This window comes from Brassica napus, chromosome C1 (genome assembly GCF_020379485.1).
Source record: "Brassica napus cultivar Da-Ae chromosome C1, Da-Ae, whole genome shotgun sequence".
Classification (NCBI taxonomy): domain Eukaryota; kingdom Viridiplantae; phylum Streptophyta; class Magnoliopsida; order Brassicales; family Brassicaceae; genus Brassica; species Brassica napus.
This window is the reverse complement of record NC_063444.1, coordinates 24,908,576-24,980,664: the sequence shown is the minus strand read 5'-3', so window position 1 is coordinate 24,980,664 and position 72,089 is coordinate 24,908,576. Positions and strand designations below refer to the sequence as shown.

The 72,089-nt window shown below is 38.1% G+C and overlaps 3 protein-coding genes and 1 non-coding gene across 6 annotated transcripts; 2 read left to right on the top strand and 2 right to left on the bottom strand.

Moving 5' to 3' along the window:
- The first annotated feature begins 22,788 nt into the window (after positions 1-22,788).
- Positions 22,789-24,493, top strand: LOC106374661. Of its 2 annotated transcripts, XM_013814634.3 has the most exons (4): positions 22,789-23,178; positions 23,490-23,606; positions 23,678-23,944; positions 24,080-24,493. In XM_013814634.3, exons 1-4 carry the CDS (start codon positions 23,113-23,115, stop codon positions 24,257-24,259), a joined length of 630 nt encoding a protein of 209 aa, XP_013670088.1. In that variant the 5' UTR covers positions 22,789-23,112; the 3' UTR covers positions 24,260-24,493. The 2 variants fall into 2 exon arrangements, with proteins under 2 accessions (XP_013670088.1, XP_022550735.1); XM_022695014.2 differs by lacking the exon at positions 23,490-23,606.
- Positions 24,494-40,573: 16,080 nt separating this feature from the next.
- On the bottom strand, positions 40,574-40,680 carry LOC125581114. Its single transcript, XR_007318825.1, has one exon. It is a non-coding gene; the product is annotated as a small nucleolar RNA R71 (small nucleolar RNA).
- Positions 40,681-41,804: 1,124 nt separating this feature from the next.
- On the top strand, positions 41,805-42,350 carry LOC106373508. The gene has a single exon (XM_013813672.1). It carries the CDS (start codon positions 41,805-41,807, stop codon positions 42,348-42,350), a length of 546 nt encoding a protein of 181 aa, XP_013669126.1.
- A 10,800-nt stretch (positions 42,351-53,150) lies between these two features.
- On the bottom strand, positions 53,151-54,797 carry LOC106374662 (LOB domain-containing protein 27-like). Of its 2 annotated transcripts, none has more exons than XM_022695017.2 (2): positions 53,545-54,797; positions 53,151-53,478 (listed from the first exon to the last, which is right to left on the bottom strand). In XM_022695017.2, the coding sequence occupies exons 1-2, from the start codon at positions 54,525-54,527 to the stop codon at positions 53,379-53,381; spliced, it is 1,083 nt and encodes a 360-aa protein (XP_022550738.1). In that variant the 5' UTR covers positions 54,528-54,797; the 3' UTR covers positions 53,151-53,378. The 2 variants fall into 2 exon arrangements, with proteins under 2 accessions (XP_022550738.1, XP_013670090.1); XM_013814636.3 differs by having other exon boundaries at positions 53,155-53,472.
- Between the last annotated feature and the right edge of the window lie 17,292 nt (positions 54,798-72,089).

Sequence of the window (72,089 nt, the reverse complement as noted above, 5' to 3'; positions counted from 1 at the left end):
AAGTTCCAATTCTCTTGCCAGGTGAATAACAAGATGCTCCATAACATCAAAAAATGATGGAGGAAATATCTTCTCAAGGTTGCACTGAATCACGGCTATGTTAGTCTTCAAATTTTCAATACCTTCAAGAGTCACTGATCTCGTGCATAAATCGCGGAAGAAAGCACTAATCCCTGCAATTGCTTCATGAACATTATGTGGTAATAGTTCCTTGAAGGAAAACGGAAGGAGGCGCTGCATCATTACATGGCAATCGTGACTCTTCAAGCCGATAAACTTTCCTTCCTTTCTGTCGAGACAGTTACGCAAATTAGATGCGTAACCGTCTGGAAATTCCACATCGTTTGAAATCCAATCAAAGAACGCATCTTTTCCCTCTGCATCAAGTCGGTATATGGGAAAAGGAGCCCTACCATTCTCATCAACATGAAGTTCTGAACGAGCACATATATCGACTAAATCCAGTCTTGACTTCAAATTATCCTTTGTTTTACCTTGAACGTTAAGGATCGTGTTCATGAGATTGTCAAAAAAGTTCTTCTCAATATGCATGATATCTAAATTATGCCTCAGCAGATGATCCTTCCAGTATGGCAGATCCCAGAAAATACTCTTTTTGTGCCAGTTATGTAGCTCTCCAACCGCACTGACTCGAATGTTTTCATGTCCACCTACATCTGGCGTCCTTTCTGCATCAAAATACCTATACTGCTTCAACAAATCTTTCCCACTAACTTCCTCAGGTGGACCATCAAACACCTGATTGTTCTTCGTAAACGAAGTCTTACTCCTGCGGTATGGATGATCAGGTGGTAGAAATCGTCTGTGACAGTCAAACCAACACGTTTTCCTTCCGTTCTTTAGTTGGAAAGCATATGTGTCATCTTGACAATATGGACATGATAGCCTTCCATGCGTTGTCCATCCAGATAACATACCATATGCTGGAAAATCACTTATTGTCCACATATGTACTGCCCGTATTTGAAAGTTTTCTTTACATGAAACATCGTATGTTTCAGCACCTTGAGCCCATAGTTGTTGCAACTCATATATTAGTGGCTGAAGAAACACATCAAGTGATCTCTTAGGATGCTCTGGTCCGGGAACGAGAATGGAGAGAAACAAAAACTCTCGTCGCAAGCACAAGTTTGGCGGTAAGTTGTATGGTGTAAGAATGACTGGCCATAGAGAATACTGTCTTCCACTCTTGCCAAACGGGCTGAAACCATCAGTACATAATCCAAGGTAGACATTTCTTCTCTCATACGCAAAGTCGGGATATTTTGATTGGAAATGCTTCCACGCTTTTGCATCTGAAGGATGTCTAATCTCACTATTTGTTGAATGCTCCGCATGCCATCTCATTGGTTGCGCTGTGCGTTCAGACTGATACAACCTCTGCAACATTTCCGTCAAAGGCAAATACCACATCCTTTTAAATGGCACTGGAACTCTTCCACTCGTATCTTTATAACGAGCCTTTCCACATAATTTGCATGTAACCCGTTCTTCATCCGCCCTCCAATAAATCATGCAGTTATCGCTGCATACATCTATTACCTGATCCGATAAACCAAGACCAGCTACCAGTTTCTGAACCTCGTAGTATGAACCAGGGGCTACATTATCCTCAGGTAGAATACCTTTTACAAAATCAGCAATCGCATCCACACAGTCTTCAGCCAAATTATAATCTGTTTTAATGCCCATCAATCTTGTTGCAGATGATAAAGCTGAATGACCATCTCTGCAACCTTCGTACAAGGGTTGCTTTCCAGCATCCAACATATCATAAAATCTCATAGCTTCTGCATTGGGTAAATCTTCCCCTCTAAAATGATCATTTACCATCTGCTCAGTACCTATACCATAATCTACATCCATTCTAATTGGTTCTTCTAACCTAACTGCAGGCTGAGGTTCGCTAGTACTACCATATTCATAATCAGTTTCTCCATGATGATACCAAATTTTGTAACTTCGTGTAAACCTATTCAAATATAGATGAGTCCAAACATCCCACTCTTTAATAATCTTTCTATTTTTACAATTAGAGCAAGAACATCTTAACATATCCGTTTCTGCTTCCGGTTGTCGTTGAACTAGCCCCATGAATTCGGTTATACCTCGTTGGTATTCTTCCGTAAGCAATCTCGTGTTCGGATCCAAATGAGGTCGATCGATCCAAGAACGATAATAATTTGAAGAAGACATGCTTTTTTTAATCAAATTCGTGTGTAAATATAGTATGTGAGAGGATGAAAAAATGGAGTGAATGAAGAGGTTGGGGGGTGCGGGTATTTATAGATTAAATGCTGCCGACAGTATCGAGGAAATTCCGACGGAATACCGACGGCAACGGCTCTTTCCTCGGAATTTCCTCGGAATTTTTAAAAAATCCAACGGCTCTCCAACAGATATAATATATCCTCAGATATTCGTCGGTATTTTCCGAGGAATATGCCTTCCTCGGTATTTCATCGGTATATTCCGAGGAAATTCCGAGGAAACCCAAATTTTGGGTTTTCTTGGAATTTCCTCGAAAATTCGTCGGAATATTCCGAGGATCTCATTTTCCGTCAGAATGTCCGTCAGAATTACGATGTTTTCTTGTAGTGTAATTATATTTACCAACATTTTTAGTCCTAGAACTGGAGATAGATCTACTCGTATATGGCTTTCGGTAAGATCACATATTTCTAATAATCAAACTTCTCTTTTAGAGATTGATAAGGATCCTTAGGATCTTTTTTCATAATTCATATTTTAAACCATCATGTATGTGGTTTCGAAATAAATATCATGGCTTTGGCCTTTTTCTAATATGAAACTGTTTTGATTTATCGATGGTTTCTGTTATGAGTGTGTGTTTCATCTTTATAAACTGTTTCCCTTCCTCTTCTGTTAACCTCAGTATTATCAGTCGTCACACCACATCAATCATTGTCTACCGTCATGCTCCAGGCAGCGGTTAATCGAAGCAGTGCCACCACAGGCAAGATCCGTCAGGTGACGGACGAGCTCAAGCGGATATTAAAAAATCAGGCATGTGCGGCTACACAATCAGCGTATATAGACAGGGAGTAGTGGCCACATGGTTAACGTGATCAGCATGTCAATAATATGGAGATGGTGATTTGGGCGGCGGGTACAGCGGCACTGGGAGTCGAAAACCGCGTGATGTACAAGCTCGCGCTGGTTTCTCTCAAACAATATCCCTTCTTTCTCACGCAACTCTCCACCTTCGGGTAAAATATCTTCCATCTCTTTGATCTCTGTTTTCGCTTACTAAATATAGTTTTATTAGAGGTCGTAATCAATACGTTCTTGACCTTTCAATTATAATATGATTGAAAAATACGAAACAGCTATGTATATCTATAGTTTTCTTAGGCATCTCTCGGTATGCATATGTTTAGAGTTAGTCTTAAAGAACAGTTCGCAAGTACAGATTTAGTTATTTACATTCAAAGTGGTAAACATTATCAGTCTATAGACACGTTAAGACTACCGTTTCATTATAAACACCAATATTATATTCTATTTACTTTTGTAGAAAGCTGTTAAATACCAAAATTTGCAATGGTCGCCCAATCCAACCGTTTTAGAAACCTGTCATATATATAATCGCCCACACATGACCAAAATAATCTCCCCTTTCTGCATAAACATGATACTTACTTCACCCCTTCTATATATTTGATTTCATTCCCTCAATGGTTGATCTCATCCCCTGATAGTTCAACCATTTCAGATACCTCCCATTTGATCTCAATCACGTTGGTGGTATCCTGAACTCAAAAAGTATCTGATAATAGTTCAATGAACCTCTTATATTTGTTTTGATTATTTTTCCCTTCGATTTGGTGGTTATGTTTTTATTTTGTTTTCCATTTTTGTTTCTATCTAAGCTTTATGTATTAAGACTTTCAAGAAAAAGCACCCCAAGAACAAATTTGTTGCTGTTGTGAGTGATTTTTAATCTTAAAAATTATTTTGTACCTTACCCTCTTAATCTGTAAAGTTGTACTGCAGTTAAATTTCCATGGATAATCAGGTTGGAATAGTAGCTGGAGACAAGCGGAAATCTATGTCAATTTGTGTGCTTGACAACAATGAAGGAGTAAATCAAAGACTGAAACCATGAGCTCCAAGTAAGTTTCAGCCATATCTCTGGATATCTACTTTGATTTATGTAGAAAGATCATTCTGAACATATCTTATATGGTAAGGCTTTGTGACACCAAGGGTGCACCGTCGATCGACAGTCTCCTCGACAGCTTACTCTCGCGAGGCAGACTGACCACTCTTCAGTAAAACGGGCATAACTTCTGCTATAGAATGCTGATTGACCTCAAACCGGTGGCATTGGAAAGATAACTTGAAGATCTATCTTGTTTCAAAGGATGGGCTCAATATAATGGTGGGAAGGTCTCCATCCATAGCTAAACATCTGACGCGTCTGTGCAGCTCTACACTCAAAAGGCTCCAAAAGTCACTAAAATTACCACTTTCCTTCAAATAGTCTCTGAACCTGTAAACACTCTAAATAGACCCTATATCATAGTAAATATATATTAAAACACTTATAACCATGGCTAAAAGTGATTAAAATTCATGGCCTATCAACTCCCCCACACTTACCATTTTGCTTGTCCTCAAGCAAAACACACAGGACAGTCTTTTGAAAGAGGTTTGAAAACAACATGGACTCACATAATTTAAAATCAATACTCTCCCTTCTGCAAATATGATAGGTGGAAGTGAATCATTACTAATCTTGGATGCTTTCAATATACTACACACTATTTTAGTCACCATACCATACAATCACACAACACTACTGATAGCGCATGACGTACCCCTCTGCTGACCTCATTTCTCCATAAATATAGATGTGTATGCTACGTCTTGGGAGTATCGAACAAGGGACATGGAATCTTACTCAAGCAAGTTTCTGAACACATAGATAGTCTTCTCTGATTCCTTTCCTCCCTCTTTTTCTCTCGTCTCTGAATCTTTATAGTTTCAATTTCAGTGAATGTGATGATGATGCACTCCATCTTGATCATATTATTGACTTGTCTACTTTTGTAGCTCTATTTGACAAAGTGTAGCGAATACCGGGGTCACAGGAGACACTCCTACCCCTCGTTTCCACAATGTGTGATCATTCTTTTCAGACTTAGAACAATGGGGTCACAGGAGACACTCCTACCCTTCTGCCTCTTCAAGGAAATCATTTCAATCTTTTGTATCTTAAGATGCCGAAGAGAGAGAGAGAGATGGGAACCAGAAGCACACATACTTTTACCTTCCAGACTTGCAGGAGGACTCCTATCCAATGTATACCAAGCCCTAAAACAAGCAATTATAGTAGATTAAGGTTGGAAGTCTGCTTTGGTTTGTCTAGACATTCTCAGCAGGTGTGGATGTTAGCATTACGTGATACACTCCGGTGTTTCTATCTAATACATCCTGCAATTAGTATGCTAGAGAGTGATTAGAGTATCAATCAAATTGTATTTGATCATAATCCCCTTCTTGACTCGATAAAAACTTTATATATATATATATATATATATATATATTTTTTTTTTTTTTTGAAAACATTTAATAAGACTCAAAATAAACTAGATATCAGTAAACATCTCCAAGACTTAAATTACACTGTCACCAGTGTATACCCAGTCGGAGTTATGGTGAGAACTAATCATAAGTACACAATTTATAATCGATGGAAAAGAGTTACCATCGGTCGCTGGAAGTGATGTAACGTCGATCGATATCGATATGCTCTCATCGGTCGATTTTATAATCGTCTACTCGGATATTCTCTTTTTTTTTTAAATACCTAACTAAAACACAATATTAGTAGAATCTCCCCCAGACTTAAACAACATTGTCACCAGCGTTATATAGTCTAAGACTGGTGGGGAAATAAACCATAAGGACAATATTAACAAGTTTTCGCGAGTATACCTGCCATTGATGTGAGTATCGATCAACAAAGTTAAGTGGCGATCGATACTTGTGATGCTCTGTCGAGCGACATCGGTCGGTTGTCTATCGATGCTGGTGCAGAACTCGTCTTCCTCGTATCTATTTCCTTTTACCTAACATAAATAAAACACTAAAAGTTAGTAATAAATAAATAATAAAACCAATTATCTAAAAAAATTTTCCGATGAACAGTGTTTGCTACAGTGCCGCCGTTACTATTCACTTTTTTTTACCTATATAAAAATAAAAACAAAAATCAGTAATAATCTAACATAAATTGAATGAAATTACCTAATAGTCTCAGCGCTTTGTTATAGTCATTTAGTTTGACTTTGGAGATCTGATTTAATCCGGATGAGAATGAGAACATGCTCCAAAACAAGTCTCAATGTCTGCTCTCTGAAGCTTTATCATTCTTGTGTGAAAGCCTCCTCCATAGACTCTTCTCCTTTTGTCTATCATCTCAGCAATAAGGAGTGCTCGAAGCTTTGCAAATGGCTGTGAGAAGCATCTGTTGCGCACTCTGGATTTTCTGACACCATCTGAGAAGCGAGAAATCAATGATAACTGAGAACCTCCCTTGGTCCTTTTCCTCTTCTTCCAATTTCTTTTCTTATTTCCGCCAGAGTTGTCTGATCGCGTGGTGGTTTCTCCATCAAAAAGATTTCCGCACACTTCATACTCATTATGTTGTGATTCGCGACTAGTGTCGATCGATGGTGAAGTGGTAATGTCGATCGATGTCGGTTTGTTGGTGTCTCTCGATACTGCTTATGTTGGACCATTGTCGACTTCACATCTAAATCTTAACCCTCTTCTCTGAGAAGCCTCTACACATATATGATCATCAAATACTCCATTATAGGAACTTAACTGTATACTTTATCTGGTGGGATTGGAGATTCAGCTTCAAACACATCACATGGAACCATAATCTTCACATGATCATGTATCCTCTTCACTCTTTTGTGAAATCCAGCAGCTTCTTATGTCCAGATAGGTGGTCTCTGATGTTAAGGGACAGCAAGGTGTGAGGCCTTAGACATGTACATCATTTCCTCAACTTGTTCCAGCTCGACTATGTATCCTGGCAGTTCATCCAACCATGGGTGTCGATCGATGCAATCTGGTGGGTGTAGCTCGATGCTATCTTGTGGGGGGAGATCGATGATATAGGGCGTGCTTTGATCGATGATGTAGGGTGGGTGTCAATCGATCTCATCACGTTGCTATCGATCGATGCTAGTCTTTAGCGAAGTCTCCAGATCTTTCCTCTTAGCATTCCGTTCGTCACCAAGCTTTTTCTCTGAGTCAAGCCATTCCTCTAGCTCCAAGAAGTCTTCCATAATGACTTCCCTACTCGAATCCAAATCTCCAAGCTGTTCTCCATCATCCAACTCCAAGAATTCTTCTAGCTCCAAGAAATCTTCTATGGTGATCTCTTTTTCTACATATGGGGAAGGATAATAACTTGGTACATCAGTGCCCTTCTGTGCCGAGTCTGCAATGTCCTGAGGACAACTCGATCTTTCAGGGATTTCGAGTGGCGTCGATAGATAACAGGAATCAGCATCGATCAATGCTGAGGAGGTGGTATCGACAATGAGGTGGTGGTATCGACCATGAGGTGGTGATGATGATCGATGATGAGGTCGTGGTGTTGATCGTTTCGGAGGTGCTGGGGTCGATCGACGATGAGATGGTGGTGTCGATCGATGTAGAGGTCTGATCACTAATGTCAGCTTCTTCTCTTCGTGCAGTTTCATCTGTTCATTGAACCTTAATGTATGGCTTTTCGATCTGAGTGTTCATGGTTTCAGATTCCTCATTTGGCTCAGTGTAGACTATACCCAACATCTGACTGAATCTAGACATTAATTCCTTCTCCTGACCTTTAATCATCTTGTCCAACATATCATCGAACTTCCTCTGTCGAGTTGCTGCATCTTCATAGAGAAATTTGTTGAGAAAAACGCTTTTAATGTCCTCCCCGCAGGTTAAAGATCTTGGTTACAGCTTACTAAACCAGCTAAATGCATCTCCAAATAAAGAATAGGGGAAGATCTTGGAGATGATGTGGTCTACATATACTTCATTCTGCTCGCTTGCCAAGGCTAGCTCCTCAAGCTCCTTGATAAGGTTTCTTGGATCTTCATGAGGAAGACCTCAGAAGGGATCCACACTTCTCCAATCATACCATTCCCGGTTCAGATCAAAGTCGTTTTTCTCAGCAACATCAATCAGATCAGGGATTACAACACCCACTGCATTAGTCAATTGTCATGTGCTGTTGCGCCGGCGACCTTCTTCGTCTCGTAACATCTCATTCTCATCGACCTTAAGTATAAGCACTTCGACCATCTCTGTCTCCACACAAGTGGTGTCGGTCATCGGATGAACAGTACCATGATGAATAGTGCCGCGATGAACAGTGTCTCGATGAACAGTGTCGCGATGAACAGTGTTCCTATGAACAATGTCGTGATGAACAGTGTCAATCGACGGTGGATGAACAGTATCAATCAACGGTGGATGAACAGTGCCGATCGACGGTCGATGAACAGTGTCGAGGTGAACAGTACTCGGATGAACAATATCGAAATGGACCGTACCCGGATGAACAGTATCGATTGACTCGAGATGAATAGTGCCGATCAACGTCGGGTGAATAGTGTCGATCGACGCTGGATGAATAGTATTGATCGATGCTTGGATTTCTACGCTCCCAATCGCTGCTTGGAGGGTGTCGACTGCCCTCTTAGACTTATTGATCACGCGTTCCAAATCTAGTGGCTCTACTAGTAAGAGCCATATTCCCTTGATGCTTTTGGTACTCATATGTATGTACCTGAAAAAGAAGAAAAAAAATTTATGAGTTATTTTTTAGAAAAGTAGTAAAACCTAGACTAAATCTAACTCGACAAGATCTAATGGCGATAAAAGCTCCCCGGGCACGACGGCAAATTTGATATCACTCAAATTACCCTAAGGAGTGAATTACTCTCTCAAATAAGAGGTTCAGTTGTAGTACTTAGGGATCAAATCCACGGAGAGCTAGGGCACACAAAAGATCTAATAATTATATAATTAAGCTAGGCTAATAGGTTTTAAAACAATAAATATAGTAAATTGCAGGGCGGACAAGGTAGTTGTTTGATGGAAGGATGGTTGCTAGACTTAGGGTTTTATTCAGGTTATTAGAACTCTAATCTATAGATGCTAAGGATTGATTCTAGAACTCGATATCTAGTGCAAAAGACAACCAACTCTCGCTGTGAGTCTATTCTATTGACTAAGTTCAGTGTTTCCGCACTCGCATGCCAACACGGATCGAGCGTCGATCGATGTTATGGTATGAGCGTCGATAGATGCTACGGTATGAGCGTCAATAAATGTTATGGTATGAGCGTCGATCGACGCTGTCTTAGGCAAGCATTATCGATCTGATCGATTATGTTCAACTAGATTCCTAGACCAACGCTAGTATGCACCTAGGTATCTAATCCAGCAGGATTCGAATTCCGTTAATTGATTGCACTCTTGTGCCTCTCAATTGTCCTATGATTCTAGGTTCAAGCAATTAGTCACACTCTCGAGATTTTTCAACTACTCTAGATCCTAGTATTACAAGCTATCATGGTGTAGAGATCTATAGATATCCTAACAATCATATAATTCAAAAGTTCATTCAAAACCCTAGAAAACCTAGATCTAGCAGATGGATCTACTCAGACATGATAGTTGTCACATAAATCATAGATGAATAGAAGGAATTGCAATAGATATTAAAACCAAAACCAATGGAGTTCCAGGAGGACTCTGAAGGAGTTCCTCCCTTCTCTCGTAAATAAGAACAATGAATAAAAGAAAGCGTAGCCGTCAACAATGGCTTAGAAAATACATAAATAGGGTTTTACGTCGTCTAAGGGTATTTTGGTAATTTGTGGTTGTTTCTGGGCTTCAGTCGTTCATAAAATATGCTCGGCCGTATTCTGTCTTCACCGTCGATCGACACCAATGGTGCACCGTCGATCGACAGCTTCCTCTTGCGAGGTAGACTGACCACTCTCAGTCAAACAGGTATAACTTCTGCTATAGGATGCTGATTGACCTCAAACCGGTGGCATTGGAAAGCTAACTCAAATCTCTATCTTGTGTCAAAGGATGAGCTCAATAAAATGGTGGGAAGGTCTCCATCCATAGCTAAACATCTGACGCTTCTGTGCAGCTTTGCACTCAAAAGACACCAAAATCATCACTTTCCTCCAAATCGTCTATGAACCTATAAACACTCTAAATAGACTCTATATCGTAGTAAATATATATTTAAACACTTATAAACTATGACTAAAAGTGGGTAAAATCCATGGCCTATCAAATAACGACCAAATTGAGCTTGATTTCGAAGACCAAACATATGCTATCTCAATTCTCCGCAAATTCTTCATCAAGATTTTTTTTGGATCAAAATCTTCATCAAGATATCGGTAGGAAAGATAATACAAATGAGGACAACAAATCTGATGTTTGACAGCGTAATATAGGATGGTCCAAATGATCTTCTAGATGTTGTTATTTTTCTTTTTCTTAACATGTTAATCGGATATTTTATGAGTATGATGATGAATAGGATGATTTTACATTTAGTACAATAATTTTTTTTTCTTTCATCCTTTCATCATTTTCTAGGTAAAGGTATGACAACAACCAAACAATGATGAATGGAAAGAAGAACGAACAGGAAACCACTTATTAGCAACCAATATTCACAATGCCAAAAAGAAAACAGGAAATACACAATCAAAACACACTACAAAAAAAGCCGTATTGATAGCATATTGTTATAGCATTGATTTTCAATCTGCTATGAAAGACAAAGTTTTCGATTTCAGTACATATTAATAGCAGTTTCTTAAAGCTCTCGTGAAAAATAAGTAAGCGGGATTAGAAAAACACACAAACCGCGTATACTTAGGTGAAATTTCGAGAGCCGGGAAGAACCAAAGTGTTTCCCTATTAACTATGACACTTTTGGTACTTAAGCTTAAAAAAATTGGGTCGACATAGATAGAAAAAAAAAAGTAGTCACGAGAGAACTCTCTCTAGAGAGAAACCCTAATTGCAACTCCGAAACCGAATCGTCCGGCGACGAAACTCTCAGGCGACACCGTCAAGCTCGATTTCGTGCTCAGTAACCAGTGATATTCTTCCCGCAACTCGATTTGAAGGGGATTGAAGGTCGAAATCGAATCAAAGGTAGAGATTTAGGATTTATTTTCTTAGATCTTACAGATTTATGGTTTGTTTCACTGAAAGTTCTTAACTTTCATATGCATTTCGTCTTTAAATCAAACTGATTTATCTTTTGTTTAGTGACAGATTATTTCCAGCTATTGTGTTTCACTCTTCTTCTAACCAGACCTCAAATTATTAGCAGCAATCTTCTTTCACTCTTGTTCTAACCAGACCACAGGTTATTTCCCTCGTTCTTTTTCCTTTGTAATATGGTCATCGTTTTCGTTATTACATGACTTTGGTGTTGATTGATTTCTGTTTGCTTCTCATTGTTTATTTAGTGACTATTGTTAAACTTTTGTTTTTTTTTGTTTGTCATTGTGTGATATATACTTAAACATTGTCATTTTCTCACTCTTTTGTTTGTGATTCTGTGTTTTATTTTGAATATTGTCTTTTATCTGTCACTCTTTTGCTTGTTCTTACGGTTTTCAATAAGGATAGGTGAAACAATGTTAGACAAGGCGTGGGTTCATCTGTCAAGGTATGAAAGTAACATATATAAGTCACTTTTCAGTTGAGGATTGTACTGCTTACTGAATTTTTTTTTGTTTTGTTAATATTCGCAGAGTTGATCCTGCTTATGAGAGAGGTGCTTGGGACTTTCTCCAAGCTGTGTCTGCGAGTAAAGGGGATATTCAGTTGATCATTTGCCTTTGCACAGACTGTCGCAATGTAGATCGTCATTCAGCCAGTGATATAGTTGACCATCTTGTGAGAAGGGGAATGGATGAGGTTTACAAGCGGCGTAAGGACTGGTTCCACCATGAGGAAGTGGACTCAGTTGCTGAAGGCGGAATGAAAGTTAACCAGTGGAATGAAGAGATTGTTGGGTTATTCAGAGCTGCTGGGAACTTAGATGAAGAGTTGGCTACTGCACGTGACTTCTGTGAGATGGCAGAGGAAGAGGACACGAAAGAAGATGAGTTCTTGGCGAAGATAGCTGATGCTGATACCCCATTATATCCAAGCTGTGCAAATCATAGCAAGCTATCTGCAATCGTCTCACTATTTAGACTGAAGACTATGAATGGGTGGTCAGACAAGAGCTTCAACGATCTACTGGAGACATTTCCCGAGATGTTACCAGCGGATAACGTTCTTCATTCATCATTGTACAAAGTGAAGAAATTCCTGAAGTCTTTTGATATGGGTTATGAGAAGATTCACGTGTGTGTCAATGACTGTTGTCTATTCAGAAAGAAGTTGAAGAAGCTCGACAGTTGTCCTAAATGCAAGGCTTCAAGGTGGAAGATTAATCTGCATACTGGTGAGGTCAAGAAAGGTGTCCCACAGAAGGTATTAAGATACTTTCTAATAATCCCAAGGCTGAAGAGAATGTTCAGGTCTCAAGAAATGGCAACAAACTTAAGGTGGCATGCTAGTAACAAGAGCAGCGACGGGAAAATCAGACACCCCGTAGATTCTGTGACACGGAAACAAATGGACGCCAAATATCCCAAATTTGCTGCTGAAGAAAGAAACATACGGCTGGGGCTCTCCATGGATGGGTTTAATCCTTTCAGCATGCAGAACAGCAAGTACAGTTGTTGGCCGGTGCTGCTAGTGAACTAAAATTTGCCTCTTAATCTATGTATGATGAAGGAGAATATCATGCTAACCTTGCTCATTCCTGGTCCACAACAGCCGGGTAACAGTATTGACATCTACTTAGAGCCATTAATAAAGGATTTGAACCAGTTGTGGAGCAAAGGAGAGTCTGCATATGATGTGTTGAGTAATTCCGTGTTTACTCTCAAAGAAATGCTGCTATGGACTATTAGCGATTTCCCTGCCTACGGAAATCTTGCTGGATGCAAAGTGAAGGGTAAAATGGGTTGTCCTGTATGCGGAAAACACACTGATAGTGTGTGGATGAAGTTCTGCAGGAAGCATGTTTATATGTCCCATAGAAAGGGTCTCCCACCAACGCATAGGTATCGTTCAAAGAAGTCTTGGTTTGATGGACACACAGAACATGGGAATAAGTGTAGAATACTATCTGGTCAAGACATTTCCAGTAACCTGAAGAACTTTGTCAACAATTTTGGGAATGTTAAAGAATCTGGAGCGAAGAGAAAGAGGACATTCAGTGTTGAAGAAGATTGTGACATGGGAGACGATTCTAGTGAATCCGAGGCAGAGGAAGAAGATGAAGTAGACGAAGAGGAATTGTCAAGATGGAAGAAAAGGTCGATATTTTCCAACTGCCTTATTGGGAGGTAAGTCTTTTGTTGAACACATTACTTCCCCTGTGTACTGAATAGAAATAACTTACAATTCTGATTTTGTTTATTGTGTGTTGATGTTTAGGAACTCCCTGTGAGGCATAATTTGGATGTAATGCACATAGAGCGAAATGTGGCAAAGAGCATTGTGTCCACGTTACTGCATTGTGGGAATTCAAAGGATGGTCTCAATACTCGCAAAGATCTGGAACACTTAGGTATTAGGAAGGATCTGCACCCCAAGGCGAAAGGGAAAAGGACTTACTTGCCCGCAACACCTTCGTCTTTGTCCAAGTCTGAGAAGAAGGTCTTCTGTAAGCGACTTTTTGATTTTAAAGGACCTGATGGATATTGTTCAAACATATCAAGGGGAGTTTCAGTTGAGGAGTGTAAGGTAGCTGGTCTCAAATCACATGATTATCATGTCCTGATGCAACAGATGCTTCCGGTTGCAGTTAGGGGGTTATTGCCTAAAGGCCCTAGACTAGCAATACTACGCATGTGTGCATTCTTCAACCGTCTATGTCAGAGAGTTATAGATATATAGCAGATTTCAGTAATGTAAGCTGAGATTGTAGAAACTCTCTACATGTTTGAGAGATTTTTTCCTCCTAGTTTCTTCGACATTATGTTTCATTTGACGGTCCATCTAGGAAGGAAAGCTCGGCTCTGCGGTCCAGTCCACTTTCGTTGGATGTATCCCTTTGAGAGGTAACCAAAACTGTTTTCATCTTTTAAAATATCTCATCGTTGAGACCAAGTGAAAATTCACAAAATATTTCCTCTATGTAGGCACATGAAGATACTGAAAGACTTCGTTAGAAATCATGCAAGGCTAGAGGGTTGTATTGCTGAGTCCTATCTTGCAGAAGAGTGCATGCGGTTCTGTAGTGAGTTTCTTAAGAAGACAGCAAGTGTGGAGGAGAAATTAGATAGGAATACTGACTATGAGAGCCAGTCGATCTTAGAGGGACGTCCAATTTCGGTAGCCAGATCAATTGATCTGTCTGAAATGGAGAAGAAAACGATCCATCTTGCTGTCATTCAGAACACAGCTGTTGTCGAGCCTTATGTTGAGTATGTAAATAAATCATTTGTACAATTTTCCATCTATAATATAACTAGCAGGCTGATATGTTTTTTTCCGTTATACAAGTATGCATCTACAGCATCTACAAGAGACAAATGGAAGATGTAGACGAGATGCAACGTATTTGTGGAGTACACATACTCTGAATTTTGCTTCTTGGTTAAAAGAACAGGCAAGTCTCTAACATTTGCTCTGTTTTTGTGAATTAAATGTTCTTGTCTTCTGACTATTGTTCATACTTTATGCTAGATACCTATTGATTCTGGAACACATGATGAAACTCTAAAATGGTTGGCATATGGACCTCGGACTAATGCAAGATCGTACACATACTATATAGTTAATGGACAGTGATTTCACACACACTCAGTTCATAAGCAAACCCAAAACAGCGGAGTATTTTACGAGGCTACTGCAATGTGTAGAGCGAGTGCGAAAGACACGTCACAAGTTGTTGATTTGGTATCATACTATGGGAGAGTTACAGAGATTATCTTGGTGGACTACAATGTGTTTTATGTCCCTCTATTCAGGTGTCAATGGGCAGTAAGAGGAAACGGAGTTAAGGTGGAGGATGGGTTCACACTTGTTAACTTGAATCAGTCTCAAGTTTCGTTTAATAGGGATCCCTACATTCTAGCTTCGCAGGCAAAACAATTGGACCACTGCCATCATCTATTGACATGGAAGTTGAAATAGAAGAAGCTCATAATGCCAGAGTTGATTGTGAAGGCATATATGTGTGATGTCGGTCTTGTGTGATGTCGGTCCTATGTGATAGCTATCTTGTGTGATGTTTGCCTTCTCTGCTGCATGTTTGACTCTTTTGTGTTCTTATGCTTTTGCATTTTGTCTTCTCTGATGTAGCTTCGTAGTTAAGACTGTATCTCGTTCTAACTAATTGTAATTTGTTTCAGGTGAATTAAATGAGACGTCCAAATACTAGATACTCGAAAAAGAATGCGAGTACAAGTAAGGTCACGAAGAAGACCAGTAAGGTCACGAAGAAGACCAGGAAGGTCACAAAAAGGGGCACGAAGAAGAAAAATGATGACGAAGAAGTGGAATTTATTTGTACTCTGCAAACCCAACCGCAACAGGAGGAGAATGAGCAGCATGAGGAGAATGTGCAGCAGGACGAGCATGAGTCTGAAAAGGTTCACGAGTCTGATGAGACTAACGAGCATGAAGAGGATAACGACGAACAAGATCCTGAAAAGGCTAATGAGGGTGACGAGGAGGAGGGGCTAGATGCAGCTAAAGAGGCTGAGGGGGCTAAAGAGCAGGAAGAGCCTGAAGGAGAGTTGGAACTGAATGATGTTCAACCTATGAAGAAGAAACACCGAGGACCAACGAAGATGAAACACATCGCCAAAGATCCAAACACTCGAGAAAGAGTGGAGTTTAATGAAATGGGAGATCCTGTTGGTGAAGGATCAGTGAAGCTGTCTTCTTACTTGGGTCCATTAGTGAGGGAGCATGTACCTGTCACATTTGATGATTGGAGGAAAATCAGCGAGGAGGTCAAAAGAGTTCTCTGGAAATCTGTTCAGGTGACTCTCTTTATTAAATTTTGACAGTTGATGCTTTTGGTATATATGTGATTCATTTGTTAAGTATTTGTAGGCAAGGTTCGAGCTTGATGAAGAGTATCAAAAGAATGCTGTGTTGAGGCAGATGGGATGTTTATGGAGGGCATCAAAATCAAGACTTGTGACACAATTAAGGGGTAAAAATACTAACCAAGAGAGGATGAATCTTAGACCGAAGAATGTTAATCCAGTTGAATGGCGAAAATTTGTGAGAATCAAAACTAGCCCCACTTTTAAGGTAAAGTATTTAAATTTACTACTTTTCTACATTCGATTTTGTAGTATTAACTTTCTCTATGTTAGGCTGTGAGTGATAAATACAAGGAGAGGAGGAGCAAACATATACCCCACACTTGTAGCCGTAGAGGAATGGTTAGGCTAGCGGATGACATGGTACCAATTCTTCACAAAAACTCTAACTATTTTTTTCACTGGCCACATTTTTCACATATGTTTCGTTGTCTTTATCAGAAACAACAGAGTGGCGAACCATCTAAAGTGAGTAGGCTTAAAGTGTGGGTCAAGTCACGGACAAAAAAGGATGGTACACCAGTCAATATGATAGCCGCTGAGAAGTTTGTAAGTAATTTTTTTTTTTGCTATTCAAAAGAAGTAGTATTTCAATCTCAAAATATTATGTATGTTGGCAGAAAAAGGCAGCTGAGCTCGTTGGTAGTGAGGCTCATTCTAATTCAACAAACCCAAGTCTTGATCCGCTTTCAGTACTTTTAGGACCTGATAATCCTGGTCATTTGAGGGCAATGGGTATAAACATTGGGAAGACGAAATTAGCTTGTTTTCAAGTGAAGAAACAGTTTATGGCTGAAATGGAAGACAAGCAATATCATTTGCTTCGCAAGGTTAATCAGTTGGAGTCTGAACTTGCTAAAATTAGGAGACAAGTTAGTGATAAGAAACATATTTATATTCATAAAGTAAGCATATGGTTTCTTATATGCTTTAATGTTTCAGCAAGAACCTGAAATAGGTGAAAACTCAGCAACTGCAAGAGCAAAAGCAAGTAATTTACATTAATCCTCAACTTTGTATGGTTTAGTAACTACTGACATATTACGAAATATGCTTATGTAGAGTGTTAACAAAAGGGCACAACCTAAGTGTGTGTTGGTTGATTGGTCTGGTTCTGATGAAAACGTTGCTGAGGGTCGTATTCTTTCATCTGAACCGGATGACTTTGTGAACGACATCCCCTTAGGCCCTCTTGCTGTTAAAGTATTGGTGGAATCTGCAATCAAATCAGATGCATTTCTTTGGAGGCCTGCAACGGGTATGTACAATGTTGAGCATGCAGTTGGCGAAATGATTGCATGGCCTGTCAATAAATGCGTTTTTATTGACCAGGGGATGTATTCTAAAGACATTCCTCTTAGGGTAAGATATCTAATTGACAAGCATGTATTTTCAGTTTTCCATGATGTTGTTATCGAGCAGTTGTGATTAACATATTGGTACTTTTTTGGAATGTGTTTGTAGAGCCCAACGCCCTATTCTATGAACAAATGCAAACTCCTATCACTGTGGTCAACTACTGACGACGTTGTTGCTGAAGGCCGTTGGCAGTGTAAAGAGCCAACATCATTGGTTGATTGTCTTCCTCTTGGACCAAATGCAGTCAAAGTATTTGTGGATGTGGTACACGAACCTGAAACATTTCTATGGAGACCTAGACCGGAGGTGACATACCTTCGTGACAGTGTGAAGAATTTTGTAGCATGGCCTGCCAATAAATGTGTGTTTGAAAGCAGCACAGATTCGCCAAGCTGTACATCTCCAACAGCGAATGCAGTCAAATCTGTATCACAATCTGCTACAAAGAAATCTCCAACAACAACTTCATGTGCGGCACCATCACCAGGTTCTAAATCTCCAATCAACCCACTTTCTCCTAAAGTTAAGAATACTCAAGCTGCCTCTCCTGTTCGAAAATCTGAGGTAAAGTTTGTAGTTTATGGTCTAAATTTCCGTCTGTTAGTTGTTATATCATTCACTGACATAAACTGTTTGTCTTACAAACACTGTAGCGTCTTTGTCAAAATGATGCCAAAGAGAATCAGAAGTGCAAGTTGATGTCCATTGGTGGGAAAAATCAGGTGGTTGCTGAAGGACGGTGGGGTTCAGATAACCCAGAAGACTCAGTACACTTTGTTCCCTTGGGACCTAATGCAGTTAAAGTCTGGATTGTTGTGGTGAAGGTTAATTTGGCAGAGGTTTGGCGTCCATCTTCTGAGATTGAGTGTTTGGGTGATGCTATTGGAACATGTATTGCATGGCCAAAGGAGAAAGTGGTCTTGTGTTAAGAGTACTATCAGGTCTATTGTACTACTCTTCTACTTGGATATTGTTGCTTTCTAGTTTTGTTTAAGACTTGTGCTTTGGGTTATGTTCTTTTAGACTGGTATTGTATCGGATGTTGTATTGTGGTGCTGGTTTTTTCTATCAATGAATGTGGCAGGTTCTGGTATTTAATATACAACTAATCCGTAACAGACAAATTATGCCATAACAACATATTTTATGACACAACAAAGACTGCTACAAAAACGCATAATAGCATGTCTAAAATAGCTATCATATAACTTAAAATAATACGTAAAAAGTATAATTAAAAACTATTTAACCGCTAAAAAAATAAGCTATCAAATAAATAATATAGCATCAAATATTCACGCTATTATAAACATTCATAATTAATAGAAAACCGTAAAACATCTATCATAATGTTAAGCTACAATATCTTTCAATAAAACGCTATAGTATAGGGGGGACCTAAGATAGTTGGAGCAGACATAGCGCTTTCAATAACGCTAAGAAAAGCATATTATAGCGGTTTTCTTACGCTAAGAATGGACATTTTTCCTTGTAGTGACACAAACAAAAAGCTTAAGGAGAAAACTGAGCCATAAAATGAAGATATCATAATTGTAATACAAACCTAATATTAGGAGCCAATATTGCAAAGGTAAACACAATGCAAACAAGCCCCACGCTTGGGCGAGATGACGATCCCTAATGATAATTAATAGAAACGTGTTGGTATAATTTTATAATAGAGTGGTATAATTAATTTAATCTCAATAATATTATTTGAGAAATCAGTTTTCTATGTGTCGTTCTCACGTTAATTCTCACAATGTTGATTACACTGATAATTTTAATGAATTAAAAATATTACAATTAAAATACTATTATTTATTTTTTTATTTAGTTTCTTTTTCAAAATTTTCCAAAAATCATATGCATATAATAAAAAAGGAATTTTTTTATAAAGTTAAAAAAATGAATTGAAAAACGAAAATATATGTATAGATAATATGATTTCATAAAAAAAGGAAAGTTCACAAAATAGTAATATTACATTTGAAAAATATTTTAAAATAACATAAAATATACTTTTGAAGTAATAAAATACTTTCTCTATATTTATATTTTCTTAGATGAAAAATATAAATTTGTATAGAATGTGATTTCATTAAAAACAATTTACACAGATAATCTTGATATTAGAAATAGAAATATCATTTCTTTTAAAACATAATGTTAAACAATACAAAAAATTCAAAGTAATAGAAATATTTTTATTTATCGATCTTTTCTTAGATGATTACATAAAATAATTAAGTAACTTAAACTGATATATGTTTAATTGACTAAAAATAATTTATAATTAGTATTATTGAAATGTTTATTTATTTTTCATATATTTAGTTGACGATAATATCTTTCAATTACAGCCAAAAAAATATCGATAAATTATATTTTACTTATATAATATTATTTTCAAATACAATCACAGTTTTGTTTAATGCTTAGTTTTAAGAGATATTAAAAAACTAAAAATAAAATTTTAAAATAAACATAGTTTGATCAAATAGCTACAAAATAGTTCAATGAGGTAGATATATTATATTTTATCATTATTAAAGTTATTTGCTTTCTTAATATTAAATTTGCTTTTAAATTTTAAATTTTTATGTTTGTGGAACTTAAGTGCATGGTTATCCCAGTTTCTTAAGTGGGTTTTTAAAGAAAATAACTGATTTAATTAAATCACTAAATTAAAAGAAGATAACCGATCCTTAATATGGGAACTTGGGGACTGATCTCCTTAATATGGGAACTTGGAGACTGATCTTTAGTGGAGTTTTTACACCATGTGTCAGCAAACCGCCAAATATCAATTTTTTGATTTTTTGATTTTTTTTTCTTTTCTTTCGTCTTCTCTCCTCGTCTCCGTCTCCGCAGGACGAAGATGGCTTTTGTTAATGTTCTTTCCTCAGAATATCTAATCAGCAGAAGCGACACGAAAACCCTCTCTCTGGCGAGAACTCCGGTGCGTCTTCTCTAATCCTTCTTCGGAAACTCCTTTAACAATGGCAAATTGAGTGTTCACTGGATCAATTCTACACCTATTGCTTCATGAACAGCTTTGTAGACTCCGAAACTAGCGATGATGATGATTTCCAAAAGCCCTGTGTCATCATTCCCTCTTATGGTTTTATTCGGGAACTGCTTCTCGAAAGTGGGTTGGTCCTTGACCTCACTGTTGGAATCTCTCTTTTCACAATGTACTCCAAGTGTGGTAGTTTGGAAGAATCATTTAGTTTATTCCAGGAGATACCTGTTAAAGACAATGCTTGCTGGGCTTCTATGATATCTGGTTACAATGAGTACGGTTATCTAAAGGAAGCTATTGGACTATTCGGCGAGATGTTGTCTGATGGGACCAGTCCGGATGAGAGTACTCTATCTGCTGTTCTTACTGTTTGTGCTTCTCTCTCAGACGCATCATCTCTAGGAGCTCAAGTTCATGCCTACATCACAAAGATTGGATTATGCACAGAGCCTTCTGTGGGGAGTTCTCTACTGACAATGTATTCGAAATTTGGAAGCATTGAGGATTGCTGTAAAGCATTCAACCAGATCAATGGTCCGAACTTAATCGCGTGGACTGCGCTGATTGCAAGTTTTGCGCAACATGGAAAAGGCACTGAAGCGTTAAAAATGTTCAATCTCATGAAGCAAAAAGGAATAAAGCCTGATAAAGTGACTTTTGTGGGAGTCTTGTCGCTTGTAGTCATGGTAGTTTGGCCGTCGATGGTAGAAGACTACGGTATGGAACCTGAGAACCACCATTATGCATGCATGGTCGATGCTTTCGGGAGGGCAGGAAGACTTATCTGAGAGTTTTATCAACGATTATTTTACTAATCTTTGTTTTTTATGTTCTTTTTTAAATCTATGTTTTAAATATTATCTTGTAATATGTTTTATTTAATAAATAAAATTTATCTTTAAGAAATAATTTAAATTTTTTTTTTTTAAGAATCCTTAATTAAGAAACTCTCGTTGGACCACTGAAAATGGAAGTTTCTTAACTAGAGTTCTTAAGTTAAGTTCACTTAAGTACATTTATATAATTAAATAATCATTAAGAACCACAAGTGGGTTTCTGTGGATAAACATGGTCTAATAGAACCATAATCATAATACCAAAGCAAATCTGAATTATCATTTTTAAGATTATTTAAAATAAATTTCAATTTTCATTCAATAAATCAAAGACATAAAGCTATTTAGAATTTACAAAATATTTTAATTACTGAAAATATTGATATGTGTTCATGAGATTCTAAAAATGTATCAGCTATTTATGCATGTAACTTCCTATTGATCATCACTTCATTTTCTAATATTTTTTAAAAAAATATTAACATATAATTTGATAAATATTATGAAAATACATGCACATTTAAACGATAAATAAAATTGATGTGATTTGACTTAATTATAATAAAAAATAATCATACTTCATTTTGAATTTAAAAGAATATATGTAACATAAATTTAACTACGATAAGAATCATAGATTTAACTACGATAAGAATATACAAATTTATAAGAATAGTAATTTATTTTATAAATATAAATCATATGACAACTCAAAACATATTAAAAATAAAAATAAAATATTAACCAACTGTTACAATTTAGTTCTTTTGTAAAAATTATATATATGCATGAGACTTCAAAATATTATCGTTATATTAATTTATGTAATTTAGAATTAGACAATTTAATTTATTATTTTTTATTTTATTCTAAGCACAATATATCTTAATTTATACATAATCTTCATGAAATATATTTAGATATCTAAGACAACAACCACCTACATGTAAATAAGAAATTGATCAAAATTTTAATATATAAAATAAAAGATATTACATTTGAGTTCAGAGATGCAATCCAATTTACACAAATGATAACTAAATCGACTGTAAAAAAAACAAAACCTATAAGATATAACATATATAAATTCATAAGTATAATTTTAGTAATGTAAATGATGCATACAAATTATAAATTAATTTAAAATTAACAGTAAATATCAATCAATTATTATAGTATATTTACTTTAAAAAACATTTATACCGAGGAAAATCATGTAGTTTTAAAAAAAAAAGTTGGATCCCAAATAATGCCTCTTTCCTATTTGTGTATAGTTAAAACGGCACACGTTTCTCATCTCCTAGACCGAAACGTTATGCAAAGCGAAATCCCATCGTCGTATGAAAGAAACTGCGAATTCGACCAACGGAACCCCAGAAGAGAAAGATGGTGGCGATATCAATGTACAGAGGCAACCTTCACAAAGTTCCCGACGTACCTCGCCGGTGGACAATGCCGGATCGTAATCTATCCTACAAGCAATTCAAATCTCTCTTTCGTCGCCGTAAACGAGCTCTTTCTCATCTCTCCCTTAACTCTAAACCTAACCCTAACCTGAGCCTCAGTGTCAAGACTGAGTTGGTTACCGATCGGAACGATACGATTTCGTCTGGGAAACAGAAGCTTGTTGAGGTGAAGACAGAGGGGATTGATGGGAACCGGGTTAGTGAAGGCGAGAATGGCAGATTTGAAGGATCGTCTCGGGAGAGTGATCGAGGTATTATTTGAATCTCTTTGAAACTCTAATTGCCATGCCCATTGAAAAAAAAGTTTGTTAATTTAGGTGAAAAGATCAATTAGAGAGGCTGATTTGTCGAACTGTAGCGACGTGGTAAGAAGCAGGACAGTAGTTTGATGTGAGTCTTCAAGTAGTTTAAGCTGCAATGATGGATGTTTGTGCTGCATTGAGTCTATAGATGAAACCATTAGCTGCAATAGAGTCACCAGTTTGGGGTCATAAGCTAGTAAACTGTTCAAGATTTCTGTGAGATTGTTACCTTAGCGTCTAGCTTTGTTGTTTTTCAACAGGCAAATGAAACAGCTGAAGAAGTACCCAGGCAAGTAGATAAAGAACAGAAGGAAGTAGAGGATAGATTACGAGTTTTGAATGCAAAGAAACACAATCTTGTCCAATTGCTTAAGCAGGTCTCTTTATTATGGTTTTTCCATTGATCATATAGTTAGTTATCATGTTTGTTGAACAATTGGATTAACAGATTTTGAATGCTGAGGAAGAATTGAAAAGGCGCAGCAGCGTTACACAGCAAAGGGGAACAACAGCGTCACCTTCCTCCCTTCCACTCCTTGTAGATGTCTCTAATGACTCAGGAGGTAATGCCGGTACTCACATGGAAGGTGGAGAAACTGATGATGCTGAGAATCATAATAATGCTCAAACTCGCACTGTGCTTCGACTCTGTGGTGCTTCTTCATCATCTGAATCTCCCCCCAGAAGAGCAGCAGCCTTTTCGCAACACAATATGGTAATTGTTCAAACGCTCCTCCATATTCTATACAATATACGCAAACTCAAAAACGTACTTAGAACCGTTTGATCCAAAATCAAACATGGCTTCTCTTTTGTTCTTGATCAAAGATTGCCTTTTGCTGCTTCTCAGGCTCTGCATCCTTCTCGATGGAGCCCACGCGTGGTTCCGTCTCAGCCCAGAAATCCGAGTACTGCAGGAGTCACTGTTTCTGCATCTGGAAAGAACTACATTGCTTCATCTCCTTCACCAGTTGGTTCTGGTGGCACTTCTGTTTTCAGAGAAACACGACTACAGAGTCCATGGAATTAGCCTATGTCGCTGCACTAACTTCTTCCCTTCTCTAGATGTGCAAATGGAAACTAAATACATTTATGTAAAAAGTATGTCAAAAATACATTTATTTCGAAAAAGAAAAAAAAACTGTTAGAGAATGCAATTCTGTAATTTAAATATCTTTTCTCTGCAGAGATTTGTAAATTGCGACAAACATTAAAAAGTAAAGATCACTCCAGGATATGTAATAAATCAGGAACAGAGAAATAATTGTGGAAGATAACGTAGAATATAATTCATGTAACTTTCTGAGTAAGATCACCGTTAAAACTTAAAAGTTATAAAGAGTAATCATCATTGCTTGAAATAACTGCTAGTCTTGGGCATATTATCCGACAACCAGACCAAAACCGAAAAAAAACTAAAACCAAAACTGGACTGAAAATGACAAAAACGTATCTCTAAACCCGAAAAATTGAACTGGAATCAAATTGAGAACCAAAGGGGTATCCAAATAATCAAAATAAAATAAAATATTAATTATTTTAATTAAATATACAATATACTGTATACATTTTGAAAGGGAACGTTACAACATTATAGATTCAAATGTAACAGAGTCATGGAATGCAATTCACAAATAATCATGTGAGCTCCCTTCAATCTGCATGTTCAAGTATGATGTCTCACTGAAAGCGGAAATTAAACTATACTATATGAATTGGTAATATAATATAGATATGAAAATCCAATTTTCTTAATCTAACATGATATATCAAATTTTGAAGAAATAAATGTTTTAAAATTTTCAAAGCATATCATATACAAAAAATTCTATGTTTTTAAAAGATAAACTGTAAATCTGAATAATTTTTTTTAAGAAATGAAAAGTTACTAAAATTAAAGGAAGAATATATTTTGTTAGCATACATGAAAATAGTAGGATGGAAATTAATACATGATCTATATGACATCCTCTCATTTTATTGATATGATTATTCTGTTAATTATAACTTTTGTTAGTTTTTTGACATCAAAAGACTATTATATTACTCAAATTAGAACTTGTGTGGAAAGATAAACCGAAACATAACAACAAAAACAGTTCTCTATGAAAAACAGTTCTCTATGAAAAACTGTTACAGTCTTCGCTAATGAATCTGTAGTCCTATTTTGTTCTCAAGGTTGGTAACAATCTTGAAGTCTTGGAATCATCTTCTTATAGTTGCTTGATATCGCTTAAATTATCCTTGAGCAACTTTCTCTCTCAAATAAGAGTTTAAGTTGTAGTACTTAAGGATCAAATCTACAGACAGCATGGACACGCAATACACTTAGATATTAATATTAAACTAGGCAAGTAATGATAAAGCAGTATATAGTAAAGCATTAAACAAGTTGGTTGTGAGAATATAAGATAAAATAGTTAAACTTAGCGTTTCAGACAATCAGAATTATGATGTATAGATGCTGAGGATCTGTGATAACCGTCCTAAAACTCGACTGTAATAGTAAGATATCCAATTCTCGTTGTGAATCTAATCATATGGTTAAGTCTTTGTTCCAGTTCTCGCGTGCGAACAAGAAGTGAGCGTCGATCGATACTATAGAGTGTCGATCGATGCTTCCTTAGTCAATCATTAACGACCTAATCGATTAGATGTCTAGACCAGCTCTCGCATGTATCTAACAACCTAACTCAACATAATTATTATCAGGCATGAACTTACTTTTGCAGTTGTCTATATTCTAAATTCAGGGTTCTAGTTAGCTACTCTAGAACACAAACAATAAGTCCAATTCTGATGAAGGATCTAAATAATTTACCCTAGCATTTCTATGTTTCACTAATTCATCAAACCCCTAATAAACCTTAAATCTAACAAGGTAACTACTCAAACACAATTAAGTAAAATATAAAGATAAATTGAATGAATTGCATAAAAAGATAGAGTAAGAGATATTGGAATTCAAATACAAATCCCTGAATGAGTCTTTGATCTTCTCCCCAAAAGCTACTAAAAACCCTAGATATTATGGTGTATGAAAGAGGTAAATAAGATGTGTGTTTTTCCTAGACAATGGCTAAGCACATATATAGTAGGTAACAAGTCGGCAAGGAGCAATCTTGTAATATGTGGTAATTTCTGGGCTCAAGTCGGTCTCGGTCAAGTCAGGCCTATCTCCTCGCGGTGGTGTTGAGAAACACCAAAATTGGAGTGTCGATCGACATTCCTTCTAATTCTCGCCTTTGACCTCGATTTCTTGAATAGCTACGAGTTTCCTCATCATAAGCTCTAAAATGCTCCATAATCTCCACATTGCTCCAAAACATACCTGGACCTGAAAAGACATTAAAACAGACTCCAAACACATATAAGAGACTCTAAAAATATCATATAGCATGGTATAAATGTGGTAAAATCCATGGTATATCATTGCTAACTCCTGCAGTTTGGTTGAAAAGCTCGGCCATGTCGTTGGGTTTTCATTCACTGAAATCAGATCCTTGTAGTATGTTCTAAAATGCTAACATGGTGAGTAGGGTAATGTACTTTCCATTACCCAATAAAATGCTTTCAGCTCCGTATGTCGAGATTATGCTCGACTCCTTTTATATTTTGTACCCATAAGCTGGGTTTGTCCTAAAGAGACTTTCTAAACCCATCAGCAACCACCGTGTTGTGCTTCACCCTGCGGATTGAAGCACTATAGATATGTTATGTAAGACTACAGATTGACAAGTTATTGGATGATGTAGTGGTTTCACCCTGCTATGGATGTTGCATTTGCTGAAAACCAGGCTTAACGTTTACCATTGGAATGCCTAAACAAATTTAAAGGATCCCTGGTGATTTCTCTAAATAAATTATCATTTCGATCTTTCGGGAGATACCATATTATATTATTGGGAAGAATTGCCAAGTGTGACTCAAAACTTGGAGTCAAACCAAAACAATACCCCAACTTGGGTCAAAGGCAAAAGTAACCTAAAAGGCTATTGAAATTACAACTATCCCCTTGTGACCAAACAAAAAAACGGAATTTTTTTTACGTTTCTACCCCTCGCAAGTCGTCTGTTTAGACGACTTGAAAATAAGTCGTCCAGACGACTTAACTGAAAGTCGTCTGGACAGTTAGTCTTAAACATAATTTAAAAATTTTGTAAAAAATATTTTGATAAGTGAAAAATGGGAATTATGTAATTAACATATGTCTTAGGAGGTATAAATTAAGATATAACAAATTTCAATTGTTTTCAGCATAGATGAGTGAAAGTAGTGAGTCATGATATTCTTTAGTTTATGTTTCATCAACATATGTTGTAGTATTGTATGTGTTCTTAGGGTTAGATTTTGGAAAGCATTAAAACCGTTTTTGAAAATTTTTAAAATTACTTATGCGTGTTCATTTCTGTGTATAGTAAACACTATTTAAGTATAATTTGATTTTATAACGTGGTTAGTTAGTTAATCTAGTCATTTTAGTTTAGGGGTTCATTTTAGGGTCTAGGACGACTTAATATTTTGTCGTCTGAAAACAGACGACTAAATATTAAGTCGTCTGTTGTACATTATCAGCCAGAATAAGTCGTCTAAACCGGACCAAACCTTAAAGTTTACCAATGTACTTTTAAAGCTAACCGGATTATTTACCCAATATATAAGGTGATTTTTATTTTTTTTGTTTCATTTTTCACGAAATTCAGAAACCCTAACAGTTCTCTCTCAAAGGCGATTTCGAATTCCCACGATTTCCGAACAAACCATCGTTCTCAACGTCAGCTATCTATCTCACTTCATTCTCACCGTTGTCGCCGCAGCTTCTTCTAACCCTAGCGCCGCCGATTCCTCTAAACCCTAGCGCCGCCGATTCCTCTAAACCCTAGCGCCGCCGATTCCTCTAAACCCTAGCGCCGCCGCTTCCACTATTTCCGAACAAACCGTCGCCCTCGCCACCGTGGTCACCAACGTTCTCACCGCCGCTTCCTCTAAACACTAGCGCCGCCGCTTCTTCTAAACCCTAGCGCCGCCGCTTCTTCTCTGTAAACCTTAGCGCCGTTTCTCTGTAAACCCTAACGCCGCTAAGTCATCAATCTCGAGGAAAAGATGAACATAAAACGTTGTCTCTATCAATTTACTCATTCTCACCGTTTCACGTTTATTTTTTCAGATCTATAACCGCAATGACGAGTACTCCAACTCCTTCTGCGACTGGAAGACTTGTAAGTAATTTAAGTCGTCTGGAAAGTCTTCCACCTGGACGACTTAGTAGATGACTTAAATATAAGTCGTCCATTTGGAAGACTTTCCAGACGACTTAAATTTAAGTCGTCAAGTCGTCCAGTTGGACGACTTTCCAGACGACTTAATTTAAGTCGTCTACTAAGTCGTCTGGACTTATATTGTTGTCTTTGATTATTTTGCAGACAAAAAGGATGGATATTCCAGAACTCCCCCGTAGGTTATACACATCAGGGGAAGAGCCAGAAGCCCACAATAGCATTTCGTATCATACGGATAACAGCAAGTTGCATACTGCTCTTAGGAAAGCTCTTACTGATGACGAATTTGAAGAGCTCAAGGAGTCGAGTTTGGGAGTTTTCATCAAGTTCAAGGAGCAGGGATTTGGTTGGGCTTCAAGGCTGGTTCACTACATGCTCAGTTTCAAGCTGGACATTAAGAAGAAGTATGAGATGTGGTCTCTCGTTGGTCCAGAACCTTTGAGGTTTTCACTGTTAGAGTTTGAAAACCTCACTGGTCTAAACTGCGAGTACATCGAGGACCTTGAGACACCAAAATGTGACGTTACCCCAGAGATGGTTTCTTTCTGGGGGATGCTGGGAGTTCATCTGGAAGCTGGGCCAACTACTGATCAGATAATAGCAGCACTGAAGAGATGCGGGGATTGGTCCAGGGAAGATCGCAAGCGGCTCGCGTACCTCTCCATCTTCACTGGATTCATTGAAGGGAGAAAGTTTTCAACCGCTACACGATCTACTCTGGCAAGGCTAGTGATGGATTTAGAACGGTTTGAGAATTATCCATGGGGGAGAGTCGCGTTTAAGGTGCTGATGGACTCTTTGTGGAACAAAGAAATTGCTGGCTGTTACACCGTGGATGGGTTTATACAAGTTCTTCAAGTCTGGACGTACACAGCTATGCCGGAATTGGGTGCTAGTATTGGTGGTCCCAGAGCAGACAGTCCGTCTCCACCGATACTGGCTTACGAGGGCAGCAGAGGCCGCAGATCAATGAAAGCTGCTATCTTGAGTCAGGTATTTACTTCAATCCAAAAGACTGCGCAGACGACTTATTATAAGTCGTCTGGAAGGTCGTCCAGCTTGACGACTTATCGGACGACTTATAATAAGTCGTCTGGAAAGTCTTCCCAGCTGGACGACTTATTAGACGACTTATTATAAGTCGTCTGGAAAGTCTTCCATCTGGACGACTTATTAGACGACTTATTATAAGTCGTCTGGAAGGTCTTCCATCTGGACGACTTATTAGACGACTTATAATAAGGCGTCTGGAAAGTCTTCCCAGCTGGACGACTTATCGGACGACTTAATTAAGTCGTCTGGAAAGTCTTCCATCTGGACGACTTATTAGACGACTTATTATAAGTCGTCTGGAAGGTCTTCCAGCTGGACGACTTAGTAGACGACTTATAATTAAGTCGTCTATTTAGTATTTTTTTTCAAATATCTAACTCGATTCTTCTATTTACTGCAGACCCGCGTGATCAACTTTGTTGAGAAGGACATTAGTGAAATGTGGCCAAAATGGGACTCTGAGGTTGAGGACCTGCCCGCGGAGAACATCATTAAAGTCATGTATGAGCGGAGACCGTGGAAGTGGACCATGGATTGCTGGGAAGTCACTGGTACTAAGGTCAATACAAAACCTAAGGTTGTGACTCCATCGAAGAAGGCCAAAGAGATGGTTGTGTTGGAGGAGGAGGAGGAGGAGGAAGACAATCCAAGACCTCGGAAGAAAGCTCGTAAAGAGGCTCCTGAAGAGGCTAGAGAAGAGGCTAGAGAAGAGGCTAGAGGGGTGACCAGAGAGGAGTTGGAAATTATGTTCAAGGGCGTAGCTGAGGCTATGAAAAAAGGGTTTAATAAGTGCATGAGGGAGTTTAGGAAGTTGTCTGATAGATTGGAAGCTGTGGAGAAGAAGGTTGGTGTCACCAATCAGGCTACCCCTCCACCTCTAACCAATCAGGCTACCCCTCAAGATAAACAGCCTACCCCTCTTGCCAAAGAAACCGGGGGTAGAAACAAACAGGCTACCCCTCATGCCAATGAAACCGTGGTTAGTAACCAGCCTCCTCCTCATCAAACCAAACAGCAGCCTCCTCCTCCTCAAAAGAAACAGCAGCAGCCTCCTCCTCTTCAAAAGAAACAGCCTCCTCCTCAAAAGAAACAGCCTCCTCAAATCAAATATGTTAGTATCAAATCCAGGGTTAACTAGTTGTCCAGACGACTGTAAAAGTTGTCTGGACGACTAGTTGACCCTGGACGACTTAAACGTAAGTTGTCTGGACGACTAGTTGACCACGGAAGACTTAATTTTAAGTCGTCCAGGGTCAACTAGTCGTCCAGACAACTTTTATTTAAGTCGTCCAGGGTCAACTAGTCGTCCAGACAACTTTTATTTAAGTCGTCCAGGGTTAACTTGTGTGCAACTTTTATTGCAGAGATGGTTGCCGGAGGATACAGCAACCGAGGCGAACTCGGTAAATAAAGCAGATGGTGTCACCTCCAAAGAGATTGTTGCTGTCACTTCCACCGATCACCAACCGAGCCTCGCTTCCACAGATCAACAACCGAGCCTCGCTTCCACCGAGCCAAGCGATCCAGTTTCACAACCGAGCCTGGTTGTATTGGACAAGCGTGCAAAGAGTAAACGAGCGAAGAAACCTGCTCCTACTGTGAGATCTCCTTATATGGCAGAGAAAAAAAAAGATAAAGTGGCAGCCTATAATCCATTTCCGCCAGTAAACAAAGAAAAGTTGAAGGAACTCGCTGATTGGTTGAAAACTGATCCGTAAGTGATTGCTTTACCCATAATAGCTTGATTTAGTCGTCCAAAACTGATTGCTTTTTTGTTTGCAGTCATTATTTAACTAAGATCGAGGACAAACCACGTACATCACCAACAAGGTGGTACCACTTCCTCCGGACAGCCAGAGGATGGCTGGAAGACTGCGTAAGTCTTCTGCACACGATTTAAGTCGTCTACAAAGTCGTCCAAGTAGACTACTTTCCAGACGACTTAAAGATAAATCGTCTGGAAAGTCGTCTACTTGGACGACCACGTAGACGACTTATAATTAAGTCGTCTTCGTCTGGTAACTTCTAACTTGTTATATTTAATATGCAGCATATAGATGCTTGGATTAATGTGCTAAGGCAGAGGTATCAGGAGAACCCACAAGCTTTCAGGAGCGAGCGAATGTGCTTCCTGGATCACAACTTTTCTCAGTCTTGGAGAGAGCAGTATCAGCTCTTCAAAACATCGGAACCTGATCACAAAGGTTTAGGAAGAGTTCTACCTGGTGGGGCGTCGTATTTTTATGACGGATCAATACCTTCATTTTGCCAATCAAACAAGAAGTGGGGGGAGGACATTGATGATATCTATGCGCCAGTGAACTTGGACGACAAGCATTGGGTTGCTATTTGGATATCGATCCCTAAGAGGCACATAGTCGTCTGGGACAGCATACCTTCATCTAGTGTACCAGACGCATGGGATGCGATAATGGAGCCTTTTCTCCAGATGGTCCCTTATCTGCTTGTTGAGTGCGCAGCCACCGACGAAATGCGGGTCAAATACGGGTTGGAGCCATACACATATGAGAGACCGCTGAAAGGTGTACCCACGGCCAACAATGGTGATTGTGGCGTGTACACTGTAAAGTACATTGAATGTCATGCGCTCGGGGGCTCCTTTGACCCTAAAGACTTTGCTAGGTGCAACGCGAAGAAAATGAGGGATAATATGGCGGTGGATATATGGAAGGAGCTTGTTGATCAGCATCTGAAAGAAAATGTGGATGGTGATAAGTTCGTGGGCATGTATGATTAGATTTGTATTTGAACATGATTTTTTAACATGATTTTTGTATTTGAACATGATTTTTTAACATGATTTTTGTATTTGAACATGATTTTTGAACATGATTTTTGTATTTGAACATGATTTTTTAACATGATTTTGTATTTGAACATGATATAAGTTGTCTGGAAGAAATAAGTCGTCTGGAAGGTTTTCCAACTGGACGACTTACAAATAAGTCGTCTGGAAGGTTTTCCAACTGGACGACTTACAAATAAGTCGTCTAGAAGGTTTGGACGACTTATTATAAGTCGTCTGGAAGGTTTTCCAACTGGACGACTTACAAATAAGTCGTCTAGAAGGTTTGGACGACTTATTATAAGTCGTCTGGAAGGTTTTCCAACTGGACGACTTACAAATAAGTCGTCTAGAAGGTTTGGACGACTTGAAGGGATAGTAGAAGGTAGTCTAAAAATAAAATACACTTGAAGGGATAGTAGAAGGTCGTCTAAAAATAAAATACACTGGACGACTTAGTAGAAGGTCGTCTAAAAATAAAATACACTTGAAGGGATAGTAGAAGGTCGTCTAAAAATAAAATACACTGGACGACTTAGTAGAAGGTCGTCTAAAAATAAAATACACTGGACGACTAAATATTTAGTCGTCTGGACGGGTAATCAAGACGGGACGACTTAAATTTAGGTCGTCTGGACAACTAGTCAACTGGTTGTGTACATTGTGGTTTCGTATGGCCAGTTTCCTTGCAGTTTGAGCATCTCCGTGCCCTGTGTTTCTTCCTGGGTTTGTGTCCTCTCATCCTAGATAGCTCCAACCAAGATTGCCATCTTGATTTCTTCGGTCTCCCCCGACCACGCTTTAGTTCTGGAGGAAAGCATTCTCGTTCCTCAATATGTTGTGACACGATAGGATATATATTCTCTGAGTATCCTGCATACAGATAATTCTTTGAGTACAGTGGACATACAAGTGTGGAGATATGCAAACCAGCATGTATTCCAGCAGCTATAGCATGAGAGCAAGGTATTTTCTCCACTCCATAGACACCACAATCACACTTTGCATGTTCCAAATCAACCACACAGTCCATTTTGCCACCTTTGACAAAGAAATGCCATCCATCAATTGGTTCGACCGTCATCATACCCGCTATCTCTTCTCGAACAGCAAGCAAGTATTCAACAGCCCGCTATGTTCAGTTGTGAGACTCAAAGCATCTTGTCTCCTTTTCCAATACCATTTTCCTAACTTCTGCCTTATGAACTCCAGCAGGAACGTAATCGGAAATCCTCTTGCTCGCTTCAGTGCGGAATTAATAGATTCAGCAATGTTGCTTGTTTTTATGTTGAACCTGTTCCCCTTACAATAAACCCTTGACCATAGCCTGACGTCGGCTTTCTCCAAATACGTTGCAAGTTCCGGGTTTGCACTCCGTATCTCAGCCATGTACCGGTCAAAATCGTAAACCGTGTGAGCATAAGCAGCCCCTTTCACCAAGTACATGAGATGTTTCCCTTTAAACTTTTTGACAATGTTATCTTGAAGGTGATAATAACATATTCCTCGGGTTGCCCAAGGAAACACCTTATCACACGCACTTTTAATGGCCTTGTGCCGGTCGGAGACTATCACCAGAGGCTTGTCATGAGATATACAACTAGCCAATTTTGTGAAAAACCATTCCCAAGAAGGTATATCTTCCTCATCCACGATCCCAAAAGCCAATGGGAATATCTGAAAATTGCCATCTTGTGCGGCTGCAACTAACATAGTTCCTCCATACTTTCCACTTAGGTGAGTTCCATCCACCACAATGACCCTTCTCTGATACTTAAAACCTTTGATAGAAGCTCCAAAAGAGAGAAATAGATACTTAAATCTTTTCATAGAATCAAGTTCTATCGCCGTGATAGAATCAGGATTTGCAATGGAGATTTGCTCGAGATATGATGCCAGACGCGAATACCCTTCTTCTGCTGATCCTCTCACCAATCTTTGTGCATATAACAGTGCTCTGTATGAAGTGGTGTAATCAAGCGCCATGCCAAACATGTTCCTCATTGCATCAGTGATATGCTGCGGAGTTATCCCATCAATGATTCCAACACGATCAATGAAAAGACTACCTACATACTTCGGAGTACAGTGTCTCCGCTGAGCGATTCGGTCTCCCGCTGAGCATAAATGTTTTTCCACATACTTTGTTACCCAAAACGTGTTTGTCCCATGTTTGACACTCGCTCTGACCTTCCATCCACAATAGCTAACCGGACATGTTGCCACAACGAGAGTTTTCGTTGATTTGTATAATCTGAAAGAAAACTTACCCCTCACTGCTGCCAACCGCAGCTCTGAAAGCAGTGCACCCTTGCTAACAAAACTCTGGTTGACATAGATGGTACCATTCGATTTTCCTCCTTCAATAGCATTTGTCTTAGCATATGCCTTTGGATTTCTTCAAAACAAATATTATCATCATCTTCCTCGTCCTCATCTGGAACCTTTCCATAAAGACTGTAATCCCCACCATTCTGATCCGTTTCACCAACAATAGAATTATCAGCATCCTCCTCCCCATTTTCCTCCTCCCCATCTTGATTTTCATCTTCAACAAACTCATTATCACCAACATCTTCATCATCACCACCAACATCTTCTTCCCATTCACCAGCTTCATCATTATCACCAACATCTTTTTCCCATTCACCAGCTTCATCAATATCCCTTTTCTCTGAAACCGTTTCGACCTTGCTGCGGCTTGATACACAAAGACATACTCTATGGTTTTTGAGTATCTCCAGCAAGTTTCGAACTTGTCTATCACTTGTAACATGAATGGGAAGACTGCCTGGAGCCATCATCATTTCTGCTGGTAATGAGTAGCTAATCTCCACACTCACTGTTCTCATGTCCAGGTTATAATCTTCTTGAGCCATTGCAACAAGTTCAGCATGTGTTGAATCTTCATTCAATAAAAACAATCTTGCTCCTTTGAGATCATCAACCACAAAATCCCAACGGAAATCTCTCAACAACCATTCTCCATACACTGCATGTAACTGAAAAATCATCTGCAAATATTCAAAATAAAACACATTAGTAAACATAGAGAAAATGAAGAAGTTCAATAAACATTGCCGCAGACGACTTAGCATTAAGTCGTCCAGAAGACTTAAAGGTAAGTCGTCTAAAGAGGTCACTTTTGCAATTGAAAATTAAAAGGGACGACTTAATTCTAAGTCGTCCGGCTTTGTTTGTTAAAAAAAAAACTTCAGACGACTTATATATAAGTCGTCTACGAGAAACGGGCTAGTTTTGCATTTGACCGAAGTTTTGCATTTGACCGAATCGTGTCAGATCTTTGACTATTTCTGGACGACTTATAATTCAGTCGTCTCTGGGAAAGTTAAAATTTCAATATTTTATGAAAACTTGACGACTTACGTGTAAGTCGTCCTAAGGTTAGTTTTGTAATTGAAAAATAAAACTTGAAATTTAACTTTCTCCAGACGACTTAGATGAAAGTCGTCCAGCTAAACGACTTAATTTAAGGTCGTCCGGGATAAGCAAGGTTTGACCAGAAAATTGGGAAAAATTCTGGACGACTTTGCTTTCCCCGGACGACTTTAAATTAAGTCTTCTGGAGGGACGACTTTATATTAAGTCGTCTGGTTAAAGTTAAATTATGAAGTTTTATTTTTCAATTACAAAACTAACCTAGGACGACTTACACGTAAGTCGTCAAGTTTTCATAAAATATTAAAATTTTAACTTTCCCAGAGACGACTGAATTATAAGTCGTCCAGAAATAGTCAAAGATCTGACACGATTCGGTCAAATGCAAAACTAGCCCGTTTCTCGTAGACGACGTATATATAAGTCGTCTGGAGTGTTTTTTTTAACAAACAAAGCTGGACGACTTAATTTAAGTCGTCCGTTTGACCAGAAGACTCATCAGTAAGTCTTCTACATACAGATGACTTACTAGTAAGTCTTCTACGCGAACAGATCTTGAAAAAAAATTCAAATTCGTACCTTAAACTAGGTGAGATGACTTCGTTTGCACACAGGGTCTTCTCCAACCACCCAGAACCTCAAACGAAAGCAACCGTAAGTAAAAACGAAAGAAATATGGCTCTGTCAACCATAGCCCATATTTTGAATCAAAAGCTTGAGTTTTTTGGATGAATATAGAGAGAAAGTGAAAGAAATGTTGTTTTTAGTTCATAACAATTGAAACAGAGAGAGTGTAAAGAGATTTACGTGCATTAAAGGGCATTAAAAGCTCCAAACAGTTCGTACAAGGTTGTTGCCACTATTCATTGCAGTGGCAATATTGTAAATACTTGAAGAAGATGAGGTTGAGACAGTAAAGAAGCCATTTTCGAAAAAAAAAAAAAAAAAAATGTTAATGGCATTTTCGTAGATAAAATGCAGGTGTGGGGTTAAAATCTCAAAAAAAAAAGGAGTCAAAAGAAAAGGTTAGTTTTCTATTTGACTTCAAGTTTTGAGTTACTTTTGCAAAAAGCCCTATATTATTATCCATGGATAAAGATATTTATCTTACTCAAGATATTCAGTATCGTTGTCCGCCAAAAGAGTAGTTCAAGTTGGTATAAATATATCGGGAAAATATATGGGCAGCATACAGAGATGATAAGGCCCATGCTTCTAATGTGGTGGACATTCAAAAAATGGCATGGTTGCAGATTCATCGATGTCTCCTCATCTAGGACAATGATTGTCATCTCCCATATGACGACGTGTCAAATTCCTAGTTACCACTAAATGTCATGTTGCAATCCTCCATATAAGATTATGTATCTTCAGAGAAGCATTAATTTTCCAAGAAAAGGCTTGAAGTTTAATGATACTAGACACTGAGTGCATGACCTGAGCCACCCAGTATCCTGATTTTACAGTGTACTGACTACTCTTCGTATAACTCCAACAAAAAGTCTCTCGATTGGTGGATTGGCTTATGGCCAACTCTGAATAAGTGGTATGTCCTCTGGTACCACCAGGATATCTAGCATCTCCACATTATATTCTTTAGGCTCGCCATGAATAAGGTCACTTACTGTCATCCTCGGGTGGACTACGGGAACATAAGGACGGGCTGGCCTTGCATGAATCTTTGGAATCCAAGGGTCTTCTCAAGCTCTAATCTCAAAACCAGAATGCATTTTTTTTTTATTCCCAGAGATAATGGTTTAGCTTTTGAAATATTTGTCCTTATGTAAGAAGGGTTATCAGTAGGACTTGATCGAAAAGGCAAAATAAATCTGTAATACTTGCCACATAGCACTCTTGCGAGACGAGAGTCTGGGAATTGTAATAGACACCACAACAGTTTGGCCAACAACTCCAGGTTAAATTCATAAATTATACAAAAACCAAGACCACCTTCATGTTCTTGGGCTCCAAAGTTTCTCCTATTTTACCTAATGGATCCCCTTTTTGGTGGATTTGAGTTCTACCAGAACCGTACAATGGCACTGCAAGCTTTTTACAAATATCTAACAGAAGTAGGAAGCTGTACATAACATAATTGAGAAACCTAATTCGATAATTTATCCAAACTTCCTTTCCTCATTTTAACAACCATCGTGTCGACCACCCAAAGGGATTTTTCGCGTTCGAGCTCTCACGTTAAAAGTTAGATTGGCTAATATCATTTATACCCTTAATAAATAAAATGTATTAATTAGCTAAAACTAAAAACAATTTTGATTTTTTGATAAGATAAGTGATTAAAATTAATAATAATAAGAATGATCCAAAATCTAAAAAAAATATATTTTAAAATAAAATTATACTTCATATATATATATATATATATATATATATGTGTGTGTGTGTGTGTGTGTGTATGTATTTTGTTTTTATCCAAAAATATCTTTTAATCAAAAATTTAAAAATTAAGAAACAGAAAACACATAACTAAATATTAATCAAGTAATAAATTCTTATTATATAATTGGAAAGATAATGTTGAGTGATTTCTAAGATTTATTTATTAATGATGAATATAGTATAAAAATAAGTTTTTGAAAAATTTGTAATACGTAAGAAATTTAATTAGTAATGCATATATTAATAAATAATTATAAAATATTTAGGCACGCATGTACGAGCGAAACACCTATCTATACTATTATTTGTGAAGTGATTTTTCGCATTTGAGCTCTCACGTTAAAAGTTAGAGCGGTTAAATTCAATGTTACCCTTATTGAATTTTATATATAAGCTGTTATATGATTAAAAACAAATTTTATGTTAATAATATTAGATTTATAATATATTAGATAACTGATTATAAATTGATATAATATAATATTCAAAAATAAAAACATAAGATAATTGTTATTGTTATATATTATGTTGTTATCTGGAAATTTCTATCTATGTTCTATACTATTATTTACTGATATATGGTGTTTTTGGCACCATTGTTTTCAATGTTTTATCAAGTTAGTCCAGTCCTTTTAGAGTCATTTCAGGTCTGGAGTAGGCTAAAGAGTTAAAGGAAGAAGCGTGAAACAATCATGCGGAGCAGTCTGACGGTTGATCCCACTAGGAACAGCCCGGCGATTGTTCCCGACATATATGGAAGTTTCCATATCTTTCAAAGATTTGCCCTAATCACTTATTCCCTCCTCTGAAGTCGATGGCGCCTCCATATAAAAAGTCATCCCTATCTTTATTTTGATGGGACGCTAGTTTTGCAAGAGACCTAGACCGAATTATTGGATTTTTCTATTGTAAGGGAGACGACTCGTCTTCTTCACCGAGAAGATTATCCTGAACCCCATTGATTTCTCTTTGGATTTATATGCACTATCATTCAGTTATTATGTCTGGTTCATCTTGTTATATGGCTGAGTAGTCGGCTAGCTTGTCTAGGGTTCTAGGGTGTTGATCGCAAAAGTTAAAAATAAATAAGCGACCATATTGTGTCTTTGTTCATCTCTGTTCTTAATGCTAGTTATAACATGATCACCTACTGCTAGATCTTAGGTTTAATCTGCTCATTAACTGTGTAGTCGATTGCTTGATATTGAGTGAATGAGCCGTGCACCTCTAGTCAGCGAAAGTACATACTAGAGTACTCGGTGAACCTATTGGACTTGATCTCTATTGCTTGTAGTCGATCCTTGATCCAAACGAGAGTTTAGGTGTCAAGGTCGAACTGAAAAGGGAGCAGCACCACGACAGTGGGCTGTTCTACTTGAGTGATCCGTGTTCTAGATTGTGTTACATTACGCTTGAATAAATGTTTGGTTTAGCATCAACACCCGATTAGAAACCCTAGATTGGCTTCTCTTTAATATTGAATTTACTTTTTGCAATCATTTACTTTACTAGCACGTTACCACCCAAATTCAAACCCCACTTTTAGTTTTGGCTAAGTTGAAAATGAATAAAGTGTAAACTGGTCCTCTGGATTGAATCTTAAATACTACAATTACCACTGTTAACTTGACAGTAGGAAAGGTTAAGTTTTAGCGTATCAAGTTTTGGTGCCGTTGCCGGGGACCAGATATTTACTTTTAGTTTTCAGTTCTATATTTAGTCTAAGACATCTAACTTGCTTTCCGCTCTTAGTTGCAGCAAATGATCCAGGTGCATGACCAGTAGACATACTCGGAGCAACGCACAAGGACCATTATTCACGCTAAGCAACGAAGAGCTCGCAATATTAGAAAGACAGAACCGTAAACAACCACGGCCTACTAACATCAGAATGGATGATCACGGAGGCCATGATGATCTCACTGCTGCAATGGCGCTCATGCAACAACAGATGCAGCAGATGCAACAGACCATCAACACACAGGAAGCTGCTCACCAAGCAGCGGCTGAACTTGCCGCACAGCAAGTTGAGCAACAAGGCGCTCCAATCAGAGAGCGTAACCTCCCGCGGAACTTTCCTACCACTCGTTCCGCCATCAACCCACTCCCCTGCACTCAACAAGATTATGAGATCAAGCCTGCTTTGATCGGCCTGGTGAAGAAAAAGATGTTCAACGGCCTCACAGCTGAAATTTCGTTGGATCACATCGAGAACTTTGAGAGAGTTTGCAACTTCTCTCGCGCGAATGGAGTGCCACCAGACTACGTCACATGCACCCTGTTCTCGTTTTCTCTCTATGGGAAAGCAGCTCGCGGGCTAGCCTCTCTCCCAACCGGTACACTAACTACATGGGAACAAGTTAGAGCAGCGTTCTTAAGTCACTTCTACACGAAGTCCAAAACCACAGCTCTGAGGCATAAGATCTTCAACTTCATGTAAAAGACTGACAAACCCTTCTATGATGCTTGGGAGCGTTACAAGGAGTACCGAAAGGAATGCACTCACTATGGGTTTGAGGACGATTACATACTGGAAATGTTTTATGATGGAGTTAGCTATGAGTTTCGAAATTCTCTAGATTCCTCGAGTAATGAAGACTTCATGACTCAAACAACACTAGGCGCATTCGCACTGATCGAGAATATGGTGTCGGGCTCACTCAACAAAAACAAGGAGCACGATCACTCTAAAACCATGAACAGCATAGATGATCTAGCGGCAAAGGTTGACCAGCTGATTAAGGGCAATCAGAGCCAAGTGTTTATCATGGAAGAAGCCGCTTCGGAGAACAGTGCAGCAGATGTCACACCTGACGCAGAGAACACTGTAGACGATCAACAAGAAGTGAGCTATGTCACTGGCCAAGGCTGGCAGTACAAGAACTACCACCCAAACCCTAACGTGAAGAACAACCCTCACCTCTTTGCATATCCTAAGCTTGACAAACCGGTTGACAACGCGCAAAACTGTCATGGACTGAACACCGGATATCAGAAACCGTACCAAGGAAGAACATATGTTCTGAGCCAGGCGCAGCACAACCAGTTCCAGAACCAAAAGCAGCAGACTGCTCAACAAACCGCCCCTTCGCCTACGACTGCTCCGCAAGATGAGACGAAGGGTCTAGCAACGATGATGCAGCAGTTGCTCCAGGGTCAGCAAATCCAAGGGAAAGCGTTGAATCAGGTCACCACAGACATCAACTCCAGAATGAATCACATGTTCAATGACCTGAGTACCAAATACAACAATGTAGCTAGCCATATGCGTCAGATGGACGTTCAGATCGCGCAGACAACCGAGAGCGTCGAGAGACAGTAAGGAATTCTCCCTGGAATGACAGATAAGAATCCTAAAGAATGCAATGCAGTTGCACTAAGGAGTGGGAGAACACTCCCAGATGCGGTCCCTAAGAAACTATCGGCGGCATAAAAAGGAAAGAAAAAGGAGGGTGAGAACCCACAATCCGAAGCTGTTCCTCTGTCTGACGAGGATCGAAACAGCCTCCTGAGACGGATCCATCCCCTGCCGCTACACCTGTCGAGCCTGTTCCTTCGCGCGAATACACCCCTAAAGTTCCATACCCTGTTCTAGCAAAGACATCTCGGAAGGTTGGGAGGAGACAAAGTGTAAGAAGATGCTAGGGGATCTAACTATCAAGTTACCTCTGATTGATGCGATCCAGATGATACCTTCTATGCGCAGTTTGATGAAAGGTTTGATCTCCGGCAAGATAACTGCGGACAGTGAGCTATTATTGGTTTCAAAGGAGTGCAGTGCAGTACTTCAGAACATGCCGATTAATAAATTGGGTGATCCAGGCAAGTTTGTTCTCTCAATACAAATTAGGAAAACAGTATTCGCTTGTTCTCTTTGCGACTTGGATTCCAGTCTCAACCTCATGCCTTACTCTGTGGCAAAACGACTGGGATTCACATACTTCAAACAAACAAGAATCTCCCTGGTGTTCGCGGACAGATCAGTCAAGTCACCGGTGGGTATTCTAGAAGATCTCCATGTCCGAGTGGGTAACACCTTTGTTCCGACAAATTTTGTGGTTCTAGAGGTTGACGAAGAACCAAGAGATCCACTCATCATGGGTCGTCCTTTCTTGTGCATGGCTGGTGCGATTATTGATGTTCGAAAGGGAGGATTGATCTTCACCTGGGGGACATCGCGATGAAGTTCAAAATGAACAAACTGCTGAATAAACCGATGATAGACGCCCAGACCTACACAGTTGAAGGCGAAGATCAAGCGATATCCCCTCAAGAGGGAATGATTGAGGAAATCTTGATCAACGACCCACTCGAACTGGCTCTAACTCGAGCTGAGACTGAGCACAACGTCATGAGCGTGGACGCGGACGGGTACGACAAGATGCTTGACTCTGCTAGAAGCATGGAAAAGATGGTCCCTTATCTAAGTCTAGGGGAGAAAGACAAGAGCAATCAGAACAGTACAGTCGGAGCAGCTGCTCCGAAAAGAGCAACCATGCCGAACTTGCAACTCGACGATCCATGGAGCGAGCTGAAAGCTCCAAAGATCGAGCTCAAATCTCTCCCTATGGGGCCCAGGTACGCGTTCTTGGGACCAAATTCTACCTATCTTGTTGTTGTGAACTTTGAGCTGAATAATGTGGAAAATGCTAAACTTTTGTGTGAGCTACGAAAGTATCGGTAAGCATTGGGGTATTCTCTAGCTGACATTCATGGTATTTCACCTAATTTATGCATGCATAGAATAAATCTAGAAGATGAATCAATGACTTCTATAGAACATCAGAGGAGGTTAAACCCGAATCTAAAAGATGTTGTTAAGAAAGAGATAATGAAACTTCTAGAGGCTGGTGTGATCTGTGCAATCTCTGATAATAACTGGGTTAGCCCGATTCATGTAGTTCCTAAGAAAGGTGGAATAACTGTTATACCAAATGAAAAAAATGAATTGATCCCTACTAGAACTGTCACTGGACACCGCATGTGCATTGATTTTCGTAAATTGAATGCCACGACTCGCAAGGATCACTTTCCACTCCCTTTCATTGATCAAATGCTTGAAAAATTGGCTAACCACCCATACTATTGCTTTTTAGATGGTTATTCAGGTTTCTTTCAAATTCCCATCCACCCAGATGATCAGGAGAAGACGACGTTCACATGCCCATATGCACGTTTGACTACAGGAGGATGTCGTTCGGCTTGTGCAATGCTCCTGCGACCTTTCAACGTTGCATGATGTCCATTTTTACTAATCTGATTGAGGAGGTAATGGAGGTTTTCATGGATGACTTTAGTGTCTATGGAAGCTCTTTTTCTGTCTGTTTGAAAAATTTGTGCAGGGTGTTGCAACGATGCGAGGAGAAAGATTGTGTGCTCAACTGGGAGAAGTGCCACTTCATGGTCAAAGATGGGATTGTTCTCGGACATAAGATCTCCGAGAAGGGAATCGAGGTTGACAAGGCAAAGATTGAGGTGATGATGAGCCTGCAACCACCAGCATCAGTCAAGGGAATCAGAAGCTTCTTGGGGCACGCCGGTTTCTACAGGACGTTCATCAAGGACTTCTCAATGATCGTAAGACCACTCACTAGGCTGCTCTGCAAGGACACCAAGTTCGAGTTCGATAGCGATTGCTTGACTGCTTTCCACACGATAAAAGGAGCCTTGATCAGTGCACCAATCGTTCAGCCACCAGACTAGGACTTACTTTTCGAGATCATGACAGATGCAAGTGATTTCGCAGTGGGAGCAGTGCTGGGACAGCGGAAATATAAGAAAATGCATGTGATCTACTACGCGAGCATGAAAATGGATGAAGCCCAATGCCGATATGCCACGACCGAGAAGGAGGTTTTAGCCATTGTCTATGCCTTCAAAAAATTTAGGTCCTACCTAGTAGGTTCTAAAGTGATAGTGCACACAGATCACGCGGCTCTGAGGTACCTGCTGACTAAGAAAGACGCCAAACCACGCCTACTCCGATGGATCCTTCTACTCCAGGAATTCAATCTTGAAATCAAGGATAAGAAGGGAATTGAGAATGGAGTCGTGGATCATCTGTCAAGGACGAAGATCGATGAGGAGAATGCTCTCGACGAAGAATAAGTCTATGCGATTAGTCTGTATGTCGAGAACAATCAAGATAATCTTCCCGCCGACTGTTTTACAGACCAGGAACACTTCGTTGCTGCTATCAAGAAAAGATACTCCCACATACCTTAGTTTGCTAAGATAGCTAATTTCTTAGCTGCGGAGAAGAAACCAGTTGAGTTTTTGGTAATGAGAAGAGGAAGTTCCTGAGGGATGCAAAACTCTACATTTGGGATGAACTGTTCATGTATCGACACTGCAAGGATGGAGTGTTCCGACGATGTGTTCCAGAAGCTGAGATTCCAGGAATCCTGCAACAATGCCATGGTTCGTCTTATGTCGGACACTTTGCAGCATTCAAGACCGTCTCCAAGGTCTTGTAAGCCGGTTTATGGTCGCCCACGATGTTCCGTGATGCTCAATCTTTCATCTCCAAGTGCAATTCGTGCCAAAGAGAAGGGAACATCAGCAAGAGGAACGAGATGCCTCGGAACTTCATACTCGAGATCGAGGAGTTCGACTGTTGGGGGATTGACTTCATGGGACCATTCCCACCCTCATATAAGAACGAGTACATTCTAGTGGCAGTGGATTATGTTTCAAAGTGGGTGGAGGCAATCGCCAGCCCCACTAATGACGCACGTGTTGTGACCAAGATGTTCAAAACTATCATCTTTCCAAGGTTTGGAGTACCTAGGGTGGTCATAGGCGATGGAGGCACCCATTTCATCAACAAGGTCTTCCAAGGCCTCTTGAAGAAGAACGGTGTGAAGCGTAAAGTCGCAACCGCATATCATCCTCAAACAAGTGGCCAAGTGGAAGTGTCTAATAGAGATATCAAAAGTATTTTGCAGAAAACAATTGGAACTACACGCAAAGACTGGTCTCTCAAATTAGATGATGCACTATGGGCTTACAGAACAGCCTACAAGACACCACTCGGGACCAGTCCATATCACTTGGTCTATGGCAAGGTGTGTCATCTCCCTGTGGAACTAGAGTACAAGGCGGCATGGGCTGTCAAACTGCTCAACTTCGACATCAAATCAGCCAAGGAGAGGCGCTCCATCCAGATCCACGAGCTAGAGGAGATCAGGCATCTAGCTTATGAAAGCACAAAGATCTACAAGGAAAAGACCAAGGCATATCATGACAAGAGGATCATCAGCCAAAGCTTTTCACCGAATGATCATGTCTTGCTTTTCAACTCCAGATTGAAGCTGTTCCTTGGAAAGTTGAAGTCTAGATGGTCTGGACCGTTTACCATTAAAGAGGTCCGCCCCTATGGAGTAGTTGTGCTGCTAGACACGAATAGAGGAGAGTTTGTTGTTAGTGGTCAGCGTCTCAAGCCATACCTTGCTGAAACAACAATCACAGAAGGTGAAGAAAATCCCTTATGCGATCCCCCTACAGCCTAATTGGCTACCCAAAGTCAAGCTAGTGACTTAAATCGAGCGCTTGGTGGGAGACAACCCACTGGTAAGTGTAAATATGTTTTTCCTTTCAATTCTTCTGTAGTTTGTTTTGAATTTGTGTTTCAGGAAAAAGAAAACTGAAGTTTCCCGGAGGAACAATCCGTAGACTGTTCTCACTGGAGAACAGTTGTTCCCTCAGGTAAGTCTTCGGCCCCTTAAAAAAAATTTAAAAAAAAAAGAAGAGAAAACGGTTAGGGTTTGCCTATTTAAGGCTAACTCACCCGACTTCCCCACTTAATCCCCACTCGCCGCAAACTCCTCTCCCTTAAGGATAGAACCCTAAGCCAAACTCTTTAAGCTCTCAATCAATTGTCACGCTTTTTGGTTCTAACTCCTTGGAATTTCGAGTTCATTCTGTTTTTGCAGTCATCTCTCTCAACCGATCAAGGTAACAAATCGACATCTCCTACAATCGCGCATGCAAATCGCGATTTGTGGATCTTTCTCTTTTCTTCTTCTCGGACTCTCAATCAATATTTGTTGGCAACAACCTTAAATGAACACATCCTAGGTTGCTAGAATGGTAGAAGCATCGAAACTGAGAAAGAATTTGAACCGCCTTGTTTTGAGTTTTGACTGTGAATTGGCAATAGAATCCGACTGTTCGCGAGCCTAGGTAATGTGGTTTCACTTGAGTTTGTTGATTGGTTTGCTGATTGGTTTAAGTTTATGGTGAATCGCGGGTCATTATTCTTAATGTTATAGTTGAGTTGTTTGGAAATTAGATGGACTTAAGTTTAATTGAGAATGAGTAAGGTTCCATCCTTTTCTTGACAACCTACGAACTGTACTAATCAACAACTGCTTTTTCTATTTTGCAGATGCCTCCACGGACCAAGCAAAAGTCAGTTAAAACCCCGAAGATCACCAGCGAGAACTACGTGCCGCCTTCAAACCACAATGCTCCGGCTTCATACCCATGGCCGCGTGAGGGACAAGAGGGTCAGCCAATCAATATCGATGACCCGATTCTCCTCGACTTCAACGGTGAGGGATGGGATAAGGAATCTGCGAAACGGTACAACTCACTCCTTCACATCGAGATCCTGCCCACTCGTTTCGGTCACGCGGACACCCTTGTCTCCCTTGGGCTCGACACTGATGTGTTCAAAACACTCCACGCCATGGGGATTGCTCCCCTCTGCTACCGAACACATAAGCTCTACCCCGACCTCGTCCGGCAAGTGCTCGCTACAGCTCACATCGGGTACGACGACCCTTCCGCGCCTACATATGAGAACTGCTCCTTCTCATTCATGGCCGACGGCAAGTTCTGCTCCCTTTCGCTTGACAAGCTCAACGAGATATATGAGATTTCGGACGAGCGTAGGGAGGTGGCGGTGGAGAATAAGTTCTCGCCAACAGACCGCTTTTGGGACCTCATTGCGAACAGTACATTCACATCCCGCAAGGCGTACCAGTCCCAGATCAAAAACCCTACTCTAAGGGTAATTGTGAAGATGGTCTCCAACCTCCTATTCGCCAAGTATCAGACCTCGAAGGTCACCAAGGGGGAGCTACAGATGATGTACTCAGGGCTTGAGGACGAGATTCGCAGAGCTAGAGCCATCCCAATCCAGGCAGTTCAAACTAACCTCGGGTACCATCTCATATGGATATTCTATTCTCGAAGGGACTGCTTGATGAGGGCCGGGAACAAGTCCGATAACAAGAAGGATCGCTGTGGTAGCCTGCTCACGCCTCTATTCAAATACTTTGGGATCAACCTCAGATCATACGCGGTCAACCATGAGATCGAGTATATCGACACCCCTTATCTGATCGCTTGCCACATCCTTCGCGACGAGTCCACCTACAAGTTCACAGACAAGGAAGGAAACGTTCTGTACTGCAAGCTCCCGCAGCCACACCTCACAAACTTCAGCACGATCGAGTCCGCTTCCTGCCTGACCCGGAGTTCCTGTGCACTGATCCACGAGAACCGCCCCCAGATGCTGACATGGATGATGTAGAAGACATCACACCAGACGAGGACGTTGCCTATGATTTGGGTCCACTAGATGATGATGCGGATGATGTGACTTACCGCCGCTGGATGGTTGATTTTCAGCGCAAGAACAACAGCCTCATGAAGGGGATCCTCAAAGCGATCACGGGTGGCTGTTTCGGCGGGTAAGATGACAGAACATCCGCGCAGGAGCAGACGCCTCATCAATCACATTGACCAGGCAAAGAACCGGTTGGATCTGCGGCAGCAGGAGAGAGACTCCTGCACAACGGGAGGGCAGCTGGCCGCTCCGAGAGCGGGGAATCTGACTGATCCCGCCCCACCATCTTATCTCATTGTGTTATCCATCTGAACTATTTATTTTTCAGCTTTTTATTGCTTTTATTTGGTTTGTTTGAGTCTTCCTTGTTTTATTCTCACAACCAGGGATGGTGTGAAGTAAGTCTGGAGAGGCGATTGTGTGCAATTAATCTCTCTTTTGTTTCTTTTCGCTTTTATGTTTGAGTCAGTCCTTGTGTTTTAATCGAGTCAGTCCAAATTCTTGTGGGAATTAGGACCCTATTTTGTGATGATCTTTTCACCACCTTGTGCTTTAACCTTTTTATTCAGTGACTTTAGCAGTGACGAAAGACTCACACTTGGACCGAGAACAATCCTGACTTATCTCACTTATCTCTCCAGAAGTTTTCTGCCGATCAGGTTACACTGGGTAGACTTAACTCCACCTAACTTGAACCTAATATTGACTGCAAATTCTTCTTGTTATGGGCATTAGATCAGGGCAACGAGACTCACACTAAGGACTTCTTATCCTTTTACCTATCTTGTTGTTCCTGAGTGGCTAGCTCATTTTTAGCTAGTACCTACCTTGTACCTAAACCTTTATTCCACCTTCATGCATTCTGTTTTTCAGTTTCATATGTGCAGATATGTGCAAAAAGGTTGGAGAGGAAAGGATCGACGCAGCCTCTTACTCGTTACTGCTGCAGAGTTTCAACCAGAACAAGGAGAACAATCAGTTTAGAAGGTGGAGCAGCTACTCCAGAACAGTCAGTGGTGAAAAAGGTAGAACGAGTAGAACCGCCAGTGGCACCAATCATTCCATACATTACCCCCTTCTCCGTCACATCATCTTTGATCTCATCGTCTGTACAGTAAAAAAAATATATATATATATTTCTTTCTTTTATATGAGATAACTGATGGAGAAGGAGGATTATACCGAGCAAACGTCAGCAACTGGTTGGACGTCGATCCTCTTCAGCCAATTCGGTTGGAGCTAGACGAAAAAGAAGTTTTTGCTATATATACTTGGCCAGTTGCTCTCTGACGAGATCGATCGCAACTACTTCTACTTGTTTGACATGCCATCTCTTTTCAGACCAAGATTCTGATTATGAGCTCTCCTTTTGAGATATTAGGAAGATTACGGGAGAGAAAGCAAGGGAAAGAGAACCACTAAAAGGTAGAACAGAGAGAGTTGGTACCATCGTAAGGGAGCAGGCAAACAGTCGGAGCGGTCGCTCCAGAGTCAGCAAAACGAGTAAGGGGTTGTGGACATCAATAGATCCGTCCTCTCTTGCTATTTTGCGCGATATCCTGCATCCACTACAAAAATTGGTAGCCTAAACGAGTCATTTCAGGTCTAGAGTAGGCTAAAGAGTTAAAGGAAGAAGCGTGAAACAATCATGCGGAGCAGTCTGACGGTTGATCCCACTAGGAACAGCCCGGCGATTGTTCCCGACATTTATGGATGTTTCCATATCTTTCAAAGATTTGCCCTAATCACTTATTCCCTCCTCTGAAGTCGATGGCGCCTTCATATAAAAAGCCATCCCTATCTTTATTTTGATGGGACACTAGTTTTGCAAGAGACCTAGACCGAATTATTGGATTTTGCTATTGTAAGGGAGACGGCTCCTCTTCTTCACCGAGAAGATTATCCTGAACCCCATTGATTTCTCTTTGGATCTCTATGCAGTATCATTCAGTTATTATGTCTGGTTCATCTTGTTATATGGCTGAGTAGTCGGCTAGCTTGTCTAGGGTTCTAGGGTGTTGATCGCAAAAGCTAAACATAAATAAGCGACCATATTGTGTCTTTGTTCATCTTTATTCTTAATGCTAGTTATAACCTGATCACTTAATGCTAGATCTTAGGTTGAATCTGCTCATTAACCGTGTAGTCGATTGCTTGATATTGAGTGAATGATCCGCACACCTCTAGTCAGCGAAAGTAGATACTAGAGTTCTCGGTGAACCTATCGGACTTGATCTCTATTGCTTGTAGTCGATCCTTGATCCAAACGAGAGTTTAGGTGTCAAGGTCGAACCACAAAGGGAGCATCACCACGACAGTGGGCTGTTCTACTTGAGTGATCCGTGTTCTAGATTGTGTTACATTGCGCTTGAATAAATGTTTGGTTTAGCATCAACACCCGATGAAAAACCCTAGATTAGCTTCTCTTTAATATTGAATTTACTCTTTGCAATCATTTACTTCACTAGCACGTTACCACCCAAATTCAAACCCCAAGTTTAGTTTTAGCTAAGTTGAAAACTCATAAGAATAAAATGTAGACTCATCTGGATTGAATCTTAAATACTACAATTACCAATGTTAACTTGACAGTAGGAAAAGTTAAGTTTTAGTGTATCATTTACGAAGTGATTTTTTTTTTTTTTGAGCTCTCACGTTAAAAGTTTTAGTGGTTAAATTCAATGATACCTTAGTGAATTTTTATATTTCATTTATTATATAATTAAGAAATAATTTAATATTAGTAATATTAGATTTATATGTTATATTAGATAATCGATTAGAAATTTATGTAACAAAATTAGCAAAATAAAAACATATTTTAAAAAAGAAGATAATTCTTATATATTGTTTGTTATCTAGAAATAATATTTTATATTATAAATGTTAAAAATTAAGATCAAAAACAATTTGTAATTCAAAAACATTTGTACCTAGATATTTTCTAAAATATTTCTATTATGTTAGTTTTTTTAATTTCAACACAATAATAAACATATATTTTGATGAAATACTTTGTTATATATACAATTTATTTGATGTTTGATTTAACATTTTTGAGAACTTAAATAACAATTTATCATGATGGTTTTGAATTAATAAAACATTAGCTAATAAGTATTCGTAAAAATGTTAAGCATGCATTGCTAGTAAAACACCTAGTTAATTCTATATTGTAATATTCAAAGATTCTCCGTTTTAACCACTAATGTCCTTTGGAATTTACACATATGATCCCATCCCGCTCTCAATATCAGTTTCCAAAGAAGATTTTGATAGTTTGATTCACATTCCCATGTACTCTTTTTACCTAAAAGTAGAGATGATTTGTCAAAGTTAATACACTGATCTGAGTCTTTTCCAAATATCCTAACAACTCTCTTCACTTCATGACATTCACATGGTTCCATCTACAGAAAAAAGGTTATCATCAGCGAAAAGAAAGTGTAACACGGAGGGGTAGCTTGCGAGACATGCATCCCCGTTATCTCCCTCTGATTTTTTTGCATGATTAAGAAGAACCTTACATAAAATAAAAAGGAAAAGAGACAAAAGATCTCGTTGACGTAATCCTATCTAAGGCAGAATACTGCCTTTCGGCTGAACATTTATCAGTACATGGTACTTGACAGACGTTATGCATCACATTATCCAGTCAATCCAAGTTGCTGAAAATCCCATTTACTGCAAGACAGATCTAATAAATTGTCATTTTATCCGGTCACACGCTTTACTTATGTGTGTTTCGATGGATATTCATTTGTTTCTTCCTCTCAGATCTGTTCTAGGCACATGAAACATATCTTGAACAATTATTAAATTTACGAATATACTTACGAATGAATATATATATATATATATGAAAAATTACATACGATATTTGACACGAGTATAATTTCTGAAAATTATAGACGATTAAATAGTAGATTCACCACCAGATATGTGTTCAGCTGTTTCAGTCAAAAATTGAATAATTTCTTGATGTAGAAGATTGTAATAAATAACACTTTTAACAGGGTAACATGGAGCCATGGCTGTAAACTTAACCGGAATACGAAAATACCTACAACCTTAAGTGCTTGTCATCTATGGGAAAACTTAGTTGTGTTCTTATTCATCTTGCATTAATGTATGATGAATTTCTTTTGGCATCGGGCGCGTACTCAAGCATCATCTCTTCATGACTGCATGTGATTCTATTTGTGAGGCATGTATCTGCTTCACCGAGAACATCACGCTTTTTCATTTATATCCATCCGCTGCTGCAACTAAGGAACATATTCTTTCACTTTAGAAGGATTGTTGTCCAAACCGTTAAAACTTCCAACAACTAAAAAAAAAAAATCAAGAAAATTAAAGGGTAATTTGTCAACTATAACCTAAAATTTGAATTTAAATGTAAATTTACATTTAAAATTCAGTCTAATAGAAAAGTTACCTAAAATAGTGAAACTACAGTTACCCCTTTATGACCTAAAAAATTAATTAAACATTTTTACAATTATATAATGAAATATTCTATTAAAATATACTCTTAGTATTTAATCTTAAAATTAAATTATAAAATTTTGAAAAATATATTAATGAAAAATATATTAATGAAAAATAAATTGATTTTTTCAAAGTTTCCAGATTTGAATCCAGGAACAGGCTTCCTCGTCGGACTTTGCCGACAAACTGTATCAACAAACTTCTTTAACATTTTTCATAAATTTTTTATTGTATATTACTCTTGATTGTAAATTTTGTATCTTTTATTATTTTAATTTGTAACTTTACGAGTTATCATTAACCATCAACTTCACATTTTTTCTTACATCATTATTGCCAAAAATCAAATAATTCAGGGGGGGTGTATTAAACCGAGAGTTTTAGGTGATTTTTGTCAAAATGACAAATCCACTGTTATTGAAACATGAATTTTAAAAACTCATTTAAAATCTAATGTTATTGAACTTGACATTTTATAAAGTACTCTGAAATCCACTGTTATTGAAAATATTTTAAGTCGTGGAGTTTTCAAGTTTTCAAGTGATTTTAGAGTGTTTGGGTAGAGTTTCTTAGTTAAAAAAATTAAAACTCAAATCCCATGGTTTTAGGTGATATTCTAGAGTGGTTTAACAAAAATTATTTTATTCTCTGCAATTCGTTAAAATCATCTAAAACCTCATTAAAAATCAAATCACCCCAAATTTTAGATTGAATACACCCCCCCCCCCCCCCCCCCCCCCTTAGAATTTCTAAGTCATATTAGTTTTTAAGTAATGTCAACATGAAAATTATGAAAAATAAGCTATCGTTATAACAAAAGGTTTATATCACAATTTCAAACATAACACATTTAAAAAAAAAAAAATAGTACCCTAAATGTTTTGGTCATTTTCCATATATAACCTTAACATAAAATGTAATTTAAAAAATGAAACCCATACTCAGATTTTAAATAAATAACTCATATAACTGCGTATAACTTTCTAAAAAAAAAAACAGATACAATGATAAGTTTAAGAATCAATTCCAATAACAACGGTTTTGGGATTAATTAAAAACAATCAACAAAACTCAAAATTTGAATAAAAAGATCCCCACTGAGAGATGACAAAAAAAAAGAAAAAAAAAAGATCCCCACTGAGAATCAATTCACACTGGTGAGACTGAGGCAAGTTGCCGCACTCCTCAATTCACTCTCTCCAGTTTCATCTGTACGTTCCTTTAGCGATTCACCCGAGCTGCAACTACCAAAAATCGAATTCAAACATTTTCCCCAAATTTTTGAATTTTATAAACAAGAAAACACATACCTTGAAGCATAAGTTAATTTTGTATCTGGAAATGATTGCTTATCATCGATTATTTCTAGGAACTGATGGATTTCATCATACTCGACATCATCTACTTCATCTTGCTGATTTGATACCATCTGATGATTAACGAGTTGAGACTGTATCGCCGTCACACCATTATTGCTCTTCATCTCGTTACAATGCTCGTTTTGATTGCTAAATCCATTGTTGTGATGATAAGGAAATCGATTCTGACCCCAAGCTAAAGAAGCATCTACATTGTTGTTGTTGGTGGTGAGAGTCTGATCCTTGCATGAATCTGTATACACAGGAGAACTATAGCCATTGTTATTAATCTCACTAGAACTATAAGTGTAACACATCTGAGGCTGTTGCGGCTGTCTTTCAAAAACTGGCAAAGGACTAAAGAATGGTATGGTATTGTTTTGGTTATTGTTAACCATAAGTCCCACTCCCAAATTAAGTTGTGATGTAACATCTTCTAATTTTTCACCAATCTCGTGACTCATCTGATTGTGAGCGTTGTGATGATATTGCCCGGTGTTGGTGTTGTTACGATGTATTTGTAGTTGTGAATTGATCATTTTTAGCTCTTCTTCAGCGAGCCAGATCATATACTGAAGTTGTTGTGTGATTCCGAGGCAACCGTGAATAGGGTTACGGTCACGGACATAAGATTGGAAGATGATTGATTTCATGGCTTCTAGTTTCTGTGCTTCATCAAGGTTCTCGAGGATCTTGATGATGCTTCTAACTCCGAAGAGGCTATGAACATTTTGGAAGATTTTTGGTTGCTCCGCTGGGAAGTAGGGCGCGAGTGGGCAGTCTGTGGCACAACGTCTGCGTTGGTACTTGCACGCGGAACAAGCACCACTCGTGCCACCTTTGAGGGTCATGAAAATAATGAGGGATAACAAGAGAAGATCCAATAACTTCTCTAGTGACCCAATGAGATTGTGGATGGTTTTTATTTGGCTCATTAGATGGGGAAGAAATTAAAAAAAAGATTTGAAAAAGAAAATGAAACAGAAATGGAGTATTTGAATAAGAAGTGTGTGTTAATGGTTTTTGGTAAATGAGAAAGGAAGAAGAAGGAGTCTCATATATAAGCCGGAATTTGCTGAGTATGAAGAAGACTAAGCAAACAAAAGAGATTGCTATTAGGTTTAAGAAAATGAACCTAATCTTCAGGGACAATTTTTCTTTTATGATTTTTTGGATTTGAGTTTTTGTTCTTTTCTAAAAATAGTGTTACTTGAAGAATATGTGCGTTTTAGTAAGTAATATATTTATAATCCTATTTGTTTCTATACTACAGAGAAATTTTAAACTTTTTTACTTCTATATCAGATTTGGTGTATTTTAGTTAATATATCATAAATAAAAAAAACTTTGGATCAAGTTTTGTAGATTTTAAATTGAATTTTCTTCTTCAATCATATTTAGTTGAACCATAATTAATCAAAATTTAATTCAAACTAAATATGGATCCGCAAAGGTTATTTTTCACATATATTAAAATATTAATTTTTATATTCCAAAATTTATGACTAAATTGTAAATATTTTGGTATTATTATTTAACTCTATAATAGATCTATTTTACGTCATTTGAAAAAAAAAGAAACTCTAAATATAAAGATAAACGTGTAGAGAGGCGCGAGTGCGGAAATATGGTATTTTGTACCTTTAATGGAAGGTATATATAGTTATTTTAAGTGATTTTAGGAATATATGGGTTTACCTAGATAAATTACAATTTATTAGTTTTTCTTTTATAATTTCAATTAATATGATAAAGTTATTGTGGTATACGTTTATAATATCTATATAGCAAGTATTTATTAGAGATTAAACTGATCGGTTGTAACTAATAATCATGGAAACTGTAATATTGATTTTGTATCAGATAATCATAATTTCCGCTTTCTAAATATATTAGATTTCCACAATTATTGGTAATGACTGGTTGAACTTTAACTTATATTATTTTTAACCATTAATCTTATATAATCATGATGTAGCTTTTTAAAGTAAGAGCCTACCTGCACCAAGTACAACTTTTTTTGTTTGTTCTTCTTAAAGAAACTATTATCCAATTATGATGTAGCAATTTTCTACTGCAAAAACATACAACTGCAGCAATAAAGCTACATACTAAATCCTACATCATAATTTCTACTACAATTCTACCAATCATCCCCATTATCCTCAAGTATATAAAGAAACTGATCTTACAATTTTTTTTGATATAGGTTTCATAAAAATTTGATTTTTAAATTTTTATTTCTCCACTTACTAACCAATAAATTTGGTTCAAATATTGAATAAACCAGTGTTTTAAATCTATGATTCTATACACCATATAAAGGGTGGTTCTACAAAATGAGAGGTTGAACCACTTTTTTCATTAACATCCATGAGAGACGAATGAGTAATATGGGACTTATCGGATTCATTATTTTATAAATATTATATTACGTGAATTATAATGTTCTCGGTTGATATATTGGAAAATGTAATGTTCGTTTGAATTGCTAATTTTTATATTTTATGTTAGATATTGGTAGATGATTTTTTGAAAAGATACGATATTAAGTTTACAATTTAGTTCAACAAATTCAATGAAGCAGTCGGTCTACATGTCAATTTGGATGATCAAATTAATTGTTTCAAGCAAACTAAAGAGGTTATTAGGGCGCAAATTGGAGATAGAGCTGCCAACAAGCATGTTAATGATGCCATTTACTTCATTGGCTTGGGTATAGCTTTTAATTAGACCACTTAATTTGGTTCTTCTGTAGTTTCTTCTCCTTTTCGTTTTAAAAGAAGTATTTTAATCACAATCATCATTAACATAATTTCTCTCTTTACAATTTAAATATATAGGAAGCAACGATTACGTAAACAATTTCTTGCAGCCATTTATGGCAGATGGGCAGCAATATACACATGATGAATTTGTCGAACTATTGACCTCAACCCTAGACAATCAACTCACGGTATATATCCCAACCAACTTCTACTTCTGCTTCATTTTCTGAAATTCAAAATACAAAGCTCCCATTTTGTATTTTCCCAAATTCTATGGTTAGTCTTCTCAATGCATGGCTGAAGTTTTTGTTTTTGTACCCGTTTTTAATAAACTCTAACTTTTGTAATATTCATGAATATTTTATCTAGTTTGACAAGCATTAAAACTAGGGATATTCATATATAGTAACTTCGTAAATTAATATAAAACTTCAATTTTTTTAGATATATAACCAAGTAAAAATTGTCAAAACAAAAAAAAAAACAAAAATGTGAATAATCCATAGAAAACGTTTTGCAGGTCTTCAATATAAAAAATTTTGCTCACATTTTGCGACCCCAGTTTAGTTTTAAATGACTTTTGGTATCAGATAAATTATCATTCTCAAAACACGTTTACTGTTCAGTTAACTAAAGTATTACATTCGAGTTATTTGGTTAATTATATTAATAAATATGATGGGAAGCAAACAATATACAAACTAGGAGCGAGGAAGGTTATATTTCATGGGCTAGGTCCATTAGGCTGCATCCCATCACAGAGAGTAAAATCGAAGACAGGTTATGTGCCTCAAGCATGTCAACGAATGGGTAATCTTATCTGTTAAAATAGAAGTGATGACTTAGTTCATGTGTGATTTTTTTTTATTTTGACCACTCCTTAAAAAATTGTTTAAATTATATTTTTTATAAATATATGAATTATTTTTAATTATTCTAAAACAAAAATCAAATAAATATTCCTATATTTTCTCTGAAGTTGTATATGAATAAAATCTTTTCATATCTTCTTATTTACAATATACATATATTATTCATTTTCATTAAAATAAACCTTTTAAATATTTAATTAATTTCATATTTATTTAGATAAATGTAAATTTCATTTTTCACCAAATATTTTTTATAAAATATTTTTTAATTTCATGTTTATTTAAAAATTTAATGTATACTTCATTTTCAATAAAAAAACTTTTTAAATATCTAATTATTGTAATTATAACTAAAATCATGTAGAATTTTGTATTAAATTTGTGATATTAATTTAATATAATACTTTTCAATTAAAATTTTGAACCTTTACCAATAATATATTTCAATTCAGAATTTTGTATCACAATATAAAATATGCTATCACTGAAAATTAAAAAAAAAGTTTATTGTATGTGTACTATAAAATTGTTGTATTTTAAAATATTATATCATACAATATAATTGTAAATATTACAATTAGTCACGTAAAATAAATAATTATGTGTATACAAATAAAAATAATTACCCACACGGTTGTGCGGATCAAGATCTAGTGGAATTTAATACGAGGACAAAGAAGCTTCTAGAAGATCTCAACAAACGCCTTACCGGAGCTAAATTTGCGTTTGCCGACACTTATCCAGCCGTTCTCGTTCTCATTGACAACCCCACGCGCTACGGTAAGAAAATTTTACTCATTGTCCCAAAATCAGTATTTAGCGTTTTGTTTTCTTTACCTCATGTCTCATGAAGTCGTAGTTTGCGTTTTGTTTCTTTTTTTAATTCTTGTAAACTCCTAGTTTGCGTTTTACTCACTTACACAAACGCAATTTTACAATAAACGCAGGATTTAAGGTAGCGAACACGTCGTGTTGCAACGTGGACACGAGTGTTGGAGGGCTTTGTCTTCCCAATTCAAAGATGTGCAAAAACCGTAAAGACTTTGTGTTTCTGGGACGCGTTCCATCCGTCCGATTCAGCTAATCAAATCTTAGCCGATCAACTTTTCTCTTCTCTTCTTTCTTCTTCTTCTCATTCTCCTGCTCCTGCCCCTAAAAACAATTATTACTCTAGTTTTTGTTGGAGAAGAAAAGGACTAAACAAATGTGTTGTTATATACTCCTCGAACGAGATGCATGTGTAATTATTTCATTATATGTTTCTGATGTAACCGTCGGGAGAAGTATGTGTGCCTTGTTACGTAAGTATTATTTATGTTGAGATAATTATGGTTTTGTATGTTTCTTGGATACATCTTGTCTCGTGCGCGTTTTATGGTTCCTGAACATACACTAGATATAATTAGGTGGGAAAAATATCCATGATTCGTTATTCATTTGGATATGAATCGAAAATATGAATATATATGACTCTAAATCAAATCAAATACTAATATCCAATATCCGTAAGAAATGAAACACATCATAAATACCTAACATTTGTAAGTATGGATATCCGATCTGATATTGCATATTAGTATTTACATATATATCATCTTCGGCCTCGTGATGGATTTTCCATAAAATCAAGAATCCGAGATCCGAACCCGAACCGAAAAACTAGATCTATATCTAATATGAGATGTAAAAAATACCCGAATGGATCATGTAGGATACTACAAAACATATATGAACCTACTATATTTTTTTCCGGCTTCGCAGCTGCCTTCTTCGGCTTCGGGAGCAAAAAAGCTGAAGATGAATTTTACGGAAATGGTACAAATGAAAACACAAATCATTATTCAAATCAAATATTATAGAAAATAAACTATTAATATGACACATCCAGGTAGAGGACATTAGACCAACATGTTTCATTGGTTTTATATCATCCTCTTTATAGCATCATTCGCACGCTGAAAACAAATACCAAATACCAAATACAACCATATTAATTGTAAAGTTTTGCTAGTTATGTGTGTTGTAGTTGTACCAATTATACTAGCTATGCATGTTTTAATTGTACGATAACTCATTCTAGTTGTACTAGTTATACTAGTTTTAACTATACTAGTAATACTCTACGTTTTTATTTGTCAAAAGTTTCGTATATTGAAGATGAAATTTGATTTCATATGAGTTGAGAATTGATTGAGGATGATTATGTGTTGATCCAATTTTGCTGGATCGCTATTTTTCTTCTTCTTTTCGGTGAATATCATGTTTTCAAAGTATTATGGGATGGAGAATACGAAAACGGAGGAGATGATGATTGTGGATAAGAGGATGGAGGAGATGGAGATAAAAGAGATGAAAATCAATCTGAATTTGGATGGATTTTTGGAAGCGTGATTGGAGAGGGAAAGTTGTTCATGTGTGAGAACTGAAATGGGAGAAGGAATTGGGGTTTAAGATTAGAAATCAGGTCGTTTTTTTGTTTAGAAAAATTGGTTTAGATATGATTGGTTATGTTAGTAAATAACTTGAACTTCATAGGTTTAAAAGACATTTTACTTATTTTTAAAATTAAAGTTTATTTATAGAAAATCAAATTGTAAGGGATCCAAAACAGATGATTTCATAGTCATGTGAGCTATATTAAAATCTGATCTATTTTTTATCTTCTAAAAAGTAATTATTATTGAATTTATTACTACTATCAAAAAGACACATCATTATTTATATATTATATAATTTGTTTTCAATATAAGCACACCATATAGAACTCAAAGACGCGGCCGTTAAGCAAGCAAGTACTGTTGCAATGTGCCTTTATTTAGGTTGAAAAATCAAAAACTTTGGAAGGACTTGATTGGTCTTCTCTTTTTTAAGTTTAAAATCAATAATCTAAGCAAAATCTATTAGTTTTGAGTTAAAAAAAAACAATGCAAATGATTAAAGCGGCTGTTATTTAGAGAGTTGCAGAATTTTCTAACCTAAATGAAAAAAGATGAAATGAAATTTACAATTATTCTTCATTAAAAAGCAAATAATAATATTAAAAAATTACTTTTGGGTACTTGAACTTTTATAGCCCATGATAATAAGAGCCAGTCAAAACAAAAAATTAAGGATTTCAATCAACATCAAATTATATAAACTAAAACATATGTGTGAAAACTTGTAAAATAATTCCCGATTAATCCCATATCATATCATGGTCAAATAATTTGGCATCTGTAAGCGTTAGACCATCTTCAGCCTTAATTCATATTTTCACTTTTTGCTTCATTTTAAGAATGTTCTGCTCCAATTCTACTTTCTTATTGCGTAGTGAAGCAATAAACGGTGTTAATTCAAATTGGAGATATATTGTTTACATTATTATTTTGTGAAATTAGATTATTTAAATAATAAATGGATTGTTAACGGAGTACATGTTAATGAACAAAATCTTTAAAACACATATAATCATATTTAAGCTTTTTTGTGTGAAAAGTATAATAGATAATATATTGAATAAATTTTTTAATTAATCATTTAATATCTCAAGTTTAATTCTTTATTTAAGTTTTGTGTAATATCCTTAGTTAAATTTAAAAAATATTGTTAGGATATTATTATTTTAAAAAACACACATGAAATAAATCATGACTTCTATTTTAATAGATATCATATTTTATTTTTATATATGAGATAAAAATGAATATTTTTTCTAACAGACTGTTTTAAAATCTTTTTAAAATGTATTTTCAAAAGTTAATCAATTTAAATTATTATTATCATTTAAATATAATTGAAAATAATTTATAAAAAATTATTTTCCATTTATAAATCCAAAATAGATTGTTTTTTATTTCAAATGATATTTTATGATAATTATAATTTAAATTAAATATTTTTTGTAAATAAAATTTAAAATGATGCCAAAAATATTTTGTTAAAAAGGAACATGCATTTTTATTTAAAATAAAAAGATAAAGATATTGGAAGATGATATAACAAAATTTGTTAAATTTGCTAAGCAAAAGTCCAAATTAATAAAAACCAGACATGAAATAAATCATGACATCTGTTTTCATAATATTGATGATTTACTAGAATATTCGTTTCAGTTATAGACTGTTATTTGTTATGCAAATTATGTTAGATTATTTGAGTTTTAATAAAAAAAATAATGGTAAAAAAAATTATAATTTAAAAGTTGGGAATGAAGTTTGAGAAATATCTATAATTTTAATTTTGAATGCTGTTAATTCTGGAGCTACATTGGAGGAATTAATTAATCGAAGTTCTTAATCCAGTAATTGCAGTTTATCTCTCGAGACAAACCAATTTTCTTTTATTGTCTTTGAACCTGATAATTGCAAGAAAAGTGCATATGAACCATCTCATTTCAGAGAGAGATAAAGAGAGAGTGTGTGGCAATGGCTTAAGCAATGCTGGTCCTGAGTAATTCGGCGCCTAAAGAGAACTAAGAAAATGATGCCCCATAGTTTGGAGAAAAATATTTCTATCATTATTATTTTAACAGAAATAAAACAAATTCACTATTCTGATTACTATAAATTAAAGAACAATAAAAACTTTCTGAATTTTGTTTTATGGAAGATTGTTTCGTAAACTTTTTTCTGATTGTCTTACAAAAAAATTTCCGTAAAAGTTTCCAAAGTTTTTTAAGGATGATTGTTCATAAAACTGTTTCGCGTAAATAAAACCTTCTAAAATAATGTATTTCCCAATAATCCTTATTTGTATAGAAATCTCTTTATTCCCTTTTCAGGAAAAAATATATGGAGTTTGTTCTATGCATCTTTGTTCAAGTTGGCACGGTGTATGTGGAATTGTTATCTCAACATTTCCTGCTCATTCTTGTAAATGATATGATTCTCGGATGGTTTCAGCCGTTTATTTTGCTTGAACAGAATTTGACCCCAACAGTTAGTCCTCCCCCAACTCATGAGAATTGTGTGTAATTCTGATGAGTTAAATATAAGCCATCAATGGCTAAGTGTCGCATTTCCGATCCTGAGCATTTCCGGAGCCGAAGTGAATGTTAATTGGATACACTTTTTACCTCCTTATAAGAAGAGGATGTTCCCTTCATTCTCTTTTAAGGTATAGGAAAAAAAATTCTCTCTCTCTCTCTCTCTCTCTCTCTCTCTCTCTCTCTCTCTCTCTCTCTCTCTCTCTCTCTCTCTCTCTCTCTCTCTCTCTCTCTGGTTTAAAAAAATTGATACACCATGGGTTTTACTGGTTTTTTACCATTATATATCTTATTTTAGACTCTATTATATATTCCGAGTCGTTTTAGAGTCTTTACGGGTTTAAATACATTTTCGACTATTTTAGAGATTCTGGAACTATTTGGAGGTTAGAAAATGTCAAGTTGGAATTTGACATACGTTATCTCTGCAATGAAAGTTGATTGATCTGATTGTTGCGCTTTGAGTTCTAAAACTGTTCTTAATAAATCCTTGATAATTTATGTATCTCCAGTTTTGATTTCCTGCGAATTTCTCTAGGTCTAGCGGCTTTCTTCATCGCTTACAACTCTTTAATAGACTGTTGTTTACTGCTTTCTATTATCCATCTTGCTTAATTCGAAAGCCAATAGTATATTTTCTTATCCGAGTCTATGTGGATTTGATCACTAAGTGCTACATCGTACTTCGAAATTGCAAAGTAGCTCAAAGGTAAATTTGAGCATATCAAATTTCTGGCACCGTTGCGAAGACTCTAATTCACCATTAGATTAGGTCTAGAATTAAGACTAGATTTTTTTTTACTTACTTTTTTCTCATGTGTGTTTCAGGGGAAGTAATAAGGATAATCAACTTTTAAATCTTTCTTTTCAGGAGCTACTTAAATTTGGAACGCACTAACCAGAAAGCAAAAAGATCAGTGTCTAGCAACACCCTTAGAGTACCGATGGACACGGTCCAAAGAAAAAAAATCAACCGACACCTTTCAAGTGACGATTGACACCTTACGTGAAACTGCAGAGATTGGTAACCCGATGATATTAGAGGCTGATGTTGAAGGAGTCTTACGAGACCAAGAGGGTCATGCGAGCAACATATCTCGGCAGCTGATCGATGATGTTGCGAATGTGATTGAAGGTGAAGTGGTTGTTTCTGAGAATGTAGGGAATTCCAGAGTTGTTCGAAACAGTGCATTTGGAGATTACAATAAGACTGAGCAGCTCTATGCTAACAGGTATGCGATTCGAACTCCACCATTCTAGAGTAATGACTTTGAGCTGAAACCCGTGTGCTAGACTATTGTGGGTCAGCAACCTTTTCATGGTATTCTTCATGAGCATCGCATGGATTCCCTTTAGAGGTTTGAGGATCTAGTTACGAGAATCAAGCTTAATGGTGTCTTTGAACACCATTTTTTCTGCAAGATGTTCCCATACTCCCTTGTTGGGATGCGGCTTTCTGGCTCAAGCAACTGCAGCTACAATCTTTGAATACCTGGAATGCAATCAAGAATGCCTTCTTGAACAATTATTTTGATGATGCAAGGTCTGAGGAGCTGAGAAATAAAGTCTACATTTTCTCAAGGGCATATTGAGGCATTAAAAACATTTTGGGGAAGATTTAGAGTCTACTAGAGAGTTTGCCAACACCATGGATTTAGTGAGGTTTAACCATTGGGTATCTTTTTCAGTGGTATACTGGAGGTATCAGATGGCTCTAGATGCAGCAAGTGAAGGAAACTTCAAAACTAGGAGTCCTGAAGAAGCTAGAAAGCTAAATTAGAACTTGGTATCTAGCAATAGTACCAACAATCATGATCTTGATAGAAAAAAACTAGCTGAAGTTAAGCCAAACTGGATTATTTTCACAATCTCTTTGTGAACAAGAAATAGCTTCACTTTAATGCAGATGTTGAAACTATGGAACCAAGTGAAGATAAGGATTGAAAATATGTGAATGAGATTGGTTTTCAAGGTTTTATTCAGAGGTCTCAATTTCAGAAACCTTTCAACGGTATGGATCCTCAACTTATCAGATTCCTCCTCCAGCAACTCCGAATAGAATAATAGAATCCATGTTGGATAAGGTCTTAGAAGGCCAACAGAAGATGAGTGTAGAGTTCAATAGGAAGTTGTATTATGTGTACACTAAGATGAATGGGAAATTTGAATCTCTAAACACTCATGTGAAGAATCTGGATACTCAGGTTGCACATATTGATGAGACTGTAAGAAGGCAATAAGGGATGCTTCCTGGAAGGTCATAAACGAACCCCAAGACAGTTTTCAATGCTATTTTGGTAGAGGATGGAAAACATCACGGATCTGGAAAGCAAAACAAACTGAAAGAAGGTGACTTTGGAATCATGAGTTCAGTGTCGATCTACACTCACTACTGTTGTTGATTGACACCCCATGAGAATCGCGGATCTTTGAGTTTTTTCAGAAGGAAATTGATATACCATGGATTTTACCTATTATTAGCCATGGTATATAGGTGTTTTAAGATAGATCTACTACTATATATAGTCTATTTAGAGTGTTTACAGGTTCAGAGACGATTTGGAGGGAAATAGTGATTTTTGTGTCTTTTGGAGCCTTTTGAGTGCAGAACTGCACAGATGCGTCAGATGTCTAGCTATGGATGGAGACTTTTCCACCGTTAGATTGAGCCCATCTTTTGAAAAATGATAGATCGTTGAGTTAGCTTTCCAATCCCACCGGTTTGAGGTCAATCAGCATCCTATACCAGAAGTTATGCCCATTTTACTGAAGAGTGGTCAGTCTGCCTCGCGAGAGGAAGCTGTTAAGGAGATGAAGGACTGTCGATCAACGGTGCACCCTTGGTGTCAATCGACGCTGATCCCAGAAAACAGGCCAAGCCTGTTTCGTGACCAATTTAGGTCCAGAAGCCACCACATATTACCAAAATACCCCTGGACGACCTGAAATCCTATTTTACTGTTTCTAAGTCATTGTTGACGGCTATGCTTCATACTATTCTAGAGACAGAAATCTTAGGATTGGAGACAGATATGTACACTTTGAGAGATATCTGTACACCTTGAGAGAGGGAAGATCTTGAACTCCCTTTGTTTCTTTACTTTATTCTGTTTTTATTTATCTATTGCAATATTATTCAGACCATCATAACTATGTCTTTTATGAATATGTCTGAGTAGTATTATTGTTAGATTTGAGGTTTCTCATAAGGTTGATTTATGTATTACTAACTTGAGCTGTTTCTAGGGTGTTATAGTTCTTCATCTAGTTGTTCTTAATGATAAGTTTAGGATTGATTACCCTTTAACTTAGATCTTAACATTAATTGACAACAAGCCATTGCTTGACTCAATACCTGAAACCAAACTAGTTTGATCAAACTATTTTCTCAACTGTTAACAACCTCAAATCAAACCAATCGAGCAATTACCTTGCTCACCAATTCATTTTACTGGTTTAAAACCTATTAACCTATTAATCTAGATTTATTTCAAAGACTATAAATCTATTGTGTAATCCTAGAGTCTCTGTAGATTCGATCCCTAAGTACTACATCTGAACCTCTTATTTGAGAGAGTAATTCACTCCTTAGGGTAATTTGAGTGATATCAAATTTTAGTGAAAAAAAAAGACGTTAATAGTGGTAATGAAAATTTTGTTAAGTTTAAAACCACTTTCCGACACAAAATTTTTTTCTTGGTTTTTCAGGTACATGTCCAGCAATACCATAAGCAACAAGGAAACTCAGTTGTTATTCTCATCAGATCCGGCAAGCTTGGAACGTTCAATCCGCAAAGAAATATGTTCCTCATCGATCGACAACACCACTTGTTCGTCACTCGATTTTCGTCAGCCACCGTCGACCCAGACACTAGTCTCGTCGACCGACACTCGCTCACCACCATCGACCGAAGACACTCATCTTCCGTCGACCGACATCTTCCATCCGAAATCGATCGATACTTCAGTCCGAACATCGATCGATACTGAGCCGCGACACATGGTTGCAACTTTGATTCTTGTACGTGATGAGAGGGGAGACCTGCATGACCAGGAAGGTTATTTGCGTAATGAAGCAGGACAGAGGATATATGCTCAGGGTGCTGTAATCCCCGAGTCTCATACTGATGCTACAGGAACCACTGTACCTGTATATGAAGCTGCTCGACCCAGAACGTTGGTTTACTACAACCGTCCAGATCAGTTCTACACCAACAGATCAGCCATTCGTTCTCCAACTATTCTGAGGGGGAACTTCGAGTTGAAGCTGCAGTACTACACACTCGTGGGATAGACACCCTACTATGGGTTATCTCACGAGCATCCTATGGACCATCTGGAGAGGTTCGAGAATCTTATATATGCTATTAAAGTCGAGGGAGTCTCTGAAGACTACCTCCTATGCAAGCTCTTAAAGTACTCACTTGTTGGAGATGCTTCGCATTGGCTTAAGCAGTTACCACCAGGATCTCTCACATCCTGGAGTGACATCAAGAATGTATTCTTATGCAACTTCTTTGATGAGGCGCGTGCTGAAGACTTGAGGAGCAAGATTGCTACATTCACTCAGGAGCCTGTAGAGTCATTCAGAAGCTTCTGGATCAGATTCAAGTCTTATCAGAGAGACTGTCCACACCATGGATTCAATGAAGTACAACTGCTCAGTACTTTCTACAGAGGCATCGCGGTGCAGTATCAGATGGTTCTTGATGCTTCCAGCAATGGGAACTTCAACACCAGGAATCCATAGGAGGCAGTGAAAGTTATTGAGAACTTAGCATCCAACAGCAGCACCAAGAACACTGATTTTGAGAGGAAGAAATCTGCCACCATTCTTGGGAATGATCAGATGGATGAAGTGAGGGCACAGCTGGACAGTGTTCACAAGCTTCTCAGGAAGCAAGTCTGCTTGGTTGAGGATGCAGAGGCTGTAGACAAAAAGGGTAGAGCAGAGGTAAAAGAAGATGTGAACTTCATTTGTGAAACTGGATTCCAAGGATCTGGAAACCAGGGTGGAAACATAAATTCCTATGGAAATAGGGGCAATTTCAACCAACGTTCACAGCACCCGAAACCCTATAGCAACAACTACAGCAGCAACAATAGGGGTTATGGAAACTCCTACTACCAGAAGCCACCACCACCTACTCAAGAGAGCAAGATTGAAGAGATGCTTGTTAGGGTTCTTGAGGGACATCAACGCATGACGGTGGACTTCAATGGGAAGATTGACTCTGTCTACACAAACCTGAACAAAAAGTTTCAGACTTTGAGCACTCATGTGAAGAAGCTGGAGATGCATGTTGTTTAGACAAGAGAAGCTTTAAAAGGCAAGAAGCCTTAACAAGAGGGGGTAGGACATGATGTGATGAAGCACCACGTGAATGCCATCATAGATGATGATTTTTGGCAAGTGGTGAAGCAGGAGGAGATGCAAGAAGGAGATTTCGAGGTAGAAAGTTTGATGAGTTTCGGCGGATCGCATTGGTGTCGATCGACGCCGGACTTCGAACATCGATCGATGGACTTCAATCAAAATCGATCGACAGGCTCTCCAGAGCATCGATCGACGACACCAACAGAGTCGACCGCATCTTGCAATGCCGTGAGGATCATGACTCACGAGGAGTTCGCAGCAAAACACCCACATCCGCCCAACCCTGTTTACGTCAAGATCGATCGACATTTTGACCCCGTCATCGATCGACAGAAAGAGACCGCCATCGATCGACAACCTCCAACACCCATCGATCGACGAGCACCTCTTACATACCGAGTGCAGATGCCAAAGATAGATGTTGCACGTCTAAATGAACACAGGACACGACCCAAACCTTCGAATAACCCACCAGAGACCATCAGGACACCTTTAGATGATGCAGCATATCCTATGGAAGTTGATAGGGTTCCTATGGTAAGAACCCTGAGGAAAAGAAAGGAAAAAGTGGCAAAACATCTGAAGAGGGGAGCTAATGAAAAAGAAAGGGAAAGTTTCCAAAAAGAGAGTCTTCAGGATTCCTTTAGAAAAGCCATTCGAGGAGGCTTATTTTACCCACAGATTGTGGATGTTCTTCAGAGAAACCAGAGAAACTGAAGAGGACATTAGGAGAATGTTCTATAAAGCTAGAGAAAGAATGAAGAAGAGGAATACACTGAAGAAGAAGAGTGATCCTGGGCAATTTGCAATACCATGTACGGTGAAGGGTATTGAATTCCCACATGCCTTGTGCGACACAGGAGCATCAGTCAGCATCCTACCTAGGGTTATGGCAGACCATCTGGGTCTGCAGGTGGAGCCTTCCAAGGAATTATTCACTTTTGTGGATTGTTCTCAGAGGAGCTCAGGAGGGATTGTGAGAGACCTAGAGGTGCAGATTGGTAATGCCCTAGTTCCAGTTGATTTCCATGTCTTTGATATCAAGCTAAACTGGAACTCTTCTCTATTACTTGGGAGAGCTTTCTTGTCAACACCGGGTGATATCAAATTTGAGGGGAAAAAAAAACTAAACTTCGGAAAACATAACGTCTGTCGATCGACAAATACACCTCATCGATCGACGAGAAAGGAAAAGACACGGGCTCATTTAAGTCGACATTAAGTCGACATTCAGACAAACCCGAAAACCCTACGAAAACACTTACATCCCTTTTCTCTCTCGTTTCTCGGCCAAATCCAACGGTTCTTGCGCTCAATCCACTCGATTTTCAACTCTCTATCAGTTTAGATCACTTAACCCACGCATCACCATGGTATGAACACAAAACTTTCTAAATTTTCGTTCTTGTTAGGGTTGAAACAAAAGAAGAACTAGAACCGGAATTTTCGGGCCTATATCGATCGATTTGTGTTGAGGGAATGATAGAATAACGATTACTGATCGATTTAACCGCTTATATATGCCATGCAAATCGAATTGCATCAATGGGTTTTTGCAGGTTCTCACGATGGAGATATTGATCGATGATACTCACTTTCGTCGATCGATTTTATTATCGACTTGTCGATCGACATCGACACAGACACTTACACCATCGAACTTCACTGACTTATATCTCGTTTGTGAACTTTCTTTACAGAACGATGAAAGGAGAACGAAGAGGAGATTTGACACCCGTAGCACGGCTCGAGTTCGCGACAAACATCCTTGGCCAAGAGAGCGCGAGGACGAACCCATCCCCCTCTTTAACCACTTCGCCGACACTCGGGCTGCAGCCAAGAGCTCGAAATGCAGAAACCGTGCGAACGAAGACACGTAGGACGACTATGACAACATATTCTACAAGGAGTGGCTGAGGGTTTCCATTGAGCCTACACTGTTCGTCGACCCAGACGTGATCCGATCGCTGGGCCTCAGATCAGACCTCGAGGACATGTTCGTGGAGCTGGGTATGGGGAACATGGCCACTAACCCACAGGTTCTCTACCTGGAGCTGGTCTGCCAGTTCATGGCCATGGTGAATGTCTACTATGCCAACGAGAGGGCAAAGAGAGCTAGCGAGGGTATCTTGACCTTCTTCATTCGCGGCATCCGCTACAGAGTACCTCTCTCCGCTCTCAGCACCATCTACGGGTTCCAGAAAGCAGAGCTTTAGCACGCCGTCGTACTCGACTTTACAGGGAGATCGACGTTTTGGGAGCACATAGCCACCAGCACCTTCGACTCCGGCTCCGCTCTTCAGACAGATATATATCACCCGACTCTACGCTACTTCATGAAGGTCCTTGCAAACACTCTGTTGTGCAAGATGGAACCTAATAAGGTTCGGGTGCAGGAGCTCACATTGGTCTACTACGCGGTGAGGAGCTTAGTTCACATGGAGAACATTGCGGATCCCGCAGATGACATATGGCCCAACCTAGGAGCCATCTTCGCTGAGCATCTCGTCAAGCTCAAGATGAAGCCGTTCTAGTCACATGGGAAGAAGAAGGAGACGGCCGGGAGTCTACTTACACCGATCTTCATACACTGTGGAGTACCGCTAGATGATGCTGCGATGAACGACCAGATCATCTACATGGATGCAGCGCACCTAACAAGCGGACAATGGCTCAAAGACAACCGCTACTGGTGTTTCAGGGATGAGGACGGCCTGCACTTGGTCGAGCTACCTCACCGTGCACTCACAGACTTCTCAGAAGGCCTCCCGAGCATCCAGTTCCATCCTGACCCACACCACCTCCGTTCTCCATCAAACATGCCGCGACGTTACACGGTCCAGCGCCCTGGAGTCGGCTCAGCCCAAGGCAGCATTTCCGCCATTCCCGCCTATGCCAGACATGTCTACATGCCCTGAGGGAGATTTCCAGCGCGTCGTAGTCGATGCTCTCACCGCCATCTGGGCTTGAGTATCGAGATGTCATTGTTCGAGCAGGAGGAGTGTGCGAGCCAGCTCACCATCAGCAGCAGGACTGTCACGCCAGCACAGAGGCGACTCCGAGGAGACCACCGACGAGACTACTGATGAGGACTAGTCCTCTTATTTCTATCCCTATCTATTTATATTTTCTTCTGTTCTCGTACTCTTAGGATTTATTCTCTGCTTTATTATCTTCTGTTATGACTGGAGTTTATCTTTTGCTAATCTTGCATGTGTTTGGATTGTCTAACAGAGCTAACTTGGCTGATGGATACTCACAGTGTGATGAGTTAGACCGATACACTGCAGCTAGCGCATAAATTTTCTGTCTCTACGCCGTCGATCGACGAAGAGGTGTTTAAGTCGATCGACGGTAGGGCGCTTATGTCGATCGACTAAAAGGTGTTTATGTCGATCGACATTCTCGACAGAAACGTATGAACATGCTTTTCTCTTGTCTAACATCTAACTTAGTACTTATGATTTATTCTCTAACCAATCTTAGATTGAATATCACTGGGGACAATGAAATTATTTACTGATAATAGTTTGTTATATGATTTATATTTAAAAATGTTTTCAAAATGTTTTATCGAGTCAATAAAGGGATAATGAACTTTTTAAAGTTTTTACTTGTTATCTAACTACTATATAGCACCACTCTTAGACTAACTGACTGCAGAAAGCACTATAGATACTAAAGTGGATCAACCTGTCAACTATGACAATACTTTCTTAGAATGTTTGAAGGAACCAATGCTGGCCTCCAACCTAACCTGACTTAACTGCTTGTCTTGGGGATTGGTATGCATTAGATCGGACTCCTCTTTTAAATCTGAAAGGTGTAAGTCTGTAAATTTCTGATTTATTTCTCTCCTCTATTCAGCATCTTAAAATATAAAAGATTGAAATGATTTCCTGAAAGAGGCAGAGAGGTAGGAGTGTCTCCTGTGACCCCATTATTCTAAGTCTGAAGGGAATGATCACACATTGTGGAAATGAGGGGTAGGAGTGTCTCCTATGACCCCGGTATTCTCTACACTTTGTTAATAAATAAATAAAATCGAAAAGAAGATGAATAAGATGGACTGCATCAGCATCATTATTCATTGAATTTGAGATAAAAATATTCACAGAAGAGAGATATATGGAGAAAAGACACCAGAATAAGACTACCTGTTTACTCAGGTGCCTGCTAGGGTAATAGTCCATGTATCTTTTGATCGATATTCCCAAGATTTAACCTACACTTTTATTTATGCAAGAAATAAGGTTAGTAGAGGGGAATGTCAGATAAGATAAGTTGAGCTATTGGCTAGATGAATTTGGTTGCTATACTAGGATAATGTATGATGTGTTTCTAAAGTTGGGATTTCATTGATGTGGTTAGCAAAATTATAGAAGTGACGATTCTAAGTTTCAACTCTGTGAGTCCCTGCTGTTTTCAAACCTCTCTCAGAGAGATTGCTCTAGTATATTTTGCTTGAGTACAAGCAAAAGAGTAAATCTGGGGGAGTTGATAGACCATGGATT

Coding starts and splice junctions, on each gene's coding strand:
- LOC106373508 (XM_013813672.1), top strand. CDS start 41,805: ATGCTAGGGGATCTAACTATCAAGTTACCTCTGATTGATGCGATCCAG.
- LOC106374662 (XM_022695017.2), bottom strand. CDS start 54,527: ATGAGCCAAATAAAAACCATCCACAATCTCATTGGGTCACTAGAGAAG. Junction 53,479..53,544: donor AAATTAACTTATGCTTCAAG/GTATGTGTTTTC, acceptor GATTTTTGGTAG/TTGCAGCTCGGGTGAATCGC.
- LOC106374661 (XM_013814634.3), top strand. CDS start 23,113: ATGGGAACCGGGTTAGTGAAGGCGAGAATGGCAGATTTGAAGGATCGT. Junction 23,607..23,677: donor TTGTCCAATTGCTTAAGCAG/GTCTCTTTATTA, acceptor TTGGATTAACAG/ATTTTGAATGCTGAGGAAGA. Junction 23,945..24,079: donor CCTTTTCGCAACACAATATG/GTAATTGTTCAA, acceptor GCTGCTTCTCAG/GCTCTGCATCCTTCTCGATG.